The following is a 70,745-nucleotide window of genomic DNA, read 5'->3' as shown; positions in this document are numbered from 1 at the left end:
GAACATTTCAACGGATTTAAACATAGGAATGAAAAAATGGATCACAAAAAGTTAGGAGGAATCACAAAAAGACTTGGTTAAAATGAGACAACTCAAATGTCAAGGTGTTAAAGTGACAATTTCAAGAGTAGAAAACGACTTTCATATTGAACTTGAGGGGCGTATATGTAATTAGATACAACTGTGAGACCGAGTTGTGACTTGGGAAGACCCTAAGACCCTAAAACCCTGAAACCCTACACTTGACAGGCTGATTCTAGACTCTTCCTCGCCCAAGTGATAAAAGTACATACACTACACTACCCTCACAATCTCTTTCTGACAATCTCTCTAACTCTGCCACCTCGGACTTCTCAGTATGTACCGCTTTGCTTCAAGCCTGGCTTCCAAAGCTCGGTACTTTCCACCGTTTTCTGCAATCTCTGCCCTTTCTTTCTTCTGGGTTCTCTTCGTTTTCTCAATTGACTCGTTCGGTTCCACATAAATATTAAAAGATATTTCACTCTCATTTTTTTAATGAAAAATTGCCCAAAATTCAAGTTTACCATGCAATTTTTCTCTGTAAGAGTCATATTTTGTGCCCTTTTAATGCTAATGTAGATCTATTCTTTTTGTGTTTGCAGGGTTGCCAGGAACTGTACCAAGCAGGTGCGTTTTGGTTGCTTGCTTAAAAGGGTCTATCGGTTAAAGAAATGCGAAGCTTTCTCCCTCACAAAGAACTCTGTTTGATGTGTTTTTGTGTGTTTGGTTTGTGTTTCAGATTGGTGGTAGGCTGAGTTGGAGCAGAAACTATGCAGCCAAAGACATTAAATTCGGGGTGGAGGCCCGAGCCCTCATGCTCAGTGGTGTCGAAGAGCTTGCGGATGCTGTCAAAGTCACCATGGGACCTAAGGTTATCTACCTGATTCCACTACGACTCATTCTAGTCGGCCATTTACCTTTCACCTTATACAAAACTTTCACATTGACTTTGTATAAGTGTGCTCTATGTGCATTAGGTGTAATCCGATAATTTTATACATTTGCGTTATATTTGAATCAAAAGATTTATTTATTTATTTGTAGTTTCCTTCAACTTGACCATACAATTATATCTACTGGTGTGCTTTACTCAAATTTTGTTAAACTGAAACTGTAACTCCTTAGTATAATAAATATGGTTATGAAAGTAGGGGAATTTTCATTATGTTCTGGTCTTTGTAAATGTGTGTGTCAATGTTAAGACTGCGATTGGAGGCTTTGACATTTTTATTGCTGTTATTAAGGAAGCTATTTCACAGGACTCATTGAAAGAACTGTAATAGCCAGATGTTTGGATTAAATCTTGTTGGTAAACTACAATCAAATAAATGGAAATCGCACATTGAGAATCTAAGTGCTAAAAGGCTTTTCGATAGTTGCTTGTCTTTGTTTTCGTAGTTAGTAAGATATAGATTATACATTTGCTTCGTTTAATTGTCTTGCTATTATTTATAGTGAAAATGAACTTGTATGTTGAGTTCTTGTATTTTCTCTTTTTTTTTTGAAAAAAACTGACATGGTTGCTATTTGCTGCTAAAGGGGCGTAATGTGGTTATTGAACAAAGCTTTGGGGCACCCAAAGTGACAAAAGATGGTGTAACAGTTGCAAAAAGTATAGAGTTCAAGGATAAAGTCAAGAATGTTGGTGCTAGCCTAGTGAAACAGGTTGCTAATGCTACCAATGATGTAGCGGGTGATGGTAAGTCCTATGCTTGAATATATCATTCAATCATCATCGTCTATCGATGTTTTTCTTTTGCATTTGGACTAGTTTCCATAACTGAAACTCAGGGTGGACGGTTCATTTTTTTTTTCTCTTTCTTTTGGTTGAATTAAATATTACTTAATGGATTGATATTGCTTAAATTTCTGTCTGGCTTGGTAATTACAATTTTTAATTATTCTTGCAGGTACAACACTTGCTACAATCTTGACCAAGGCTATTTATACTGAAGGATGCAAGTCAGTTGCTGCTGGGATGAACGCAATGGACCTGCGACGTGGTATTACTTCGGCAGTTGATTCTGTGGTAACAAACTTGAAGAGCAGAGCACGAATGATCAGCACTTCTGAAGAGATAGCACAGGTATTTTGGACTTTCTTATACAGCCTTGTTTTCTCTTCAGTTTAAGTTCCTTTGGTTTTCGAGGATTTGAAGGTTATGTATTGTAACTTTGATAGGTTGGAACAATATCAGCGAATGGAGAGAGAGAAATTGGTGAGTTGATTGCAAAGGCCATGGAGAAGGTTGGAAAAGAGGGAGTAATCACAATCTCTGTAAGTTAACTTTAACTCTCGTGGTTATTCTCTGGCTGGTTTGTTGTCCCAGTTATATAGTCTAAGTCATGCTTAGATTGAGTCATAAGTAAAAGCCGATGATGCTTATATCTTATATTTTAGTCCCTAATGATACCCAAGACATGTAAGCGTTAGGTTGTGTTAATGTTTGCAGGATGGGAAAACATTGTACAATGAGTTGGAAGTTGTCGAGGGGATGAAGCTGGACAGAGGCTACATATCCCCTTATTTCATCACCAACCAGAAAAATCAGAAATGTGTAAGTTTATGTTTGACTCAGCAATCACCGTGTCTTGAAATTGTCGGAGGCTGCTTGTTCAAGTTAGTCCACACCTCAAATCTCTTTTTTCTTGATGCTTATTAGCATCTAACTTATCATATCATGTGTGTGTGCTTGCAGGAATTGGAAGATCCTCTAATTCTAATCCATGAGAAGAAAATCTCAAATATTAATGCCGTGGTCAAAGTATTGGAGTTGGCTGTGAAGGTGAGCATTTCTCTGGTTTAGCTCATCAGTTTTCATTCATTTTTATTTGTTTTTTTTAATATGAATGGGTTGAATAAATTTTGATGCTCTGTTCAGAAGCAAAGGCCTTTGCTGATTGTCGCAGAAGATGTAGAGAGCGATGCGCTGGCAACTCTTATTCTAAATAAGCTTCGTGCTGGTATCAAGGTTTGCTTTTAGTCCTTTTTCTCTCCTGTTTGTGCTTCTTTTTCCTTTCCTAGTTTGATTCTTCATGTAGGGATGGCAGCATTTGTTAATCTAATGTAATTTGCTACAGGTCTGTGCAATCAAAGCCCCTGGTTTTGGTGAAAATAGGAAAGCCGGTCTCCAGGATCTTGCCGTTCTTACTGGGGGTTCTGTAAGTTTTCTTTTAATTGTTAGTTTTGTATCATTATGGTGTGACCCTATCAATTTCATCTCTTTTGTATTTTTATTGTGACCAGTTAATGAAAATCGCTTTTGTATTTTAGGTTATTACTGAAGAGCTTGGTCTGAATCTTGACAAAGTGGAATTGGATATGCTCGGAAGTTGCAAAAAGGTCAACTTTGGTACACTTGTGCTTTATCTGCTTTGGCAGCCTAACCATGGCGTGTACTTCATTGAGAAGATGTTCTACATTTGGTTTATATCTATTTGAATTTGGATTAATGGAATTTCCTGATCAATTTTAAACTACTTTTCATTGTGTCCAATTTTTCCTTCACTGTCCTAATATCTGGTAATATGTGGGCTAATGCTTCAGGTCACAGTTTCAAAAGATGACACTGTAATTCTTGATGGTGCTGGTGACAAGAAGGCCATTGACGAAAGATCTGAACAGGTTTGTGTTACTTCCTTGGGATTAGTTTTAGTCCAATTTTGGAACTGTTGACATAAATGGTTTGCATTTTAGTTATGTAACAAAAGATGTAGATAATCCTTTTCGTCTTTTTAAATAGAGTCATCTACAACTATGCTTTCAGATATGTACTTAACCTTCATTCCCTTCTATTTCGGTGACAGATTAGGTCGGCAATTGAATTAAGCACTTCCGACTATGACAAGGAAAAGTTACAGGAGAGACTCGCAAAGCTTTCTGGTGGTGTTGCCGTTTTGAAGGTATGTGTTTAGTAAGCTTTGTAAACTCGTCTGTATTTCTTCATCCCTCTAGGGTTGTAGCCATCAATTTTTCGGTGTTCTTATAATTTCTTCCTCATTTTACCCCATTGTAAATTAATTATAGTTGTTGTTAACAATCATAATAACGATAAAAGTGAATCGACAAACGTCTATGGCCGAGTTTCCTTGTATTAGTTGTATGTGTTAGTAAATGATACTGTAGATAAAATCGGTGGTAAACAGTAGTGAGATTTGCTTATATTGCAGATTGGAGGAGCTAGTGAAGCGGAAGTTAGTGAGAAGAAGGATAGGGTTACCGATGCCTTAAATGCCACTAAGGCTGCCGTTGAAGAGGGTATAGTACCAGGTAATTTATTTTGTCATTTTGGCTGCTTTTGTTTGATGTTGCCTATTTGTGTCGACAATCTTATAACTATCTTCCTTTTATAGGTGGTGGTGTTGCTCTTCTTTATGCATCTAAAGAGTTGGAAAAGCTCCGAACTGTTAATTTTGATCAGAAGGTTGGAGTTCAGATTATTCAGAATGCTCTAAAGGTTTGTATATTCTGCTAGTTTTTAAAGTTTGGCCTTGATGATCGCCATCTTATCAAGTAATGGAATTTAGTTTTTGAGTTCTACTTAAAACCCATTGCTGCATTTTGTTTGTTGTTCTAAGTCATGTTGGTTGTGTAGGCACCTGTTCATACAATTGCTTCTAACGCGGGAGTTGAGGGAGCTGTTGTTGTTGGTAAGCTATTGGAGCAAGATAACGCTGATCTTGGCTATGATGCAGCCAAAGGTAAGAAATCCTTCGAGAATACTTTTCCGCCAATCCATTGCAGAAACTATTTTATCTTCACTGTTACTCATTTTGGTTGGTTTTTCTTTTTCCATTGCTTAACCAGGTGAATATGTTGATATGATTAAAGCTGGAATAATTGATCCATTGAAAGTAATTAGAACTGCTTTAGTGGATGCTGCAAGGTCAAGCCCTAGTAGACCTGTGTTTTAATCTTATTAGCTTAGCTACGATTCCTCATCCATTGATTTTTGTTGCCTTTTGTGCGCAGTGTGTCATCTTTGCTCACGACTACTGAAGCTGTTGTAGTTGAGCTTCCCAGTGAAAAGGAGACCCCGGCTATGGGTGGCGGTATGGGTGGTGGCATGGGTGGAATGGATTACTGAGGGCCTCCCTTTCCCACTCATTTCACAACCCACCCTTTGACTTCACAAAATCCACTTGCAAGATGAGCAGCAGGGTGTTATAGCCATTTTAGATTTCATTAGGTTTGGTCATGAGGCATTGCTTAGTTACTGAGAGATCAACAAGTTGAGGATACAGAGTTGGCGTTGGAACAAGAATCCCATTGTATCCAGCCATGTTTTCAAATAAAACTGTATTACTTTCCTATGCAATTTAGTATATTTTTTTCTTAGGATTAGGTTAGGTCAAGGGTTTGATTTCCTTCCCTCGGAACCAAAAAGAATGCTTCAGTCTGTCACAAGCCGGAATGGCGTTGGCAAACAGGAGGATCTTGCGCGTCAATACAATAGTGACCACTGCAGTGGCTTCTCTTCATGGGAGCAAAGTTAGACTTCTGTCGTCAGCTGGCTCAGCTAAGAGGAAGGTAGAAGCATGAAATCATAAACAAGATTGTTCATTTTGTCCTGGATATCTGTTCGTATAGATAAGAAACAACATTTTACTTGGCAAACCCCACAAAGCAGATGGGAGCCTAATTGAGTTTCTGCATGCATAACTTTTACAGGTTTTATGTTCTATGTTAATGCAAAGAGAGCTGATCTTGTAAACTTCGATCTAGAGTGCGCGTCACCGAATAATTCTTAGCCAAAATATTAGGCAGAGATTCCAAATCTGTGAAAAGTTTCTCTCCTATCCGTACGGATGATTTGCACTCGCTCGTATTTTCAGCATAGATTTCGGAAGGTTTGGAAAACAACGAATGTGACATTTTACAAACATGTACAGTGAAACTGTGAAAGCATTGCTTTGAATTGTAAAAGAGAATCAGAGATTTGAAGTTCCCTGGATAACAGTCGTGTTATTCGATTCATTACTGCCTCCGGATTCCAAGTCTTTCGGAAGAAATTTCATGATGTGTGGTTTAAGACTGTTATTCACGTTAATTTGTTGTGTTGGTTTGTTTTCGTCAATTTGGGTTTCTGAACATTTTCTTCAACCTTCAAACCGAGTTTTTGTTTCCCACAAAAGATTAAAACTAATTAAACAAAAATTGAACCCCAAATCACTTAATTGATACAGAAAATAATTATCTGACCAAGGAATATAATTGATTGGTTCTCAATTGCATATAATCAAATTGAAGCTGAAATTCAAGAGAGTTATGTAAAATTAGAGAGAGAAAGACAGAAGTTTAAGTTCTTCAAGGAAAGACATTGTGATGAAACTGAGACAAATGGGTACGAAAGGACTGGTTAATGCTCCAAAACCCTAACCCTAATAGACTGATTGCAGTCGTTCTCCCCCCTCTCTGTGAACCCTAATATTACGGAAGCAGATAGCGGCGGCGCGTGCCGAGAGCAAGTTTGCAAAGTTTCCAATACTATCCGACACGATGATAATTTGACCAAAAAATAAATAAATAATACAACTAAAGGTGATGGACCCACCATAATAATAGTAATAACAATAGAAAAGTGTTGCTACTTAGTACTAACTTCTAGTGGTATTCATTTTCACTTGTAAGTGAAAGGTTTTAAGTTCAATTCTAGCCAAAGGTGAATATGAACCATATTATTGTTAGTCTATTATAAGGCTTAGCCCACCCCCCTCCCCCTTAAGAGCAGTTCCACCGTGGGCAATAGCCCGATGGACTGGCTCTCAAACAGGGCCAGATAGCCCGAGGAAGGTGGTCCAGCATGTGCTGGCGAGGGAGCTCGAGCAGGCCCGAGGGAGAGGTCCGACAGGAATCGCTCGCCCGAGAGCCTGAGGGCTGTGTGACGTATGGCTGATGTGCGGCATCGGTGCATGCGCTGAGCTTGACATCTCCCCATCCGAAACCCTCAATTCAAACGAAAAACATCAACTATGCATAATCAATTTCAGAAAATTAAATTAAACAAGAAATCAAACAAGAAAAAAAAAAAAAAAAAAAAAAAACCAAAGAATAACTCAAGCAATTGAAGTAGGGCAATAACCTCATCTGGGTTTGAGCAATGGAAGCTTGAAGCTCTCGGCTTCAATGGTGGATCACCCAAATGGTGCTCTGATGATGCATGCAAGGATATATTTGAGTTCCTCTCATGTAAGAGATTGAGATTTCAGAGTTTATTAGTTTGATTTGCTTCGGTTTCGAAGAAGAGGGAGGAGAGAGCTCTCGAAGCTGTAGAGAGAGAGAGGTTTCAGAAATGAGAGAGAAAGGTTGCGTCGGTAGAGAGGAAGAGAGAGAGAGAGAGAAAAAAAAAGTGAGGATCAATGACATACCAGTTGATATCGTATCTTGACAGCCATCAACTATGGCTTGCTTCTTGCTAGAGAAAGAGAGAAGAGCTTCTGGGTTCTTTTCTCTCGTTTTCTGGCTCTGAGCTTCTAGGTTCTTCTAGGTTGAGGGGCAGATGAGAGATCAAATTTTTTTTTTTTTTTTTTTTTTAATTTTGCCACCTGTTGGCTTTTTGTGATGTTATTTGTTATGATTTCATGACAACCATTAGATAGGGCATCAACAGGTGAGATTGGAAATGAGAGATAGGGTAGGTGAGGAACCGGTCAAATGAAAGGGTTAAGGAATAGGAAAAAAAATTAAAATGAAAAGGATTAGGAATAGGAAAAAAAAAGGAAAAAAAATTAAAAATTATTTTGTATTATTTTATACATAAAAAAAATACTAATATTTTATTGCCTATTGTCAGGGCTATTGAAGTGTAACGGTGGAGATGCAAAAGGCAATTACTGTTCATTAAGGGCAGTTACTGTTCATCAGGTGGATTGAATAGTGAATAGTCTGGGGGAGAGCTCCAACGCTGGAGTTGCTCTAATGCAAATAACAACTTTCTAATAATAATAATATTTTGTGAGACTAAATTCATCTCTCTCTTGTTAATGTAAATAATATTGTTTGTTAAAAAATAAAAATAAAAAACTAAAGGCTTTTTTTTTTATTAAATACTTTTTATAGGAGCCCTAGAAAAAATGTAACCAATAAAGATGCAAGCACAAGTGCTTTTCAGACCTACGCTGGTAAGAGGATTTTAGTTTTAAACACGAGTTATGTTATTTAGACGCAAAAACAGACACTTCTTGAATTTATATATGGGTCATGTTTAGTTTTAATTACCTACAAACTCGAATCGGTTTTCTTTTTCATTTTTTTCTTTTTACTAACGACTGGCATGCATTTGCTTAGAATTTAAATTTTACATTCTGAATTTTCGAGGGTTAAATCTTAGAAGCTAATGTAAATCAAATGGTAAACTACTTTTGCCCTAGAAGTCTCATGTCAGATTCACCCCTCCCATTATCGCTTGTATAAGAAAAAACAAAATCCTCAAAACTTGTTGTGGTATTCCACGATGGAAAGTGATCAACTATGTTATAAATGGAAAGTAACTAGCTTTTGGACGACTTATAACAAAAAAGATAACCAGTTCAACAACAAAAGTAGAATCTTTGTTCAAAAAAAAAAAAAAAAAAACAAAAACAAAACAATAAAAAGTAGTTCAAACATTTGGTTGGAGAATAGAATTCCACATCAAGCATATGACAAAAAAAAAAAAAAAAAAATTACAATTACTATATGGGAGGTTTTACACCTAATAACGCTGAAGCATTTTGTAACAAAACACAATACATAGAAATAGGTGGTTAAATTGAAATAATATCAGTGATATTGTGGTAGATTATGATGGACCGTCCCATAGTCCTATAATGTTGCATATAAGTTGTGAATCTAAATGCTAATTTACTTTCTAAAGTTAACCATATGAACTATTTTTTTATTTTTTATTTTTAAATTAAGCTCGTAAACTCATTAAAAAACTGTCAATCTTTTGTTGCCTTTATTAAGTTATTATTTATAATCATTATGTTGACTATCAGATAGTAATGGTATTATGACACGTTATTGAAGTCCTGTAACACAAAGATCACTTCAAGACTTCCAAGTAGTAAAATAGAAAGAAATAAACAACAAAGCTCATAATTTACTATTTATTTATTTTACAAATGAAAAACTGAAAAATGAAAAATGAAAAAAAGACATAATGTTTGCTCCGCTTCAGACAACGGTCACTAAAGGAGCATATTGGGTTTGGGTCCACACCCTCTAGAACCCAGGACTAATATAAGAGTAGAAAGTTGGGCAATCACAGCACCCAAGTTCCCAACCCACCTTGTGTCCTGACATCCTTTGTCTTTTCTAAACACCTTCAATCTTTTTTTTATTCCATCTAAATCCAAAGGCCACCCATCTTGCTCTTCAATCTTTCTTCCATTTTTCATGATACTTTTATCTCCATACTCAACCCACCGCATTCACACACACACACAATAAACATTTCTTAATTACCTATTTTGCATAGCAAGTTTTGCACATATATAGTATAGAGGAAGATTCGAATGTGGATGCAGAAAGAGGAGTGCGTTACTCTAGCTAACTTGATTAAGCTTAAATCTGTCATAGTTAAGACACTTAAAAGCACCCTTTTAAAAAATAAATATGTTCTTGAACTGAAGTGTTATTACACCAATTTAATTTATTAAGCGTCTCTCACTATTTTTATTAGTTTTTCGAGGATCTAAACTAATTAAGTATTATAGTTTGTGATAACCTTGTCGTTGTAACTCATCGACAAGAGGCTCTCTCATGTCACCAATTCATCATGTGACATTCGTTTATTGTATGGGTGTTGGGTCCAAACAACGGGTAATGCACTTTTTAAACATGTAGTAAGCAGTTCTTGAACATTAACGCTACTAAAATTAAATCTTAGCTGCATGAGAGATTAGAGAATCTCTCGTCATTGACACGTTTTTAAGGGTTGGGAGGATTGCCTATCAATATTTCAATTTCAGGTGTTTTTGCCTAGTTAAATATTGGGGTAAATTACATAAAACTACCTCAACTATTAGGTCAGTCACAGTTTCATACCGCGTCTTTAAAAAGTTTCAATGTCATACCTCATCTTACGATTTGTTACAATTTCGTACCTTCCGTCAATTTGTTTGTCAATTCTTCCGTTAAATAGTGATGTGGCTTAAAAAAATTAATAAAAAATTAAAAAATTAATTAAATATTAAAAATTAAAAAAATAAAATCATTTAATATTTTTTCTTTTTCCATGGGGGACCCACCCCCTAAACCACCCATATCTCCTTCCTCCCCTACTTATCTTTCTCGGCGTGCCTAGAACCCCCCTAACCCACCTGGGTTTTTTCATCCGCCATCCCTTTTCCTCTCATATTCTCTCTCCCTTTCTCCCTTTCACACTACAACAGCAGCCTCGTAGGCCCCGAATCTAGATCCCACCCACTCCCTTCTTCCCCTAACCCACCCCCCAAACTAATCAAATCAAATCAAATCAAATCCCAAATTTTCTCGGAAAATCCTTCATTGCAAACCCAAGAACCCATCAAAACATTTATTTTCCCGGGAACCAAACAGCCCCCAGAGAAATTTTTTGATTCAGATTAAGGGTTGCTTTCCTCAAATTTTCTTTTCTGGCTTTGGTAGGTCGATGGGTAGGGACTGATTCAAAAGAATGGTGGTGAAGATGATGAGGTGGTGACCATGGCCGCCTCTGACGACAAAGAAGTACGAGGTGAGGCTGGTGGTGCGGAGGCTGGAAGGCTGGGATCTGGTGAGGGAGGGTGCAGACGGGGCTGGTCCACAAGACAAAGAAAAAAAGGACAAGTGGACGGCGAAGATTATGTGGAAGGGATCCAAGGTTAAGGTCGGGGTCGAAGATTAGGTGGAAGGGATCCAAGGGGATGGTAGATGAAAAAACCAAAGTGGGTTAGGGGGTTCTGCGCACGGTGAGAGAGAAAAATGGGGTAGGAAGGAGATACGGGTGGTTTAGGGGGGTGGGTTAGGGGGTAGGTCCCCCATGGAAAAAGAAAAAATATTAAATGATTTTATTTTTTTTATTTTTAATATTTAATTAATTTTTTTAATTTTTTTTTTAATGTTTTTAAGCCACGTCATTATTTAACGGAAGAATTGACAGACAAACAAACGGAAGATATGAAATTGTAACAAATCGTAAGATGAGGTATGACATTGAAACATTTTAAAGACGGGGTATGAAACTGTGACTGACTCAATAGTTGAGGTAGTTTTATGTAATTTACCCTAAAAATATTGTTACTTGAAAGGTGTGGAGATGAGGTTGCAAATGATATATGTCACATCCCGGCCCGAGCGCCCACCACATCCCGGGCTCGACTCTACCGTAGCACGATATTGTCCGTTTTGGATCCCAACCACGTCTTCACGGTTTTGTTTCTAGGAACTCATACGAGAACTTCTCAGTGGGTCACCCATCATAGGATTGCTCTCCCGTGCTACTCGCTTAACTTTGGAGTTCTTATAGAACCTGAAGCCGGTGAACTCCCAAAAGGCCTCATGCTAAGTAGAGATGGGAATATACATATAAGACTTAGAAGATCCACTTCCCTGGGCGATGTGGGATGTTACAATCCACCCCTCTTAGGGGCCTGACGTCCTCGTCGGCACATATCCGGCCAAGGATTGGCTTTGATCCTCTAAGCCTTGTATGTATATTTTCATCTCTACCTAGCACAAAGCCTTTTGGGAGCTCACTGGCTTCGGGTTCCGTAGGAACTCCGACGTTAAGCGAGTAGTGAGCGCAATCCCATGATGGGTGACCCACTATGAAGTTCTAGTGTGAGTTCCCAGAAACAAAACCGTGAGGGCATGGTCGGGGCCCAAAGCGAACAATATTATGCTACGGTGGAGTCGAGCCTAGAATGTGGTGGGGCCCGGATAGGGATGTGACAATATAGATGTATAGACTTCATGCCTACTGTGAACTAATTTTGAATGCATGCTTTATATCAATTGTCAAAAAGCGAGTAGACAAAAAGGCACAACAAAATTAAAAAAACTGAACCAAACTATCCTGTGAAATGCCAAAATTATATTATATGTTGAATTCTTTGCAGATTTATTCATTTAAGTAGGCCTGGCAAATGGGTCATGTCTGTCGTGTTCGTGTCGTTTTCGTGTAACACTTTTTATCTTAACGGGTCGTGTCGTGTCACACCCGTTATGAAAAATATATATTTTTTTTCTTAAATTTGCACATACCACACATTGCCACATAAATATTACTTCAAAACATTAAAACACATTTGTCATTTAAGTATTACATCTACACTCGAAAATAAGAATCTAATAAACAAACATCCATACACTACTAGTCTATTAAAAAACTATTAAATGTGCAAGGATATGCAAAATGAAAGAGTTTTTGTTTTCAAGGTTGTGAAGCTTTTCTCAAAAGTTTAAACCTTGCCAATGGAACTCAAAGCTTGCATGGTACTCCTTTCACAAAATCCTCAATTTTCATTGATCATCATGACATAAGATTTTGTGGTATCCACTAGTGTAAATATTTTAAATTGAAGATTGAATTCATTCATTGTATTCATATAGGATCAAGGAGTGTGGCTGTAAAAAATCATCAAAATCAGAGTTAAAATTCATTAAGTATAGCATAAGATTTTGTGGTATTCACTAGTGTAAATATTTTAAATTGAAGATCGAATTCATACATTGTATTCATATAGGGTCAAGGAGTGTAACTGTAAAAAATCATCAAAATCGGAGTTAAAATAACCGTTAAATCGTGATTTTTCTTTGATAGCCGTCGAAAAGTTTTGTCTTGTTACTTGATCTCTGAATGTTTTTTTTTTTTTTTGCGATTTTTTGCTAATGCGATCTTGAAGCATATATAAACAAGTTTGACGGTTGATTGTTGAAATTAGTTTCGTAGAATGCGTATTCCATCAAAATGATAGATTCACTAAAATTTAGAGTTTATTTTTACTTTCATTAAGTATAACATAAGTCCATTAGTGTAAATATTTTAAATTGAAGATCGAATTCATACATTGTATTCATATAGGGTCAAGGAGTGTAACTGTAAAAAATATCAAAAATCGAAGTTAAAATAACCGTTAAATCGTGATTTTTCGTTGATAACCGTCGAAAAGTTTTGTCCCATTACTTGATCTCTGAATGTTTGTTTTTTGCGATTTTTTGCTTATACGATCTCGAAGCATATACAAACAAGTTTAATGGTTGGATCGTTGAAATTAGTTTCGTAGACTTTGTATCCCATCAAGTTCAATGATATATATATATATAAAGTAGATTTAAATTTATTTATTTTGTACGTATAACACTTAAGAAATTGAATGGTATGTATATTTAAGCCAATCCAATGATCACCAATTTTTAATATTTAATTTAATATATATATATATATATAATTATTATAGTTTTACTTTTTAGGGGTATAAAATTGTTAAATTAATATATATAATTATTATAGTATTTTTTTAGGGTTATAAAATTATAAAATTAATATTTTGTTTATCGTTGTATCGTGTTACTTACGTGTATACCCGAACCAATCCGTTATCTTAATAGGTGCTTGTCAGGTTACCCAATTCGATATTGTCTCAACTCAAACATCTGTTAATTTCATATCGTGTCATGTCGAGTTATCGAATCGTGTCAGAAATTGTCAGGCCTACGTTTAAGGGTTCTATAATGTTTGGAGAAAGCGTCTTGACATCACATAAAAGGACATTAACAAGGGGGTTTACGGGATCAGCGGCTATGTGACTATGTCCTATCTAGCAAATTAATATGACAGAGCTTTCTGCTTCTAGTGACCCCTTTTGAATTTCGATAAACCATAATCCAAAAAAATCTTGGGTCTAACTGTTTGTACATCTTATGACTATTTATCCCGTCATATGACATATCAGATGATAAAGACCATTTACACGATAGAATCTCACTATCTGCAAACTTAGACAATCACATATCTGATATGACTAGAGCAATATACTCGTTTTTAGGTAAAGCAGTGTGTTACCCTCCTACCCGTATTTAGGTCGAATATCGCTCGAATAAAAAGAGAAAAATATTCATCTCTACTAATTAATAGGGGCTTTTGGATCTAGGTCCAAAAACATAGGTAATTTTTGGGACTGAGTCCAGTTATCCAATTACATATTTTGATATCAATTTTGCCCTTTCAGATAAAAATATTTAAATTCTTTAATTTTTTTTTATCATTTATTCAGTTTTTAAATTTTGAATATTTAAATACCCAACTAAAATATTATCTAGTAACTGACTATTGTTTATGAAGAAAACAAAACCGATATAATCTAGTAACTACCTACCTATTGTATAGGAAGAAAAATGTTTTATACCTACAAAGCAAATATAATCTACCTGCAAAACAAAAATAAACTACCTATTGTATAGGAAGAAAAATGTTAGGAACCTACATGGCGGAACATAGAAATATAAATATGATATAATATACCTCCATTAAAGGAACGAATTTGGAGGGAAGAACACAAAAATATCACCCATGAAAAGAAGAGACAAAAAAGAGGAGGATTGATAGAGGGAATTGTTTGGAAGAAGGAAAAAAGGTGGGATGAAACGAACTAGGGTTGAGGTGATTATATGGCTATAACTAATCCTACAATTAAGGGATTAGTTAAACGACAAATAATCCCATAATTAAGAAATTTTGTGTATTTATAACAATTCGTAAGTATAAGGGGTAAATATGGTACAAACCACAAATAAGCATATGTGGAATCTTAATTATTGGACCTATTTCAATGAAGTGGACTAATTCTACTAATGGCTCACAAAATTGGATCTATATCAAGTTATCCCTTAATAAAACACTCATTGTCAACCAAAATCCTATGAAATTACGAGTTTAACCTTCTAATTAAAACAGGATATGAATAAGAAATATGGGGCAGAAATGTAATGTCACACAATCAATTTTTGTTGTTTCTTTTTCAAAGCCTCACCTATATGTAATCCTAACATATCTCTAATTATAAAAATAAATAAATCAACTTCCCACTCCAACATTCTCTATCACTCTCTTCCTATTTCAAAAACAAAATTAAAAAAAATTCTCACACTTTGTGTGTGCCCATATACTAGTATTATTTATGTGAATAGTACTTATTAGTCTTCTTTCCCTGTATAGGAGGGATACGTGGCATGGCACACCATTCTTGTTGAGCTGTCAACATTCAAAACCTCACAATGTCACACCAAATATATGGTAAAAGGTAGTTTTCTGCTCTCTACAAGTTAACTGTTGACGTTTTCACATTATCATTAGCTAATCGAATCCCGTTGTCTACCATGAAGGAGTTGCTTCTTTTTATTGCTTGGCTTTCTTCCCATTGACACTTTTCAGTCAATTCTTGGGTACATAATTTCATTTCCTTTCAAAACACCAAGATTTTCTTTCAGAAATTGAAATACCACATTCCCCAACCAACTTTCAAGGTTATTTTTAAGGCAAGCGATCCCAGGCAAACATTCATGAACATTACAAACGGAATATAAGCGTGCATTGGTAAATTTCCGTACTGGGACATCCAGAATGGTACCTTTTCTATAATAAGGGCCAGCCACAAGAGGATAGGATACTGTTTATCTACAACCCAATTCATCAAAACATAGAACGTAGATTCCATTCCAATGGAAATCAAAATTCCGTAACACAACTCCGTCCACCACTACCATTTGAGCACTGCCTTGGTTTGGTGCCCGACATGAATCGCTTTCAGCCAACTCCATTCCATTTCCCGGCACCAGTCGTCCCTGCTCAGGTAATTTAATTCACTAATTCTTTCTTTCGTTTTTTTATTGCTAATAAAATTGGGGTTGTATTGATGGTTAATCCTAGTTTTAATCTTCAAAAGTTTTAATCTTTTGTTTCTTTAAATTGATTATTGCATATGAGTGCCAGAGTCACTGTAGATCCCACCTTTCTCCCATCTCTTATAGCTCTGTATTTGGCCGTAAGCATTGATCCCACCATTTTCACAATGGTCCTTGGATCAATGCTTACGGCCAAATACAAGGCCATGAGAGATAGGAGAAAGGTGGGATCTGCAATTACTTTGGCACTCATCTGCAATAATCAATTTTGTTTCCAATTTAAGAAACAAAAGATTAAAACTTTTGAAGATTAAAACTAGGATTAACCATCAATACAACCCCAAATTTATCAACAATAAAAAACGAAAGAAAGAATTAGTGAATTAAATTACCAGAACAGGGACGACGGGTGCCGGCAAATGGAATGGGGTTGGCTGAAAGCAATTCATGTTAGGCACCAAACCAAGGCAGTGCTCAAATGGTTGGTTGTCAGTAGTGGCGGGCGGAGGTGTGTTCTGGTATTATGATTTCCATTGGAATGGAATCAACCTTCTATGTTTTGATGAATTGGGTTTCAGATAAACAATATCCTATCCTCTTGTGGCTGGCCCTTATTGTAGGAAAGGTGCTATTCTGGATGTTCCAGTATGTAAATTTACCATTGCAAGCTTATATTCCATCTAGTCATGAATGTTTGGCGGTTGGGATCGCTCGCCTTAAAAATAACCTTGAAAGTTGGCTGGGGCATGTCATTTCAATTTCTGAAAGAAAATCTTGGGTGTTCTGGAAAATCCATGGACGATCCTCGGTAAGGAAAGAAAGAAAATGAGGAAGCAATCTTTTATGCCTCTTTCATACGATTTCTAATATCGCACAACGCACGGACAAAATTTTTTAGTACGTCTTAAGATAGGGATTCTTCTATGTACTCCTAAAACCATGGAGTCAGAAAGAAGTTCCTAACATTAATTATCAATACTGTAAATAAAAACTCTATTCTTATTGGTCCATAATTACTATGACTTCCTATACTAGAGAGTGATTAGAAATGGTTTCCAAGACCAGTAATTTCAAATCAAAACAATTAGTACCACTGGGGCGATAGACTTGAGATCACTGACTACAACAAGGTTCCTGTAACAAGTACTCGGCATCATCATTTGCCTTTCCGGCGAGGTTTCAATGCAGCACAATCTGTACAATACCACTTTCCTCTTGGTTTGTCCTTCAGACCAACACACCCAAAATGGAACCACTCTATCTTGCACTGTTGTTGGAAAAAACTAAAATTAGGTAATAAAGTTGAAAAAGACTTTTAAACAAGAGAAAATATAGAAATGGGGAAAATTGCATACATTGGGGTTCTCGCATGCAACCATCTCCCCGTAGCTAACTTGGTTGCATAAACAGTACGTGGGTTCATTTGGATCCACTGGTATATCTAAATCCATAGCAGTAGGATTGACAGATGCAGTTGCTGCTGCTGCCGCGGCTGTTGCTAGTCTTGTTCTGGAATAAAAAATAAAAAAAAGCATCACTAGGTTCCAGAGAGAACAAAATGAGAACATATATACTTCACATTTCATGCCAACGAAACATTCCCAAAACATGAAGGCAGGAAAGTAGTTTCAAAACCCCGCAGTTAACAGTAAAAAGAGCTCTAGTGTCGAGCATCTATAACTCAAACATGGATGCTTTCTAGAAGTGCTTAATTTTAGCTAAGAGGAAGGTGGAAGCATGAAATCAGAAAATCAACTCAAAAGAATATAATAAATAAATGAAACATTAAGAATAGGTAGATACTTCTTACGCCCTCCTCTACCACCTTCACTACTCTTTCCAGATTTTGCACCACTATCGGGATTTGGAGCAGGCAAGGCGCTCGCGGCAGCACTATCTCTTTCTGCCATAAACCAATTCACCAAACAAAATTAGGGAAAATACATACCTAAGGAAGAAATAATGATGTCCTCATATGGCAATCTTAACTGTAAAATAAAAGACAAACCGTATAGTATAAACTGCAAAATTCAAAGACTTGACAAGATGGAAAAATAATAACAGTAAAGTACCACGCAGCTCTTCCTCAAAAGTTTTCAAGTACTGATCAAGTTGTTGTATGTGTGTATCCACCTGAACATTATTAATTTTAAATAAACATTCAGCGAAATATAAAAAATAAAAAAAATAAAAAAAAACTCCAAAACCTGGAAAAACAACCAAGTGCAGTATGTTTAGTGCAAGATGCAGCTCCATGTACCAGATCATATGCCCGTACAGCCAAAAGAACCTTTTCGTCTGCAATCCCAACGCTGTGCTTCTGCTCATCAAGAGCCTCATCTGAGAATCTAATAAGGGAAGTATCAGGTGTAATATTCCCAGACTTAATTTCACGCTTTATGTCCTCAATTTCTTGTTCGCAGCGTTGTTCATTTTGTCTCTGGTTATCTGTTCATATACATAAGAAACAGCATTTACTTGACAACCCCCACAAAGCAGATGAGAGCCGAATTGAGTGCACCAATAAAAGAAACAGCATTTTACTTGACAACCCCCACAAAGCATTTTACTTTGACAGGCTTCCATATTCTATATTAATGAAAAGAATACACCAATAAAAGTAAAATATGAAAAATTCGGGAGACAATTCTATTAGAAGTTATCGTCAACCAGAAAGTACGCCAGACCATACCTTGTAAACTTCGATCTAGAGTGCGCATCACCGAATAATTCTTAGCCAAAATATTAGGCAGAGATTCCAAATCTGTGAAAGTGAAAACAGAAAATGAGGGAGAGATATCTATGAAAAGTTTCTCTCCTATCTGTACGGATAATTTGCACTCACTCATATTTTCAGCATAGATTTCAGAGGGTTTGGAAAACAACGAATGAGACATTTTATGAAGATGTGCAGTGAAAGCATTACTTTGAATTGTATAAGAGAACCAGAGATTTGAAGTTCCTTGGATAACAGTCGTGTTATTCAATTCATTACTGCCTCCGGATTCCAAGTCTTTCGGAAGAAATTTCATGATGCTGTATGTTTAGATAGAGGAAGAGTGCGGTTTAAGACTGTTATTCACGTTAATTTGATGTGTTGGTTTGTTTTCGTTAATTTTGAACATTTTCTTCAACCTCCAAACCAAGTTTTTGTTTCCCACAAAAGATTAAAACCTTGAAATTAAACAAAAATAAACCATTTTATCTCACACAAAAATGGAAGCCCAATTCACTTAATTGATACAGAAAATCATTATCTGACAAAGTAATATAATTGATTGGTTCTCAATTGCATAAAATCAAATTGAAGCTGAAATTCAAAGAGAGTTATGTTGAGACAGTAAAATGAGAGAGAGAAAGAGAGAGAGAGAGAGAGATTACTGGCGTTGAATTCTTCAAGGAAAGACATGGTGATGAAATTGAGGCAAATGGGTACGAAAGTTCTGGTTATAGCTCCAAAACCCGAACCCTAATAGACTGATTGCAGTTGTTTTCCCCCTCTCTGTGAACCCTAATATTACGGAAGAAGATGGCGATGGCGCGTACCGAGAGCAAGTTTGCAAAGTTTCTAATACTATGATTTGACGAAAAAATAAATAAATAATACAACTAATGATAATTGACCCACCAAAATAATAATAATAATAATAAGGAGAAGTAGAAGAAGAAGAAGAAGAAGAAGAAGAAAGTGTTACTAGAACTTTAAAATTTTAATTTTGTACCTTGTTTTTTTTTTTTTAAATATAAAAAATTTAAAGTGTAAAATGAAGATTTTAGAGTGTTAATAAAAAATTTCTAATAATAATAATGTTTTGTTAGGCTAAATTCACATTCCTAGCTAAAAAAGATGAAGAAGGATTTTGAGCTAAAAAATAAGGATTGAGTTTGGTGTATAAATGAGGATAGATGTAGGGTTTATATGTACAAAAAAAAAAGAAAGGATGAGGTTATGTACAATGTCACGTGCTACTACGCGATTGGTTGAAAATCTTGGCTAAATTATTGTAAACAAATAGTGACACATAGCGTGTTGGGATTGGTTGAAAATCTGATCGAAATCTTGGCTAAATTATTGTAAACAGATAGTGACACGTGGTCTGTCGGGATTGATTGAAAATCTTATTCGAAATTTATCCACAAAATAGTACTTTCAGATAATAACACTTAGCGTGACAAAATTGGTTAAAAATCATATCTGAAATTAAAACTAATTTTTTTATTATTTTATTAAAAAAAATAATAATATTTTAAATGGGTTGGGTGCCAGTGCATTTTGTAAGGGTGGAGATGCATTTGTGTCAGCTCATTTTTTAGACTTTGTGCCAGCGCATTTTTTAGAGGTGGAGATGTATTTGGTCAATTACTATTCATTGAGGTCAATCACTGTTCATTGAGTAGATTAAATGGGCTGGATGCCAGTGCATTTTTTAGAGGTGGAGTTGCTCTTAGTGTAAATAATATCGTTTTTTTTTTTTTGAAAAAAATACTTATCAAATACTTTTTACAGGAGCCCTAGAAAAAAAATGTTACCAATAAAGATGCAAGCACAAGTGCTTTCCAGACCAATGCTAGTAAGAGGATTTGAGTTTTAAACACGAGTTATGTTATTTAGACGGAAAGACAGACACTCTTTGAATTTATATATGGATCTTGTTTAGTTTTAATTACCTATAGACTCGAATTGGTTTTTCTTTTTACTAACGACTGGCATACATTTGCTTAGAATTTACAAAATCCTCAAAACTCTAGTGTTATTCCACAATGGAAAGTGATCAACCATGTTACAAATGGAAAGTAACTAGCTTTTGGACGACTTATAACAAAAAAGGTAACCAGCTCGACTACAAAAGTAGAATCTTTGTTCCAAAAAATAAAATATAAAAACAATAAAAAGTAGTTCAAACATTCTGTAGAACAACCATCCTGTTTATACATTTTTCTTTCTCCCACCATTAACCTTATAAGGATTATTTTCACACTACATAAATAAATGGAAAAGGGAGATGTCGAGAAAAGAATTCGAGTCGGGGGCAACTTAAATACAGAAATACGCTTTGTATTTATTAACAGTAGTGTCTTCCTACGGACCTATCATAGCAAAACTCAGCTCTGCTTGCTCTTCACGTATACATACTTTGCGGGATGATCCCCGAGTATGTGTGTATAGCAAGCGTCTAATTTTTCTTCTATCCGTTGAATCCATGTGTACTCTATCAAGAAGCTGGCTCAAAACTCGTAATTCAAACCAAAGAAGCGTAAGCAGTTATGACGCCATTTTTATCTGTATTTGCCGATGGACGTGTACCAGAAACTCAACATAGGAGGGGCCATTCGGACTCTGGTCTTCGACCATATATGAGAAAAACAATGTTCCTGCGGGGAAAGATAATTCAATACCTAATGAAAAACTATAAATAATATATAAACCATCTACTTTGTAAGAGACAAGTTGTAGGGATAGTAGTTGTCTCGTTCATTACCTGATGGATCTCCTTTCTTGCATAATTTTAAGCTGCACAAAAATAAGACAAATTAGAAATCATTAGTATTTTAGATGAAAACATCAAAACTTGAATTCAAACGCTGCAACTTATTTATTCATCGCAAACAAGGAATCACTAATGAAAAATAATCAGTCGTACCGAAGGTAGGAACATCTCTGGCGCCGTATTTCATTTACCACATCATTCAGCTTCTTCGATAATGGATTATCATACCGCTGTAGCACAAACTGCGCAAAAGAGTCCAAGAGAATGAAGTCAACTCATGCACCCTCATTTATCAAAATCTCAAAGATCATATACCATTTACATTTTAAATATGAAGACAATAAATAGTGATGAATAATGAATTAAGCCTCGTTAAAAAAAGGTGAAATAAGCATCCAGCCCTCTCATTCTAGTGAACCAAAACAGGTCCCAAGAGAAAAAGTTGGCAATTGTAATTTACAATTATGTCGGGCAGAAGATAAGAAACCAAAAAGATAAATGATAAGGCTACCTGAGTAGGAAGTTCATCAGCAGAGGCGATTCCAGACAGTTGTTGCAAAATTCTAGAATCTACCAAGTTCCCAATATATATTAAACAGTCCTCGCCATTCTCGAGAAGATAAATTCCCTCGTCACTCACATGTTCGCTAGAAAGCGGAATCACCGGAGGAATTAGAGACTCATCACCCTCCTGTTCATTGATGGAAGCTACCAGTGATTATGAAATGCATACCTCAAAGAGTTGAACAAGAAGCTAAATGACGCACCTTTTTTGATTCTAAGTCATGAATAGCCACCATTCTGGGGTACACCAATGGAACTGCCAAAGGAACAGAAAGGGACGAAACATGATTGATCCAGAAGGACCGCTCATCTATTTTTCCATCAGTTCGTAGCCCCGTACTTTTGATTAATGCTGAAAAACAAACACGAGCATCAAATGTATCAATATATGTACAAAATCTCTAAGAACCTAAGTGATGATTCTGTGCAATATATTTCCACAATGGAAGAGGCATGCCTTTCCCTTGGGATTTTATCAATCAGAACAGAGCCTTTATCATATCTATTATTAAATAAGCAGAAATAATATACCAAGGGTGTATAGAGGCAGGAGCTTGAGTGCCTCCGGAAGAATAAGCTGTCCAGAAGATGATACAGTAGCACAAAATTTACGATATGAAAGCAGACTACTGATGCACAGATTTGTCACTTGTTCCCGTACACGCAAGAGGGGACTTGAAGGGATTTCGTTTGCCGCTATACACAATATTTAAACAGGACTTATTGTCAGAATTCATCCAAATTCAATTAGACAGAATGTACTAACAAACTGCAATCGTAATAAATAATATGTTGGCAGGATGCAGAAAGTGAAAAGGAACGCAAAGAAAGAGAATTATACATCTGCATTTCAAACTACCAGATGTGAATAATTAAAGAGAAGTTACAGACAATGTTTTCATAATAAAATTCACAAATTTAAGTGCCTGGGCTTAATTGAGAAAACAATAATTACAACAGGGAAAATGAACATAAAGAAAGAAAGCAACAAAGAAGAACAGCATATAATTTAATACCTTGCTTCATGAAACATGTAAACTGAGCGTCCAAATCAGCAGCACGGAACAGATTACTTAGCATACTTGTGCATGGCAGAGATAAAGTCGCAACTCGAATTCTCCGTTGGCCATACACAGTTGTGTATAAAACGGCACACTGGATAACAAAAATACTATAATTAATTTATAATGAAGCATATAAAAAATAAAAATAAAAATAAAATAAATATATATATATGACTAAACAATGAAACATGCAGCTGCAGAGATAGGTGTTGTCATCAGATTAGTAGTAAAGATTCAAGAAAAAGATCAAAAGATATATTCACAGCTACTGCATTTGGTAGGGGAAAGCAGAAAAATTAAAATTTACCTGGAAACCACATTCTGAGCCATCCTGTAATTTATCATCATGTTTTAAGGTCACCATAATAGTTTTGTCACAGTCAATCTGCATGACAGAAGGGATTGGTCATGATTTATATAAGAGCCATTGTCACTCTTTTCAAGGCATAATGAAAAAGGAAAAGAAAGGAGATATGTAGAGAGAGGCTGAGGAAAATGAAAACCAGAAAACTGAAAACTAGACAAAGGAGCTATGATTGAGCATCAAGACTAATTTTCTTTCAGATTGAAAAAATCTTGATTTTACTACCATTGTCGGTCAACACAACCAGGGGTTGGGGGATTTTAACTTCCATGGAAAATATATGATAAGTAAGAAAAAAACAGTCTGACGTGTTGGTAGTAAGGGATATTGTAGAATATGTACAAACCCCAGGTAGGTCAACATCCGTAGGAATACGTTTGCAAAAGCTTCCATGGTACTCTTGAACTTGGATACCCTGAAAATGATGAAAACAAACTTATCCTGCTAGAATAATCTATTGAGAGAACGATAACCAGTCATCAGCTAAAACAGGAGAATGAGGCTGTTCAATGAAACTTACCTGGCTGCATCTTACACGCATCACCGCCTCAAAACCTTGAGGCCTTGTGACATTCCATCTAAGATCGTTGTAGAGCTTTGCAGGATCAGAGACAGCTGAGAAGGGATAATAATAGTAAACCTGAAATGATAACCCAAATAGTTAGACTACCATGTGTAAATGATCTATAGTTACAAGTGGCAGATGCTTCTCAAATCTGACAACACAGATTTATTTTAGATGGTGGATATGTAGATTAGAAATAAGAAAAAATGACAAAATTTCATAAGAGAAAACCCTCAACCAAAATGACAAGAAGTCGAAATTTCATGCCATATGTATGGGAAGTGATAGAGGCAAATTCATTAGTACCTGCCCTCCAGTTGTTCTTGGGATGACAGAGATGGAAGCAATGTCTATGTATGACTGGGTAGTGATAAATAAGTCGACACAAACCTGGAACAGTTTTTGCAAAAATAAAAATAAAAAAATAATCACCCAAATAAATTATGCTTAACAACTTGTTAATTACCACTAATAATCTCAAGTCAGTATAGAAGTGTCATCAATATGTTAACTGACCATTAAGGGGAAATAATTAGTAAAAGACTTACCTGATATTCAGCAAATTCAACTGCCATTGTCTTTAAAGTTTTGTCAGCTGGTTGGAGTAATTTATGGGGCTCCTGAAATGCAGTTAAAGTTTAAACAAACAAAACATAATACCAAGACTACCAAGACAATTATAAGAATCGACTGCTCAACAGAGAGTATAATTCAATGGATGATAGTTATGGCCACATAGCATTGTGCAAATCATCTTTAACAAAGTATACAAAGACCTGATATGTCAATTTCATTTGTAATAATTATCCAAGTGCATCTGCATGTCCACCTAATTTTCCAAATCTTGGGGTTCAAAAATTCAAGAAAAGCTGTATTTCATATTCATTGAATATCTGTACTCGAAAAGCAAGATCTTATAGGCAGGAACAAAATCCAATGAAAGTAAGACCTAGACATGAGGGCTTCCTGATTTAATATGTCAACATGAATTACAAAAATAATTTTTGTAAATAATCATTTAGTATTTTCTCATCTTTTGAGATACGTAACTATGAATTATCTTTTCCTATTCAGATTAATGTAACATATATTTCGAATGAGAGATAATGGAGCAAGAATTGTGGTTTTCTTTGTCCTTTCTGTAGAGTGGGCTTTGCCTTATAGCTGTAAATGAGCATTTCAGATTTCACTAAAGAAATAACTGTGTCCTAAAAGAAAATACCAGCACGGACATTCATAAGGAAATAGGCATTTGGTTATTGGGCTTTTCATAACCATGAGTTCAATTCCTTAATAATTTCATTTTGTGACCTCAAGGATGTAATGAGCTTTTTTCTTAATAGTAACTGGGTCACAGGACCACTGATCTAAACCACCCAAATGGCGTACAATAACAAATCTAGAGGGTATTCGTACCTTATCAGCTGAAGATATATTAGCTCTTCCTTCAGCTTCTCTAGCAGAGAGCGCTCCAATTCCAGTTGATGCCAACACTGCAGACAACATAAACATTACTGCACTCAGATGCCAATAAATCAGGTATATCCTGTAAAAGAAAAAGAAGATGCAAATGCGAAAATGGACATGCATACAAATTCTGTAGTAGATTTCACACACACAAAAAAGGTCTATAAAAGATATACAGGATGCCAACCAAAAAAAGGTATACAGGATAAATAATGATACTAGTAAATATCTTTGTCATTTAGCTGGAATTCAAGTTGACTGATAGCATGAAATGAACAAGTTATGCCAAAGAAAAAGCTTACATGATCACTAGGAACATCAACAACTTTGAAATATATGTTCTAGGTTAATTTTCTGATTCCTGACTAGATATGTTGTTTATCTTTACAAAATAAGAACAAAGTAATAATAGTGACTGAAACTACACGAAACAAAAATGCATTTTCCAAAATTTCTCTTGCGAAACTACTAATGTTTATGCGATTCTCCACTGTCTCTTAAGATCCTTTAACAGATCTCAGTCCTTTGTTTTGTCTATGATATGAAGCAACTGCAGCCTCAAGCATGTTGTTTTTCATTCTTTGCTTGCAATAATATATGAACGTGTTTATAAAGGAAAAGGAAACCACAAAGGATGCACCATAAGTAGATATATGGATATGAGCTTGCCTGACTGAAACACCAAAAGTTTCCCTCCAGTACTCTTAATTGCCAAGAAAGCAGCCTAGGCAAGGAAGAAAACAAAAATGAACAATGAAGCAATGAATTTAAACATCAATACGTATATAAAAAAAATACGTGCAAATCATAGAGTATTAATTATTCTGTTGCTAGACTAGACCATCAAGATGAATGCAGCACGGCAGATTAATGTCTTAGGTCTAGTGTTCAACGACCAGCAGAAAAGAGAATTGTCTTTTTTAACACTAATGGCAGGTTTAACAGCTCAAATAATGGGTTCACTGTGCGCGTTGGTCTGACAACTATTGAAATCCAAAGACTCCAATCTAAGTTTTGACTGATATCTATCTAAGGGTGTTTAGACAGGAAGTAAAGCAATTGATAGCCAAACCAGTCAGGATAACACATATGACACCAGCTCCATTAATCTCTCCTCAAAGCTCGTCATGTATTATCACTTATAAATTGGCATGTTCACCACAAAATGAGGAACAATAAGAAAGTTGATCAGTATTTGGCAAGAACAAAACTTTGATACAGTCAGCTAGGTCATGGAAGCATCTACACCAAAAGTTTATTTGATTACTTGTATTTAATAAATATTATTCCAAAAATCTCTTAGACTTTGCATGCAAAAGAATGAGTATAGATTAATTATCTGGAATTTTTTAGCCCATCATATTAATTCTTACAAGTATATTCTTTGCCTTGGGTTATTCAACTATTAAAGGATCAAATATCTTCTTGCCTTTCTCATTGTACTCAGCTTCAGACAAGGAAACCTACAAAGAACTAGATGAACAAAAATGACATGTACAATCCACTCATAGTAGTTGGTATAGAGCTTCATAGTATCAACGTCAAGCATATTATGCATAGCACATCTATTCATCGCATGTTTCATGAATTCATATCCATTTGCACCTGAAGTTCTGTATTTAAAAATGAAATAGCAAACCGCAACCACCATAAAAGTTCAGTACACACAACAGTGTCACACGATACGACATACCTTGATTGCTGCACCAAAGGCTGATTCAGCAATTTTACTGTTTTGAAACATGGTTGGAATACTTTCCAACAATTGCTCCAAATGTTGGTGGCACTAAGAATCCACAACAAAAGAAAATCTAAATTTAATAAGGGGCATGTAGAAATTTAATAATTAAGATGCCAGACTGACATATGGCTGATTGTTGTTAAATCAGCAGTTCAAAGACTGCACAACTACTCAATACATTTCACAAAAGGGAAAAAATAACAGCTGCTGACCTCAGAAAGTTGGACAACTACATCAGTCTCCAGAGGAGTGTAAACATCTTGCACATCAGGAACAATAAGCATCAAAGGCTGCAAACATATATTGGACCACAGTGTGAGACCTTTTAAAAATAATTGTTTGGGAAAAAATAGAAGCCAGGGCCATAAAAATTAATGGTTATTTAGCCAAATCTTGTAAAACAAAAGGAAAATAATTCATACAATTAAACTCAGATGGTTAGAAAAATAAAAATAAAAAAGGAAAGGAAAACAATTTGGCTACAAATCATAAATGGAAAAATTAGAGTGACGATTGAAACTGCTACTAGTAGCAAAAATTATCCCACCGTTTCATCTACTCACTGGAATTTTAAAAGGCACGTTCCCAGATCTGTATACCTAGAACTTGTCATCAACTTTCTCTAGGTATAAGAAAAATTGATTCTAATAGAAAGAATTCTAACTCTGCAGAATATGAAAGGTGTAAAGCAACACATCATTTATTGTAAAGAAAGGCAAATCTATAGTTTTCTCATCACTCTTCTTCCACTCTGATTTCACTACCTATAATTTCACCACGTTTCAATTTGCTCCTTGAGCACCTTTCATCCTACCAAATCTTTGGTTTTATAGTATGTGCTTCTGTTGATGCATGGTTCACTTTGATTAAAAATCTATTAGTTCGTAACTTTGTACACATCCTGGTTCTTTCACTATTATCACCTATAAATATCGGCACTCTGAGATGACACTGGCATTAAGCATAATATTCACTCAACAAAGAAGGAATACACACACACACACACACACATATATCCCCAAAATAATCAAATTCATTCATTGAAAAAAAAAACACCGTTTGGATCATTTCCTATAGTCTACTCATGAATGCAACAATCTCTTTTCACCCAACCTGTCTAAAAGAATAAAACCAACATCAAGGTCCTCCACCTCTTTGGTATAAATTTCTATTTCCAAGTATCACCTATAGTACATAGCATATGTGGACATTCCAAGTTACAAAATCATTTACTCATCACAAAGGCAACATGTTGAAAACAAAGGCATCAAAAGTCACATTTAATTTTATACACAGAGAAGTAAGAAGCATGCAGATTTTTATGCAAATAATTTGTAGATTTCACAGTAGACTGCATATGTATCAGAGTTCATTCTATGCTCTTCAACTTTAATAACTGATTTTATATATAAAATAAATAAATGCATTACCAAAACAAAAAGAGAAATAAAAATTATATTGACCTGCTGCAATGCACGTTTCAAATTGTAAAAATGGATCGTTGAGTCAAATGTTGCAATTCCCACCATTGTCCGAGGACCTTCCTGCAATAATAAATACATCAACGCCCGACTCATCCAAATTCTGGCTAAAATTGTTTCATTGAAAGTATAACCAATTACTGCAGGCCTTGGGAAAATGAATTGAGCAACTAGCATGCATTCACAATTTCACTTGCACACAAACATTCTCATAAAAATATAAAAACATGCATGCATGCACACAGATACATACATCTTGTCAAAACAGGGCTGAGGTCATAAAGAATGAAAATGTGCAAGTAAATGAGGACGCAAATGAACTCTAGCTAATATTTAATCATCACCATTATATCCTTTGTCTTTTCCATAATCCAATGAGATTGGTTGGTCACATGAATTCTCGTCAATATTAGGAACATATTAGTAAATAGCTATTGAGGTAAACTCATATTTTTGCTTATTAGTGCAACAGCCTGTCAATCAAAATGCTATTTAAGTAAACAAAGAAACAATATGATTCCAAACTCAAGGCCAACAAAAGCTACCAGGAAGGATATCTCTTTGGAGCTTCTAACAAAAACAGACATGAGATACTTAAATGCAGTGCTCACAGTGAACACTTGTATGACTTTACCACACAGGTTTAGTCTTATCCTTTCAGAATTTCCAAAGAGATTAGGAGAAAACAAGAACCAGTTATTAGATTTAATCATGAAAGTTCAACAACAGCAAATCCTGCAAACCTTTTCACAAGTTACAAGCACTATGTGATTGCAGCTGGTGAACAATGAGAGCAGAGCAAATAGGCAGGAAAAGTTTAAGTTTTCCCATTCTAAAGTTAGAAATGATTCATGTTTTCCACCAGACTCATCAATGCATTTGCTCAATTCAGCCTTAATCCTAGATGTCGGGTTTGGCATCATGGATCATATCTAAAACATCATCTGTGTATGACACACAAAATCAGGAAAACTTTATATCATCCTAATGCATCTCTTTCTTCGCATTTGTTATTCATAATGCTTAGACATAAATACAATGAACTTCACTGCATGTGTCCCTTCTTTCAAAAAGAAAAAAAATCATTTAAATAACACAGCACAATCACATGCTGTAAGGAAAGTAAAACAGGAACATTATGAATATAGACAAAATAACTCACCGGAAGATCAGCAATAACTTGACTGATTGCACTGCAAGCTGCAGCAGTTGCACCAGTTTGAATGGCATTCATGGATACATCAATGAGGAAGAAGTACACAGCTGGCATGGGATCACGGACCTGTGTTACAAAGCCAAATAATTAAAGTACTGCAACTCTAGTCAGGAACTCTAGTCAATAATGCAAAATTAGTTCAGTCGTTTAAAATCCATTACCAAAATAAAAATGGGAACAAGCTCTTCTATTGGGGTTAAAAAGACATTTTAAACAGCTGATACTGTCAACGAGGAGTCAATAGAGAAAAACTTCTGTTATGAACAAAACCCTGTATAAATGATGAAAAACAGTGTGTGCGCGTGTGAGAGAGAGAGGGTGAAAGAGTGGAATTTTTTTGGACTTCAAAAAGTTCATGAATGTGTTGGAAATATAACACAACCATTATTAGCAAGTGCCAACCATGCCAGGAAGGTCTTGCATGCTTTTGTTAAAATAGAAAATAAAGGAGGTATTTCCAAATGTAGTGATCTTACTGAAGTCATAATTGCAGATCTCATAATCAACTAACCATGTATTCTTTTGAAGCAACAAATTCAACTGTTCCTCTACATAGCTCAGGCCTCTCATCAGCATCTCTACGTCTACCATCTGGACCAAGATTGCAGTGGTAGTCACGGGGAGTCTCATCGGTAAATCCTGCAGAAGAAATAGCATACATTGTAGGATCACTGCTTTTGCATAAATAGACACTGTGCAGATAGATTACACCTTAATCCACAGACCACAGTAGAGACCTTCAAGAGAGGAATGGTATATTACATACTCTCAGCCCTACTAAAATATTCAGAAACTTGAAAAGATGAAATAGAAAAACAAAACATGAAAAATAACAGGACCACTTTGAAGAAGAAAAACAAACAAAAGCATTGCTTTGAAAAAGTTTTGAGATCCCAAATGAACTGAAAGAAAAGATCACACACAACACCAAACAGAGAGAAATCTTCCTCACCACAAAGATTACAGATGAATTTCCTGCCCTGGTCAATGAACTTCATAAAAGGATTTATGTAGCCTTTGCAACGAGAGCATCGAACGGGACCACTTTCACCAAAATCCACAACCTAAAACAAAAAAATTCATTACTAAAATTATAGCTCGATGAAAATTCTGATTGTTTAATTGATCAAAGTTTTGGTCATTTATAATTATAGAGAACATTGTGCTTTTAGTGGAGGAAAAAGAATTGTGGAAGGTTTGTGCATTAGCTTATCCTCTTTTTCAGGTAGAAAGAAATACTAGAATTTACAAAAGTAAATTGGGAGACGAGACAGATTTATTGTGAGAAGAGTGTTTTGGGCATCTTTGTGGGTTACGAACAATAATATTCTCCCTTTTTTTTCAGGTAGAAAGAAATACTAGAATTTACAAAAGTAAATTGGGGAACGAGGCAGATTTATTGTGAGAAGAGTATTTTGGGTTTCTTCGTGGGTCTCAATTTGTACGGAATAGTGGGTCTCAATATGTACGGAAATTCCATTTCACTCTCCATTGTAGACAAGGGAGCTGCATTTCTGTGTAATTGACAGTGATTAGAAGGATACGACAGCTTTTTTTCTTTTTTTTGTTTTGTTGATGGACTAATTGTTCATTTCCATAGAATGATATTGAATCTTACTAATTCTATTCTCATAATCTGTTTCTTATTAGAACAGAAATGAATTCGTGATTCACAAAGTGATTGATAAATTATCATATCGTTAGAATAAACAACTAAGTTGTCTATTGTCTGATTTGGAAATCCAGAGCTTCCTCTGAGGTGAAGTTGCTGTCCTGGGTGGTAGCTCAGGTGAAGATGAATGCTAATGATATGGTTCAAAGGAGATCAATCATCTATTTATCCCCTCGTTGGTGCATTTTGTGCAAGGAAAATTATGAGCTGGTGGATCACACCTTCCTCAACTGCCCTGTGATGATGGGTCTTTGGTTCAAGCTGTATAAGAAGGCTGATCTAATCTGGGTTATTCCAAGGCCAGCTTCTCTTTCCATGCGAGAGCTATATGATTTTTTTTCAAGGGCAAAAAGGCTAGATTGTGTGGGGCTGCATCGTTCTTACTGTGCTCGGGGTGGTCTGATGTAAAGAAAATAGGGTATTTGAAGATTTGTTGGAGTGGGATTGAGTTGTTAAGGAATTTGACGATTATATAGGCTAGAGTTGACCAGAGTTTACACATACTTCTTTTTACTAATATTGGGCTAGACCGGCAGGTGCAGTGCTACTTCTGCTTGGGAGTGACAATTTTTTTTAAGCTTTTATGGTTTCATTTTCTTCTCTATTCCCAGTGGTTCTTTTGACTACTTCTGTTGCTCTATGTTGCTTTATTTCCTAGTTTGCATCCAAATAATCTCTTTCTCAAAAAAAAAAAAAAAAAATATATATATATATATATATGGAAAAGAGAAATCATTAAGTACTTGGATTGGTTCCTCATTTGGATGAGGAAGGGCAAAAGGTTCAACCAACAAAGCTAACAGCATCCCTGATGTTGTTAAAAGATCACCAGTGCATGGTATCTGGTAAATTGACAAAAATATAGTAACATTACTAAACTTTTATTAAAGTAGAAACAAACACAATAAGAAATAGCCAATTCATGAAAGTTAAACCCAAACCTGATTGATGGTGCACCTCATGTATCGTGGACTGCAATTCCCAGTGTCTCTGACAATATAATCAGTTGTAGCAGGCTTCAAAATAATAAAGAAATCAGAAGAACGCAAGGGATAAACAATATCCAGTTTTTTCACCATGCTTAAACATACTTTGCAGCATAAATATGTGCAACGAAAATAAAGTGAAATTACATACCCAGAAAGAGAAGAGAGTACAAAAGTAAAAACGTATTAAGGATACACAGCTAAAGCAAATATTGTAATCAAAATCTTTTAAGTTTATGGATATATAAATACCGGAGGTGGATTTGCCTGATTGCCCTGACGAGTTTCATGAATGAGCACCGACGAACTTGGTATAGGCCGAGGAATTTGAGTGGGATCAATCTTGGATGACGCAGCCAAAGGAGTACCAGTTTGACCAGCAGGTGAGATAGTAGTCATGGACTGATTTGGTAACGGTGGGGGTGGCATTCCAAACATTCTAGGTGGTTGAGCAGAACCCGGAAAATGTGAAGGTGGAGGCACCTACCGACATTCAGAAAATTTCAGAAATCAAATCAAAGTAAGAAGAAACGAATTCATGCATTCATCCTTTTTTCCTCCATCAAAACGCTAAGTTCCACCATATTTGCATAAGCATTGGTGGAAAGAAAAGAAATTGATAATTGCATTTTCCTAATAAATTAAATGAAAAACAAAAGAGAAGAAAACAATAGTACACAAGGTTATACATTACAACACAATGCTTGAACATACTAAATCATAATGTTTTAGAAATAACAATACAGGAAAATAACTAATCATTTTAAAAGGATTGTGATTGTACTTTTGTTATATACAAGCTGTCAACAAAAAACTTGAAAGCATCCACTAGAAAGAGTGCTTTTACTTAAATCGAGGGCCGAGCAGAGGATAATGAAGATAAGCGTCCACAGTGGTTAGTGTGTGTTGATTTGCTCACACTTATCAGCAAGTTCACTTTTTTTCTTTGGTCGGCTACAACGCGATAATATATATCATGTGTACTGAAGAAGGAAAGACATCTATCTAGTTTCAGTTAACTTATATTGGTTTATGTTGTTCTTGCACGGAAACAAGTTTCAACCTTCAATCACTACTCATAAAATAGATAATAATTGCCATTACGCCTTGGCGCTTTTTCGGTATGCAATATACCTTCGCTTTACACAGTAAGTGTCCAATTCTATCAGTAATATAAATCACTCACCTGTCCTTGTTGCACTTGCCACGTCTGTGAGCCATAGGGAGAACCTGGAGGTGGTGGCCGCATTGGTTGAGGTGCTGCTGGAAATGGCGGTGCTGCTGAAAATGGTGGTGGCTGCTGAACAGTAGGACCTGGTGGGCCACTAACTGCTGGACCACCCAGCACAGAGTGCATGGTTGGAGTTCGTGGAGGACCAGTTGGTGGTGCCCGTGCCATTGCTGGTGGATGTCCAACAGGTGGTTGAGGTGCATTTCCACTCGGAGGGAAACGAGGCCCACCCGGCATAGCCCCGGCACCAAACATTGGCGGCCCATTACTCATCATTCTACCTGGTGCAGTCGTAGGCGGCATGCTCTGAGGACCTGGCCGAGGATATGCCAGCGCTGGCGTCGAAACTGGACCAATTGGCGTTGGCGCAGAAGCAGGAGCTACCCCACCCACAGGAGGAGACGACCCAGGAGGCGGTCGAGACGGAAAAGATGAAGGCTGGCCAACGGGCGGCCCGGAGGGTCTTACTGGGGTGGTGGCAGGGGATAATGTTGGTTGCGGGGCCCCCGATCGCGGTGCTGGTGCTGTAGGTCTTGCAAATGCAGCCGGGGGAGGGCCGGGCCGTGAAAAAGGAGGTGGTGCAGCAGCAGGAGGGGCTGATGAAGGAAAAGGCGGCGGTTGGCCGAAAGGGGATGGTCTAGGAGGGGCAGAATTAGGCATGGAAGGCGGCCGATTAAGATTCAAATTCTGCATATTATCGGCTAATGGATCAGGGCGGGGCTGCATTCCGGATCGCACGATCCCAAACGGAGAGGAATCGCGATCTGGATCGTCTGTCTTGGCGACACGACTTCCGTCACCGATTGGACCCAAACGGAGAGATCTCGCGACGGACCTTGAGTTGAGCAGTTCAGCGGCTTCAGTCAGGGAACGTTTTGTTTTCTCTGCGCCTCTACGACGGCTGACGGGAAGGAAGGAAACCGATATCCGTTCGATGAATGTCTCTTTTTCTCATAATAATATTATAATTAGATACTAGAATATTTTATTCTTTTATAATTGTATTATCTACAAAGCAAGAAATCATGTCCAATTTATTATTATAACTAAAGGCGCTAGGCATAAAACGCACAAAATTTCTCTCTTGCCATACTTTCTCTTTTCTTTCACTAAAATAGGTCACAACACGTTATCACCGCGCTTCTAATGCTACGCTAAGAAACTAAAAGATATTTTACTACAAACATGGTCACAAGTTTCATCATCGCTATCCATGTTCTTCTAAAAGAGAGTCTAAAATCATCCATAAATACCTCGCCAAACACAGAAAAATCATTCATAAATACCTTGACAATTCGCTTGACCAAGCCCAAAAATATGTTCATCATGCAGCGTTGGAAAGTTATTAGTGCATTACATAACCCAAATGGCATCCTCTTATATGTAAGCTTACCAAAGGGGCATGTAAGGGTTGTCTTCTCTTAATCCTCAGGTGCAAATGAAATCTGATTATACCCTGAATAACCATATAAGAAAGTAGAAAGCACCACCAGCCAAATCAATGGAAAGTGATCTGCTTTGGTACATGCGTTGGGCTTTCTGTAATCAACTCATATACGCCACCCAATTGCCAAACATGTAGGCACAAGTTCGTTGTTGTCATTTTTCACAATTATATACCAGTACGCCAAGGCACCACTTGAGTATGACTAACCCACTTGCTATTAAATACAGGATAGATAATACCACCATCCAAAAGTTTCATAACTTCATTCCATGCCACCTCTTTCATTATCAGCTTTAATCGATGTTGAGTATCAATAGTGAGATTGACACCCTCCTTCAACAAGATTCGGTGCATGCAAATAGCTGGGCTAATTCCTTTGATGTCGGCAATGGTCCATCTTATTGCATCTTGGTGCTTTCTCAAGATTCGCAACAATTTTGAAGCTATGATTATTGGTAACGTTGTTTTAGCTCCCAAATATGCATATTTCAAGTGCTCAGGTAGTGGCTTCAGCTCCAATTTGCAATGGCTCTTTAGACTCCGCCAAACTCTCATAAATATGTCTCCATATAAACAATTGAATTGGCAAGCTATCCATGGCAGTCACGTACTCCAAGGCTTCTTCATCTTTGGTTTCTTTAGTCTTGAACCCTTGTAACATGTTCAGCAGTGGATCAAGGGAAAAACGAGACACAGCATCAGTATGAATAATCTCATCTAAAACATCAACTCTCATATAGTCTTGTTGATTGACCAGCCTTTTGGTTGCTTCAAATAAACTGAAAACCACAAACTAGTTCTGAACTCTAAAAGTCAAGGTCCCAGCTTCCACATCAATTAAAGAAAGTAATTGCCATGAAAGGTCATCCCAAAATGATAGGAGTCTCCATGTCCTTGTCAATGTCCAACACCATAAAATTCATTGGAAGATAGATATTATCAACTTTGATAATGAGATCTTCAATGATGCATCTAGGATAAATGACAGAATGATCTGCTAATCAAAGAATAATCGATGTAGGTTTGAGCTCTCCTTGTCCTAGCCTTTGAAAAGCAAAATACGGCATAAATTAAAGCTAGCACCTAGATCAATTAAAGCACGTTTAAAATTAGAATTTCCAAAAGTGCAAGAAATAGTAAAACTTCCCATATCCTTTTTCTTTAGTGGCAATTTATACAATAAAATTGCACAGCATTGCTCAGTGAGAACCACTTTCTTAAAATCCACAAGCATTTTCTTGTTAGTGCACATATCCTTTAAAAAATTTGCATAAGATGGCATGTTCTTTTATTACATCGAACAATGGAAGATTCATCTGAACTCTAGCTAATGTCTGCATGAAATCCCTCAATTTCTAATCTTTAGCTTTATGCTTCAAACGCTCAGGATACGACATCAAGGACACGTAAACATGTTCAAGAGCAACAATACGTTTAGCTGGGGTTTGTTTAGCTGTTGCTCTTAAGCTATATGCTGTTTTTTCTTCATTTTTTTTTCCTCTCATCAATACCTTTCTCATCACCTAATGCCTTGACTGCACTACATTTGTCAAACCCTCTAGAATTAAGGATAATTTAACTATGAAATTTTCCTTTTTCCCTCTCAATCATCTAGTTAACCAACTGCCCAACCCATTTCTTTAAATTCTTTATGGACGCGTGTGTATTCTGCATTTCTTATTTATTGTGATCAATTTACCACCTCGTAGATTCAACCAATTTTTTAAGTCCAATCTCCCATGCAGCTTTGGCTAGTGCGGCATGTTATTATACTGGCTGTTAAGGGTATGGCTTTGCCTGCTTATTCCCATCCCACTTGAAATTTGGGCAATTTATCCATCCTTGGTTATAGAAATTTGAGAATGGGTCATTCTGCAGTCGCTGATAATTATTCATTTCCTTCACTAACTCGGATAAACATCCTTATGCATGCAACCCAATAGATCATGTGTAGGCATGCTGCAGATTATACAAGTTATTGTCGCATGTGGTGGCTGTTGTATAAGTGTAGTAATTTGCTGGAAAATCATGTTCAATTTTTTCGTCAAATTTCTTTTCCAATTTCTCCACCTATACAGACACTTTGGAGATCCCATGAACATCTCAAAAATACCCTTTTAGTGTTAATTTAGCTGTCCATTATTGAGATTCAGCTGCCATATTCTCAAATAAGTCAAATTGTTCCCTAGCCTATTTGGATATAAACGCCGCTCCGGATGATGCATTAACATCACTCTTGGTAGTTGAATTCAGTCTATTAAAGAATAGATTCATTCGTATGTCTCCATCAGTGTCGATATGGGGACACTTTGTGAATAACTCCTTGTACCACTCCCATGCCTTATGAAACTCTTCATGTGGTTTTTGAGCAAATGACAAAATTTCTCTCTTCATAGCAAGAGTCTTGGAAGCCGGATAAAGCTTGCCTAAGAATTTTTCATTCAACTGCTCCCAGGAAGTAATGCCGCCAAATGGAAGTGTGAAAAACCATGTCTTCGCCTTTTCCTTTAGAATTTAACGAAAAAGATGATGTTGATTGATTCGGCTGAAAATCCATTTACCAAAATGTTCTTGCATCCCATAAAAAAAATTCAGTGATATGCATGTTAAGATCCTCATGAGATAAGCCTTGAAAAATAGGCAAAATTTCCAACATGTGATGCCTTATCTCAAACGAATTACCTTCCTCATCTTCTGGATAAACAATGCAACTTGGTAGGTCATTAGCATGGGCTGCTAAAGACTCGTTCAATTTTCTCCCTTTGCTCCCAAACTCCCCTATTTTCTTTCTCTGTTTCTCAACTTTCTAGTTCTTTTCTCCTTCCCACCTTTCGAATTGACTGTGTCGACATTATAGCAGCCACCACATGTCATCACTCCTCATCATCTTCTCCTGACTATCAAACGAAGATGCCTTGTTGCTGATTGGAGAAGACGGTGGGCGCAAGGCTCTAGATCGGATAAGACAGTGGGTTCAACGATTTATATGATTGTTTTTCTTTAAAAAAGGTTTTGGGATTTGAAAGCCATTTATATGATTTGGTTAATTTGTATGCATGTCAACCTTTCTTAGGCAAGGAGAAGCTGGAAATCCCAAAACATTTTTCAAAGCAAAACAATCATAATGTTATTGCTTCATGAACCATGTGTCGTTCAAATCTTATTTCGATTTATCCTAATGCTACTGCTTCTGATTTGAGTATCAGGGTTGTCAAAGGAAGAAGATGAACGACGCGTTGACAAAATAAAAATGTAAAATTGGACCCATGGACCCAGCCCGAATCGGCCAATTTCAAAACGGGCCAGTTAAGGTCCGGTTCCAAATTTAGAAATTGCATTGCTCAGCTCAGGCCACCCCATTACATTTTTAAATGGGTCCAGTCTAGTTCTTTCAAATTTAGGCCCAACCCGGCCCGTGCCCACCCCTTTACATATTCATGCTAAAGTTTGTGGCCTCACTGATAGGATTTTTACCACTTGCAAAAGTAGGGATAAAAAAAAACACTTAAAAATACTTGTAAGATAACAAGGTAGTTGAAGTTAAGTTGCCCATGCAAGGTCGTTTCCCCATGGATTAAATGAATAATTTGTATTTAAACTAATTCTTAATTAACTATTTAAAACAAGATTTTAGAAAAAGATTGATTTTATGACCTCAAAAAAAAAACGAATTTAATAAAAACAATTAAATAAATTGGCAAAGTAAAGAAAAAAAAAAACGTTTTAGAAAATCAATTTAAGAACTAAGGTTCCGCCGTCACCTTAACAATCCTATGTAATTTTAACAATTACATATTAAGTACACATGCAACTTTGAATGTTAGGTTTTCCTAATGCATATTCTTGCTGTGATATTCAAGTAAGAACGTATATCTAACATGCAACAAGTCTGTGATATTTAGATCAAATGTAAACATGCAAGACTCATTAAGTTTTGTGAAAACCCAACCATGCAACCCTTAAGAGTGTGATATTCACTTTAGGTGAAATTACAATTATTAACCATAAGAAGCAATACTCAATCCTCCGGTGATATTTCGACCGAATTGCATCCGATTACTTATCTAAACATTCTAATTGTAGCTAAGCATTAAGACATAGAGACAGTTTAAACACGGTGATTAATAATTTAAAGTATGCATACATAATACCATAAGCAATTGCATAAATACTACATATTCATGCTAAGATTCGTGGTCTTGCCTAAAAGAAAATTGGTTACGAATGACCATAAAATAAAAGGAATTTTATTGAAATTAGAAAAAAAAAATAGAAAACACCTTGAAAATAAACTTGAATTGTCAAAAGCTCTCTAAATCGAGTTTCTCCAAAATAGTGCATCAAAACCCTAATAGCTTAGTAGCCTTATTTATACTACTGGAAAATAAAATTCTTCCTAGAAAATGTCTTCTAAAAACTAGGAAATATAATAGAATAAGATAACTAGGAATTACATTCCTATTCTAACTTTGGGAAATTTGCCCAGCCATAAAGAATCCTATGTTTCTGGATATTCAAGGCTCCAAAACAAGCCCAAATGACTTGGATTAAAGATTGAGATGTTTTGAACATAATTGCAGAAGGCTTTGAACCCAAAAGACATCATCTTGGACGCTAAAAGGCCTAAATAAGCCCAAAACGTCACTTTGACAGCATTGCACGTTGCTCCTTTATTTCTTCGCCATAAATTAATTGCTCAGTAGAAAAATCTAATATTTTGATAGGAACAAGTTGCTAGACTTGGGAATTCTACAAGATCCATTCGTTCTTTTTTCTCTGACAGATGGTCAGAACTTCATCTAGGTTCGAATCCTACTGAGAGGCCCACTAGAGAACTTCATCTGGGTTCGAATCCTACTGAGAGGCCCACTAGAGATCAAAAATTGTTGAAGAAAGAATAAGATGTTTCTTTTATCCCTTACAGGCGATTGCGTAAAGCCCGCAGTAGCAACAGAACTAGAGAAAGTATATAGAAAACACAGTTCTTTTTTATTATATTAGCATTTTCATTAGTATTAGTTGGTGATCTCGGCTCAGTGAGTCATAAACCAAAAATAAAAAAGGATAGGTGTAGAGACTCAATGAAAGCTATTCTAACAAATGAAGTTAGCTGCATTGTGTTAATAAAGGAATCCTTCCATCGAAACTTCAGAAATGATGAAGGATATGATGAAGGATAAACCTATATACATACATATAGTATTGAATACTATCTTAAAATGATTAATGACGACCCAAATATGTATTTTTTTATATCACAAATATCCTCCAATTGGAATCACTTCAAAATTAATCCGCTTGGTCATTTTTTGCTCAAAAGGAAGTTGAATGTCCTACATTGAAAATATAATTCAAAGTATCAAAATTCTACTAAAATAACCAATAAATTATAACTAAGAATAGGGTAAAATATGCAGTATAATATCGACTCATCACTCACCATAGCAAAAGAAGGTTATGCATATTCATAATTAAAAACAAAGAAAATGTCATTAAGAAGAAAAAGAAGGACAACACCTCATAACAAAATATCAATCTTTAGAAACCTAGCCGAGTTGTCTCTTCAAAATCTATGGTGCGTAGAGAATCCCTAATGGCTGGCCAAAGCTATTTATATTACCACAAATCCTTCCTAGAAAAGATCTTCTAAAAACTACGAAACAGATTAAATTAAGATAGACTAGGAAACAATCTCCTATACTAATGTGTAGAATCTGCCACGTTCAAACCAACTCCAAAACTAGCTCAAGAGGTCTTGTTTTTAAAACTTAAGTCGTTCTGAACATCTTTGTAGAAAGGCCTATTGTCAAAACATGTCATCTTGGACACCAAATAGTCCAACTAAGTTTGAAACATCACTTTGGCAACTTTGCGCGTTGGTCCTTTATTTATTCACCATAAATCAACGGCCTGTCATTAAAATATGAAACTTTGATATGAAAAAATTGAAAAACTTTCGAACGCTCATCAATTGGAATCACTCCAAAATTAATTTGTTTGATCACTTTTTGCTCAGGAGAAAGTCACATGTACTACATTAGAAATATAAATCATAATATCAAGATCCTACAAAAATAAATACCAAAATATATTAAGAATAGGGTACAATACATAATATAAAATCAACTCATCATTAGCCTTAATTTCTGTTTGAGTATAAATTAAGTTTATTTTTTCGAAAAAAATAAGTCCTTTAATTCATTTACAATTGAAAAATTCATCTTACTATTAGATTCAAAGTTATTTTATCCAACTTTTTGTCAAATTAAGTAAAGTGACTTGCACGTGATACACTCTAGAGGGTGATACCATCCATGTTGGAGAATTGAATCCCACATTAGGCATATGACAAAAAAGATATACAATTAATATATGAGAGATTCCACCCTTCAATTCTTCTAGACCTTTTGTGATAAAAGCACAACACCTATTAATAAGTGGTTAAGTTAGAATGAAACTGATGATGTAGTTTGGACCATGATGGGCATGAAATTTTTTTATGGTATCAGAGCAAGTTATTCTCTTGACATGCCTTGGCCTGAGTCACAAGGCTCAAATCTACTTCCTTAAGTTGGGGTTTCAATAATGTGCACTAGCTCCAACTTAAGATATTGAATGATTGGGCCTTCATAAAGATTTACGTTGGATTCAATGAGTAAATATTGATTGGGCACTCGAAAAGATTGGCTTTGGTTCTAATGATTATATACTAATTGGGCATTCGAAAAGATTGGTGTTGACTCTAATGATTGAATACTGACTCGGTTTTCAAAAAGATTCTTAGCTCTAGTGTATTGACTTGACTTGTTCCCCATGTGAAAAATGGTTTCTTGTGGGACCGCATGTGAGGATGCTTGTTGGTGAATAGAATTCCACATTGAACATATGACAACAAAATATACAATTAATATATGGAAGGTTCTACCCCTAATAATGCTAAAGTTTTTGTGATAAAACACAATACTATTATTAGGGATTAAATTGAAATAATACTAGTGATATTATGATGGATTATGCTAGGCCCTCACATAGTCCTATAATGTTGCATATAAGTTGTGACTCTAAATGGTAATCTACTCTCCAAAAATAACTGCATGCACTATCTTTTCAGAAAAATTAAGCTCTTAAACTCATAAAAAACTGTCCATCGTTTGTCGCTTGTATTAACTTAACTACGTATATTTACTATAACCAGCATCTTGATAGTCAGATGATGATTACATTAAATGTATATATTTATATAAATTTAGTCTAACTATCAAATGATAGTTACATTAAATACATGTAAGTAGTCAATTCGTTGATAATATGTCCCTTAGACACACAAAGATGTATGGTTTAGGACGTGTGGTATTATGGCACATTATTGAAGTCCTGTAACACAAAGATCACTTCAAGACTTCAAGTAGTCAAATAGAATGAAATAAAAAAAACAAAGCTCATAATTTACTTTGTATTTTTACAGATAAAAAAGAGAAAGAAAAAAAAAGAAGAAAAGTTGATGTGCCGCTTCAGACAACGGTCACTAAAGGTGCATAGTGGGTTTGGACCCACACGCTCTAGAAACCAGGACTAACATAAAGAGTAGAAAGTTGGGCAATCAAATGGCCCAACCAACCTTGAGTCCTGACGTCCCTTGTCATTTCCAAACATCTTCAATCTTTTTTTCCATCTAAATTCAAAGGCCACCCATCTCGCTCTTCAATCTGTCTTCCATTTTTCATGACACTTTCATCTCAATACTCAACTCACCACATTCACACACATACAAAACATTTCTTAATTACCTATTTTGCATATATGTACAGAGGAAGATTCGAATTCAGATAAAGAGGAGCACTTGCTTGAACTAACTTGGCTAAGTTTAAATATGCTATAGTTAAAACACTTAAAAGCATTGGTTTAAAGAAAAATGTCCTTCAACTAGAGTGTTATTACACTAATTTAATTTATTAAGTGTCGAACATTATCAATTTTTAGAGGGTCTAAACTAATTAAGTATTATAGGTTACGATAACCTTCTTGTTTTACCTTGTCGACCAAAGATTCTCTCATGTCACGAATTCATTATGTGATATTAATTTATTGTAGTAGTACACTTTTAAATACGTAGCAAGTAGTTAATGAACAATAACACTACTGAAACTAATTCTTGGTTGCATGTAGGCTTGGCAAACGGGTCGTGTCTGTTGTGTTCGTGTCGTTTTTGTATAACACATGTTATCTTAACGGGTCGTGTCGTGTCATACTTGTTATTTGAACGGGTCCTTAACAGGTCGGGTCACTTTACCAAACGGGTAAAGTGACCCGTCCTGTTAAGGACCCGTTAAGAAAAATGTATTTTTTTGCTTAAACTTGCACATACCACACATTGCCACATAAATATTACTTCAAAACATTAAAACACATTTATCGTTTAAGTACTGCATCTACACTTGAAAATAAGAGCCTAATAAACAAACATTCATACAATTACAAAATATTAAATGTGCAAGGATATGCAAAATGAAAGAGTTTTTGTTTTTAAGGTTGTGAAGCTTTTCTCAAAAGTTTAAACCTTGCCAATGAAACTCAAAGGTTGAATGTAATTCCTTTTACAAAATCCTCAATTTTCATCGATCATCATGACATAAGATTTTGTGGTATCCACTTGTGTAAATATTTTAAATTGAAGATTGAATTCATTCATTGTATTCATATGGGGTCAAGGAGTGTATAAAAAATCAACAAAATCAAAGTTAAAATAACCGTTAAATCGTGATTTTTCGTTGATAATCGTTGAAAAGTTTTGTCCCGTTACTTGATATCTGAATGTTTGTTTTTGCGATTTCTGGAGTATGCGATCTTGAAGTATATACAAACAAGTTTGATGGTTGGATCATTGAAATTATTTTTATAGAATGCGTATCCCATCAAAACGATAAATTCACTAACACCTAGAGTTTATTTATACTTTCATCAAGTATAACATAAGATTTTGTGATATCCACTAGGGTAAATATTTTAAATTGAAGATCAAATTCATTCATTGTATTCAAATAAGGTTAAGGAGTGTAGCTTTAAAAAAATCATCCAAATCGGAGTTAAAATAACTGTTAAATCATGATTTTTCGTTGATAACTATCGAAACGTTTTGTCCCATTACTTGATCTCTAAATTGTTGTTTTTTGCAATTTTTGGCGTATGCTATCTCGAAGTATATACAAACATATTTGATGGTTGGATCGTTGAAACTAGTTTTGTAGAATGTGTATTCCATCAAAGCAATAGATTCACTAACACTTAAGAGTTTATTCATACCCACTAGTGTAAATATTTTAAATTGAAGATCGAATTCATTCATTGTATTCAAATAAGGTTAAGGAGTGTAATTGTAAAAAATTATCCAAATCGGAGTTAAAATAACCGTTAAATCGTGATTTTTCGTTGATAACCGTCGAAACGCTTTGTCCTGTTACTTGATATTTGAATGTTTTTTGGCGCATACGATCTTGAAGTATATTCAAACAAGTTTGACGGTTGGATCGTTGAAACTAGTTTTGTAGAATGCGTATCCCATCAAAATAATAGATTCACTAACACTTAAGAGTTTATTCATACTTTCATTAAGTATAACATAAGATTTTGTGGTATCCCCTAGTGTAAATATTTTAAATTGAAGATCGAGTTCATTTATTGTATTCATATAGGGTCAAGGAGTGTAGCTATAAAAAATCATCAAAATCGGAGTTAAAATAACCATTAAATCATGATTTTTCGTTGATAACCGTCGAAAAGTTTTGTCCCGTTACTTGATATCTAAATGTCTATTTTTTTCAATTTTTTGGCATATATGATCTCGAAGTATATTCAAATAAGTTTGACGGTTGGATCGTTGAAACTAATTTCGTAGAATGCGTATCCCATCAAAATAATAGATTCACTAATACTTAAGAGTTTATTCATACTTTCATTAAGGATAACATCATCCACTAGTGTAAATATTTTAAATTGAAGATCGAGTTCATTCATTATATTCATATAGGGTTAAGGAGTGTAGCTGTAAAAAATTATCAAGATCGGAGTTAAAATAACCGTTAAATCGTGATTTTTCGTTGATAGCCGTTGAAATGTTTTGTCCAGTTACTTGATCTCTGAATGTTTGTTTTTTGCGATTTTTTGTTGATGCGATCTCAATGCATATACAAACAAGTTTGACGGTTGAATCGTTCAAATTAGTTTCGTAGAATTTGTATCCCATCAAGTTCAATGGTGTCTATATATATATATTTATTTATTAAGTAGATTTAAATTTATATATTTTGTATGTATAACACTTAAGAAATTGAATGGTATGCATATTTAAGCCGATCCAGTAGTCACCAATTTTTAATATTTAATTTAATATATATATATATATATAGTTATTGTGGTTTTTAGGGGTATAAAATTGTTAAATTAATATATATATAATTATTATAATATTTTTTTAGGGTTATAAAATTATAAAAGTAATATTTTGCTTATCGTGTATCGTGTTACCCACGTGTATATCCGAACCAACCCGTTATCTTAACAGGTGCTTATCAGGTTACCCGATAATGACCCGATTCGTTATCGTGTCAATCCGAACACCTGTTAATTTCGTGTCGTATTGTGTCGAGTTATAGAGATGTGTCAAGAATTGCCAGGTCTAGTTGCATGAGATTAGAGAATCTCTCATCATTGACACGTTTTTGAGGGTTGGGAGGATTGTTTATCAATATTTCGAATTGGGTTTTCATTTTCCTAGTTAAATATTGTTGCTTGAAAGGTGTAGGAGATGAGGTTGCAAATGATGTAGCTGTATAGGGTTCATCCCTGCTGTTAACTAATTTTGAATGTATGCTTCGTATCAATTGTCAAAAAGTGAGCGGACAAAAAGGCACAACAAAATTAAAAAATATATATATACCAAATGTGTCCTGAAATGCCAAAATTATATTATATGTTGAATTCTTTGCCGATTCATTCGTTCAAGGGTGTTTTTCTATAATGTTTGGAGAAGGCATCTTGACATCACATAAAAGGACATTGACAAAGGGTTTACGGCATTAGCAAATTAATATGATACAGCTGTCTGCTTCTAGTGACCCATTTTGAATTTCGATAAACCCTACTTTGGAAAAATCTTGGGTCTAATTGGTTGTACATTTTTTGTCTACTTTTCTCAACATATGATATATCAGATGACGAAGATAGAAAGCGCTTATACAACCATTTACATGATAGAATCTCTTTATATGCAAACTTAGACAGTCGCATATCTAAATTGACTAAAACAATATACTTCCTTTCCCCGTAATCTAGGTTACAAAGTTGCAGTGTGCATAGTTGGCAACCTACTTAATTCGTAGTCTTCTTTCCTGGAAGTGATAAGTGAGCTTGACACTTCATTTGCATAATACTTATTAATCTTCATTCTCGTTCAAACTATATAAGTGAGCTCGAATAAAAAATAGTCAATTTGCTAAAGCAGTGTGTTACCCCTCCTACTCCTAGTTTAGATTTAACTTTAGAATATCGCTCGAATAAAAATAGAAAAATATTCAAATTACTTATGTGAATAGTACTTATTAGTCCTTATTTTTACCTTCTCTATATAGGAGTTGTAAGTCAGCTTGACACTCCATTCTTGATGTGTTAACACTCAAAACCTCCCACTGCACTCCAAATATATGGTAAAGTTCGGTTTCGTGCTCTCTACAAGTTAACTGCTTATGTTTTCACAGTTTTGTGCTCTCTACAAGTTAGCTGTTTATGTTTTCACAGTTTTGTGCTCTCCACAAGTTAACTGTTTATGTTTTCACATTATCCTTTGCTATCCGTTGTTTACCATGAAGGAATTGCTCCTATTTATTGCTTGGTTTTCTTCTCATTTCCACTTTTCAGTCCATTCTTGGGTACATAATTTGATTTCCTGATAAGGATATCACCTGAAAAGGTATCACATTATTTGATTTCAGTTCAATGTTTCAGTCATTGTTTGCGGATATTATTATCAATATGGGAGTTCTGTTTTCAGTTTGCTGGATATTTTGAATTATTTTGCGCTCATCTGTTATAAATGTTTAATTGGGAGTGGTTTGAGTTTTTCGGCTTCAGTTTCATCTGATTGTCGTGTGCATGAAACGGACTAAATTAGACGTGATACAATGTATATCCGATGATTTTAGTTTGATCTGTTGATCTTTGATTTACTGCAAATACAATTTGATGGATGAACTTTTCCCAAACCAAAACCAGTCTGCATTTATCTAAAACCTGCATTTTCGTTCTATTGTTGCACATTGATCGGTTTCTTATCGTTTTATTTTCAGCTACATTACCCTCTGTAAGCTGCATCTCTAGTCCAAGAACAATGTGAAAGGCAATTGAATATGAAGTGATATTTTTGTGCCCTTAACTGCAGAATGAATGTATCTGCTGAAGGAGTTGAAGCTGTGGCAGAGGTTGTTCCTTGGGAAGAAGTATCTGAGTCATTGGAGCAAAAGAGGATTGATTATTTAGCAGCAAAGAAAAAATCACTGCGAGCCCGTTATATATATGGCGTAATCTTCTTATTTACAAATCTTTGTGCTTGGTTTATTCGTGACTATGGGCAAAGGGTTCTGCCTCAGCTCCATTGTATGTAACAGTTCTCCCTTCTCACAATATTTGGTTTTACTTCTAACTTAATTTTGGTCCCCACCATTATAAAACGTTATGCAGATCAAAAGCTCATAGTCCTATGTTAATTTCGATTACTCGCCTTATGAATTCTGAGCTATATTCATTGCGATCTTTATCTGATACAATATCCCAAAAACATGTTCTTTCTCACATAACCAACATTTAAAAACTGAAATTTCTAATCCTGCCATACATTAATGGAGGTGGTTTACACATAATTGGGAATAGAAAAGGTATATGTGGTGATGTTTTCTGTGTGTTTGCTTCTTAAATTTCTATTGCAGATTTTAAATCTTGTGGAATTCGCGGAAGTGATTGTTTCCGTACGCTGGGAGTTCTTCGCGTGAGTTTAGGAAGCTGTGTATCTTTCTTCTAGGCCTATGAGTGCTTTTCTGTTACAGAAGAACCTTATTACATATGTTGATTGTTGAGTCATGAGATTCTGATGGCAGGATTGATATCTGTTATCATATAATGGATAATGAAATAGCTTATACCAATAAATTGTTACTGTATATTTCATCTTTGTTTTCGGCTACGAATTTTCCTATCTATAATTCTCTGCCCTTAAAGATCAAGCATCCTTAACATCGAATTCAGATATTTTTCTTTCTAATGTTCCTCACTGCATCTAAAACAAGAAAACTAAGTGAAGCTCACAATGTATGGCATTCTGGATGGTGGGGATTCAAGTTTTGCATATTGTTTGTGTCAATGGTGGTTCCACTCTTCATCCCTCCACACTTCATTCAATTATACGGTACATTTATTTGAGGCTCAATCAGAAACACTTCATGGCATATATATTTTTTCGCCTTTCTTGATCTTCGGTATTTTATGCAACAGCTGAGAAACAACATGACTTACTTGACCCATCTGGTTTTAGAATATAGGAGAAGAATCTGTTTCAATGGTTATTTTTTGCAATCACGCCAGATTTATGCAAGTAGATACTATGCTTAAGAAAGAAAATAACATAATCTGTGCCGAATAACAGAATATACTTTATATGGGTTCTGTCACCAACAAATACTAATACTTTCCTTCAAATGAAACACCTATGACCTATCTCATCCTCCATTCTTGATGCATCTTAAAAAATAATTTCTAAAAATTAACAAACTTTTCCTATTTTCTTACAGGTGAATTTGCTCGTGTCGGTGCAGGGTAACATTTCTGATTTTGATTCTACACATGCTTGAACTGCTTGCTGTTAAGCCATATTTAAAACTTTTCAATTCTATATTGGAGACGGAGAGTGGTTTTAGAAATCTGTGGTGCCGTTTAACTAAATGTGTAGAAAACCAAAATCTAAAACTAATGAACAAATCTTATGCAGTGTTAGAATAGAAATAGTTCCTGTTAGATCTTAGAAAGACATTGTTTCAACCCCTTGTTAAGATGAAGGTGCAGCATGGATTGCAGAAAATTTTATGGCTAACATATGGTTTGTATTCTTCATGACAGGATATTTCTCGTTCTTCAACTTATAAGTGTGATCCAGTTTATTACATGGTGGAATAAGTACTGGATGCCTGATGAGCAAAAGAAGCACAGGTATGGCTTCTTATTAACAAGGACTCGATGATGCTTCCATTCCGTGTGATATACAAATTCATTGTTGGTACTGTACTTCTCAGATGAACTTCGTCACAGTGTATTTCTAGCTCCTTTAGTCCAAGCTCACGTCCCTGCACAATTTTCTGTTACATACCCTTCAATATCCATGACATCTTTTACTGCAGCACAAAGTATCCACATATTGATGTATGTTAGTTAAATTGCCAATATTCTGGTTTATCGAGGGAAGGAAAGGATAGTTATATTCGGAATCACACAGTATTCTATTATCTAAGCATAACTTAAGGAATTATGACTATTACTTTATCTTTTTATTTCTTCTGTTGGTCATAAGTTCACTTGATAGATCTTCTCTTATACTCTACAGCTGCTCCCTTGGGTTATTCATGTCTACACTGTTTTACATTGCTTCTATGGGTGGGATCGCATTCATGTACTCATCATACGGGATGAAATTATCGTGTGCTCTCAACATCTTTTTCATCACATGGACTGTGATTCTACTTGTCGTGATGATGGTGATATCACTACATTCGAAGGTATACATTTCTCTTCGCAGCACTTTTATCTGATGTATATCTTCATTTTAGTATTTTTCTTTTGTTCAAAGATCGCATCCTTACTCGAGTTAAGAAGAGATTCTCTGTGTTTGCTTAAAAACAGGTTAACAGAGGTCTTTTATCTTCCGGAATTATGGCTTCATATCTTGTTTTCCTATGTTGGTCTGCCATCAGAAGGTTAGGACTTCAATCCGTGTTTCAAGTGTTCAGATTCAGCTAAACTTTCTATGAGATGTTTTCTCACCGTTCTTAACTCCTCGTGCTTATTGTGTATCGGTTATATTCTCCGGTAGTAAATTTATGCCATGAATTATTTAACTTTCGTCTAAATCAGGATATTTCATGTTTCATTCAACTTAAAAAATTAGTTATTGTGCTGATCTTAATACATGGATTTTCAGTGAACCTGCAAATGAGGAATGCAACAATCGAAAACAAGGGAATGAAGGTCACGATTGGACTACTGTACTAGTAAGAGTTGATTAGTTCTTTTTTTTTTCTTTTTGTTTTTTGGTTGCCTCCTTCAACTGGTTCCGAGTTCTCACTTTGTAGATCATTAAATCGGGCTTGGATATTCTAGTATTCCACCGATGAGTTTAACAATACACACACCAAATTTACTCAGTATCAATCTCAACAGCAGTAATATGGTTGTGTTACGCTGTCCCTCGAGCAGGGCTTCCTGATCGCGATATGTTCTATTGTCATGGCGACTTTTTCAACTGGCATAGATTCACAGTCATTTCAGGTGAATACTTTCTCTTTGTGTGTTGCAAGCATAAATTATACTAACCTTATTGGTTGCTCAGACAATGGCAGAGAAAGTATTAAAGAGAGCAAAGTTTGAAATTTTCAACATTGTTTCTTACTGCTAAAACTTAAAAGTTACCAAGATGTTCAATCCTGTTATTTAGCAGAAAACTAAAACCTACTTCTCGTGCTATCCAGTTTTACAAAGATCAAGTTCGAGAGGACGACGACATCCCTTACAAGTACGGATTTTTCCACCTAACATTTTCCTTGGGGTGCATGTATTTTGCGATGTTGTTCATCAGTTGGAACCTCAGTAACTCTGCTAAGAAGTAAGGAATCATCTATCATTCACAGATGACTTTATTTGGGAGATCTCCATTTCGTATGATATCGATATGTTTAACTAACACTCTGGAAAAAACATTCAGGTGGAGCATCGATGTCGGATGGACTAGTACATGGGTAAAAATCCTCAACGAATGGTTTGCAGCTTCAGTATTCTGTAAGTAACTCCGTATGTATGATTTCTTAGTTGGATTGCTTCTGTACACGTAAATCGGTTTATTTTTGTGCATACCATCATCTTTCTGGGTTTTTAAATTAAATTTTAATGCAGTATGGACGTTGATTTCGCCGGCGGTGAGGCAGTCGAAAGTGATGGATCGTGAAGAGGCTGTGCAGGAGATTGATAACTCAGACGTGCCATGATTGATTGATTATGTAATCTTCATTTGTTACATGGCCATTATTCTTTCTGCATCTGTTATACTTCAAACAAGTCACCAAAGACACAGGGACGAATAAGCCATTAATATTCCTTTTTTTTTTCTTTTTTGGAGAAAATTTCGAAGTCAATCCCACTTCAATATTGCTATAACGGCAGTCAATTCCAATAAAAAGAGAATAGTATTTCTTGAAACTACTGTTGTATAACCCAAGTCCTTAGTATTTGAGTTGATTTTCACACCCTTTTTAACTTAGGACACCCCGTTATTTATCTATAACCATTTGATTGAATAAACTAAGGAAGGCCTGAGGCTGAGCCTAAAAAACGTCAAACAACTAAAAGATAGTAGCCCTATCAAGAGCCCGACCTTGATGTCATCCTCGATAATTTTTTTATCACATTAGTAGCTAACATTTCAATCACGGAGTGTTTCGTCGTGTTACTCATATTATAACTACAATCAATATAAACATCATCAATAATATTGTTACAAAAATCGATCCTTTGGTGCCTTAAAAGGATAAGTTTTTTTTTTTGTACGAACAACATGCACAAAGAAATTTATGTTGCCTTAAAAGAGTATTGTCAAATGCCTATAAAATTAAAACAACATAACCAAGTCATTTATTTTATTTTATATAAAAGTCAAATTTTGTTTCATTATTCTATGATAATTTGTTTGGTTGTACCCAATGCTCTGTGGACACATCGCCCACTGCTATTCTATCAACCACTAATTGCATAATTTGCATATGATTTTTAGCTTAGAGCAACTCCAGCGTTGTAAAAGCCCCTTAGGGCAAGTCACTATTGAATAGCCTTCAATGAATAGTAACTGCTTTTAATGAACTGTAACTGTCTTTTGCATCTCCACTCCTACACTAAATAGCCGTGACAATATGCAATAAAATATTAGTATATTTTATTTTATAAAATATTACAAAATAATTTTATTTGTAATTTCGGATAAGATTTGTAATCGTTCTCGTTGCGCCACGTGTCATTATCCGAGAAGATAATTTTTTATGATAGATTTCAATAAGATATTTATCCAATGCCGTCGTGCCACGTGTCGTTATCTTTTCAGAATTATTGAGGATAGATTTCCGATAAGATTTTTAACCAATCACGTCGCGTCACATGTCACAATTTGTTTACAATCTTTGATGATAGATTTCAATCAGATTTTTAACGAATGACGGCATACCACGTGACATTATATGCAATCTAATCCTTTCTTTTTCCTCCATATAACCCACCATCCATCCTAAGAAATCACACACCAAAATCAAAATCTCTATCATTATTCATCATTTTTCCAATGTCTTTCTCAAGGATGTTGTGGGAAATCAATGAGCAAGAGAAATAATTGTTTAAGCAAGGGGAAGAAATGTTCAATCTCCAGGTGCATGAAAATGTGATGGAAAAAGAAGAGGATGAGAAGCGTAGAAGGAAAGATGACGAAGTAAGAAGCCAAAGAGCCTTACAATCCCGTCGAGTCATCCAAGCTGTGGCTCAGATCTCCAGGACCAACTGTTCCGCAAACCTTGATAAAAGCAGGCAACGACGAGGTATAAATCTCTTGGACGATTATTTTTTCCGTAACAGTGCATTCCCTGATACGTACTTTATACGTCATTTTAGAATGGAACGACGTTTGTTTAACAAAATCATGATTGCTGTTTGCAACCATGATTCTTACTTTGTGCAAAAGAAGGATGCTTTTGGTGTTAGGGGTCTCATTCCTGAGCAAAAAATTACTGCTGCCTTGCGGATGCTTGCATATGGAGCACTTGTAGACCAAGTGGATGAGATAGCGAGGATAGGGAAAGCAACCATTCTTGAGTCCCTGATGAGGTTTTGCTCCGTAGTCGAATCTATCTACATCGCAAAGTACCTCTGGCGACCTACTGAGATGGACTTGCAAAGGCTTCTGAATAAGGCCAAGATGCGAGGTTTTCTTGGGATGATTGGAAGCATCGACTGCATTGCACTGGACCTGGAAAAACTATCCAAGTGCATGGCAATGAGCTTATTGGGACAGAAAAGGAGCAAAGAGTATCATTTTGGAGGCGGTGGCATCATTTGATACATGGATTTGGCAAGCTTTTTTTGGTGTTCCAGGGGCTCAATATAACCTCAATGTCCTTACCCAATACCTAGTGTTCAACGATGTTCTGCAAGGAAAAACACCAAGAGTCACGTACTGGGTTATCGGACGTAAGTACCACGGGCCATACTACCTAGCAAACGACATTTACCCAAGATGGTCATCGTTTGTCAAAACAGTGCCACGTCTGGGAAGTGCAAAGGAAAAACACTTTGCAAGCTATCAAGAAGGGTGTAGGAAGGATGTGAAGCGTTATTTTGGTATCCTCCAAGCTCGTTAGGCGATTGTCAAGGGTGCTACCAGAATGTTTGATTTAGAGTCGCTTTGATCCATCATGATAACGTGCATCATTCTTCACAACATGATTGTGGAAGATGAGTACGATTATGATGCTGGTGATGAATATGAGCCAGACACGATGAACAATTCCAGAACATAAATATATTATGCTCATGATGCCACTGAAAAACCCGTGCAACACGAGCCATTACAAATGGATGGACGTTACAATGAAAGGCTCATTCAATGATATACTGCACTTTAAGACCCATATATGCACAATGCCTGACAAATTGACTTGATAGAGCACCAATGGAAATTAAAACAAGCTGAAGAAACTTAAGTTCATTTAGTGTGTTTGTTTTTATTTGGTGTGTTTATTTAATTTTATTTGGTGTGTTTTTTAAGTTCATTTAGTGAGTTTTTTTTTTAAATTTTTATTTGGTGAGTTTGTAATTTTATTTGGTATGTTTATGTAATTTTATTTGGTGTGTTTATGTCCTTTGAATAAAGATTCTCTTAGTTTAAATAAATTACCAAATTAAATAAATATACTTTTAGTTTAAATAAATTACCAAATTAAATAAATGTACTCTTAGTTTAAATAAAGTACAAAATTCAATAAATTGGAACCAGCATAAAGTAATCTATTCAATAAATAAGAAATTACAACCCAAAGTGATTGGAAAATTATGGGCTCCGATTAAAAACAAATTCCCTAGTCTTTCTTGAATGGAAAATCATCACCTAACCAATTTGTGGGGCTAGTATCATCTCCTCTTGTGATGCTAGGACCATCTCCTCTTGCTCTCGCTTCCCTTGCACGCCTCATTCGCACCACGTCTGCTTTCTCCAAATTCCAAAAATATTTAGAATTCGGTGACTTCCCCTCTACGGGCTCCTTCATAATGTCACGATCTTGTTGAGCCATTCTTTCTTCTTTAAGCTCTTCCCTTTCTTGCCTAAGTAGCTCTCTTTCTCTCTCATTAGCTTAAAATAATCTCTTAGCAACTGTAGCTTTTGCCTCCTCTCTAGCCTTGTCAACCTCAAATTTAACCATTTCCCGTGCCAAAGTCAATTCACCTTGGCGAGCAAGTTCTTCCATATATTTTCCATAATCATTCTTGGAAGTACTCCCTTTTCTCTTTGAAGCCTTCTTACCTAGAGGCCTAATTGGATATTGGGTCGACCTCGACGCTTGTTCAAGGGGCGTTTTTGGCATTTCTTCTGTTTCGGTTTCATGAACATACGAATCATGAACGGGCGTAGAGTGTAGAGGGGTGTTGCTCATGACAACTTCTAGACCAACAAGCACAACTCTGAATTAAGCACAATCTTTGACAATATTCTAACATTCCCACTGGGTGAATGATTTGTTTTTTTCTTTTTTTTTTTGGTTTTGGCATTATACCAAGCTTGTACTTGAAGTGTCTACACAAAGGGAGAAGAAATAATTATAATCAAAGTAGCTAATCTAAATTTTGGTATAGTATAAACAAATAAATAATATATTGTTACCTGATCCACTAAATTTTCCTCATTTCGAAGATTAGAACTAGTTTGTGCCAAGGCGTCTCTCCAAAGACTAAACGATTGGCTGAGTATTCTCTAACGACTGGACATCGATTCTTTGGTTCTTTTCCCACCAATTTTCTCAAGATAATTGGTATTAATAGGACACCACATCTCTCGCAACTACATCTCATTACCCGTAATCGGATCATGAGTAATTTCAACCCAGTTAGAACACAATATATCATCTTCAATAAGCGTCTTCGTACCTGCATCATTAGTCATTTTGTTGGAAGCCAAATGGATTGAAACTTTGAGAGAAAGATTGGAATATGGTTGAAAGTGTTTGAGAAAATATGAAATTGTGGTTGAAACTTTGAGAAAATATGAAATTTGGATTGAAACTTTGAGAGAAAGATTGGGAAGTGGTTTAAAATATTTGAGAAAATATGAAATTGTGATGTAAGGTAGAAGATAATGAGAAGGTATTTATAGAAAAGTAAAATCATTTTTTTTTTTAATTTTTAATGTTTTTTTCGGATTTTTTAATTAATTTTAACATTTTTTTATTACCTTAATTAATTTTTGCCGTTGGATTAAAAAAAAATCAAAATCCAACCCTCCAGAATGTGCCACATAGCATAACGGTACCTTTTCAGATTTTTTTAATGTTAATTCTTTTTTTTTTTTTTAAATTTATAAAGGTGAATAACGTAGACCATTGATTTCAAATCCAATGGCTAATATTTAGGAAGGTTTTAAAAAAAAAATTACTGTTGGAAATCCAACGATCTAGAACAAGTAACCGTTGAAATCCACCGGACGAGAAAAAGCCATATGGCCACCAATGGTAACATTCTACCATTTGCACCGCGGGCCCCAGGCTTCTGGAATGTTGTCAGGGTGCGCCCCTACGTGCGTGTGTTGTGCATGCGCCTGACGCAAAAATAATAAAACAGTGGCTGACGCCACCCTGACGTCAGCATTGCATCACTTGGCCCTCGGGCTCTCAGGCCACCAATTAGAGTTGGCCCTCTCACTCAGCCCCTCCCCCCCCCGGCGTGCCCAATCGCCCTCTGGGCTGGAGTTTGCAGCTCTGATTATTGGGTTGGTGAAGTCGTCGGTCCATCAAGCTAAGTGTCCTGGTGGAGTTACTCTTAAATAATTGCTGTCAAGAAGTCCTAAAACAAAATGATGCACGTTTAAACTAGGGGTGGGCAAATGGGCCTAGGGCCTGCGGGTAGAGGCGGGTAATAGTGGTTTGAAGCAAGTACGGGGCGGGTCTATATTGTTTTATATACAAAATGGGGCGGGTCGAGTCCAAGTAAACAATGGGTCGGGGTGAACCCAATATTTTGAAAACACGGGCCGCCAGCCCGAACTGTATCCAATAAATAGGAGTAACCCAGTGTCGTGCCACTCTAATCTCACACACATTCTCAAATCTCACACTTAAATCTGACCCTGTCACTTTCTCGAAGACTCTGCCAGACTCTCCTCAGTCATCCCTCTCGATCTCTCTCCCCTATAGTCCTCCCTCTCGATCTTTCTCTCCGTTCTCAGTCTCTCTCTCTCTCTCTCTCTCTATCGAACCCTTATCCCTCTCGATTCTCAGTCTCTCAGTCTTTCTCTCTGTCGAACTTGAGGGGACGAACAACGAAGTCAAACAACTTGAAACGATGAATCAGTCATCTCCTCTGTCTGACTTAGATTTGCATGGAAGTTGAGCTTTGCTGACGGTCGCACAACAAAGATGATCAAGAAGGATGAGGACAAGACCGCCTCCCTTGACAGCATCACGAAGAAGGAGATTGGCGTCTTTCATTGGTGCTATCTCTCTGGTTTGTTTCTTGATTTCAAGCTGTTTGTGGGGGATTCTAAGTAATTAAAAAAAGGGATCTAGAGAAGGAATTTGTTATTTTTTTTTCCTGATGCATGCAATCATTGCTTGGAGCTAAAGCTGTGGTAAATTGTTAAATTTTGGATTTTGATCAATTGGGTTATATTGTAATGCAATCTTTGGAAATTAGTCATCTGGGATTCTGGATTGTCTAAAATTCATTTTTTTTTTTTAAATTAAAGTTTGTTGCTTTGAAGGTTTTTCCTGAGGAGATCAGCTGGGTGTGTAAACTACGATTGAATTTTGAGATTTTTGGTGAATGGTTATACTGGGAAATTTGATAGGGAAGGAATTGGAAATGTACCCGTGAGGATCCACCCCGCCCCACCCCGTTGTATTTTCAAGCAGGTCCGGTCTGGTCTCTCCAATTTTGGGCCCTGCCTGGTCTGTGCCCACCCCTAGTTTAAACAACTCCATCTCACAAATCCTGTTTCTTCATTCTATATAAAAGCAGAAGCCATTTCCCAAACTAAACAATCACAAAAGCACTTTCCCTTCTCCTTCAAAATCCTCAAAACCCCATCAAACTGCAAGAAAAAAACACGTCAACTCTTCAACATGTTTAACCAGTCTCTTTTTTACATTTTGGTCACATTGCTAATTGCCTCAGTGGTCAAGGCAGCGGTTGACCCAGTCCAAGTCAGTGGCCATGAGCCAATCCTTGGGATGTACATGCATGACATCTTGGGAGGCATCAACCCCACAGCTAGGCCCATCACTGGTCTACTTGGCAACATTTACGGCGGCTAAGTGCCCTTTGCCAGGCCCATAGGCTTCCTGCCGCCACAAGGCGGGGTAGCCATTCCCAATGCTAATGGAGCCAGTCCAACCGTCAACGGCGTTAATGGGATTCCACTTGGCACCTGCTTAGCTGGTACAACATTCTCTGGAAAACAAAGTGATCTGGTTCCTCATACTCCATTAAGTCCAGACGGTTTGAGCCTGGGATTTGGAACCATCACTGTCATCGATGATATTCTGACGACATCACCTGAGCTGGGCTCGCAAACGATCGGAAAGGCCCAGGGCGTCTACGTGGCCAGCTCGGCTGATGGGTCGACGTAGATGATGGCGTTCACAGCCATGATTGAAGGAGGTGAGTATGGGGACACCTTGAACTTCTATGGGATATTCAAAATTGGGAGCCCCATGTCACATTTGTTTGTGACTAGAGGGACTGGGAAGTTCAAGAGTGCAAGTGGGTTTGCTGAAGTCAGGTTCCTCATACCTCGTGGCCAACATGTCACTGATGTGGCTAAGACTTTGCTCAGGATCATCGTTCATCTGAGTTACTGAGAATTTGATGGTGTGGAGATTTTAACTACAAAGTTTGATTTTATTTTATTTGATTTTACTGTTGGTTAATGCTCAAGTTTTTCAAAATTGAATTTGTATTTCAATTTTAGTTTTGTTATTCATATATACAAGTACAAAATTCCTGTCTTTCATTTGGTCAGTTTCTTCTAATTATCGAAAACTATTGCAGCTGTGTTTCTGTGTTTTGGATCTTTAAGTCCAAGCTCATCTGTGGAAAAAGAACTATGACAAAGGCCGTGTTATATAAGTGTATACAGAAATGAACAAACTAAAAATTATTGGAAAGTCGAGGTTTTCTTGATATTGGATTTACATCAAACTGTGCCTTCTTACAAATCGAGCTTGAACGAATTGCTCCATTTTCTTGCAATCCAAGAAACTCCTATAAAGAAAATAGAAAGACAATTGAAACGAATCCAAGTGCACGAACCAAACGGGACAATTGAGAAAATGAAGAGAACCCTGATAGGATCGATGGGAAGAGAGCCTTGGAAGCAAAAGCAGGCACTGAGATTTCAAAGAGAAGAGAGGTTGTTGAACTTAGGTAGGGGCCAAATGTACGAGGAGCAAGATTTAAGGAGCCCCCAATAGCCAGAGGTATTAAGAAACATATAGCACTTGAAAGTTTTTGCCTGAGAATGACAAACAACTTTCATCGCTTTTAACTCACGGAAAGGCGAAATCTGACTTAACACGTTGGCTGACAATCCAATCCAAAGTGAGTAAAACCCATATATCTAGCAAAATTCGAAGCAAGCAGTGCTATTCCTAGTGTTGTGTTCTGTACAAGGATAAGAATATATGTGCCTTGGTGGAGAGTGAATGCTTTTTACTGAGCATATATGAGACTTGTTTCGTACCTATAACGTCAAGTTCATTTTACAAACCTATTTGAAAGATGACCATGGAAAATAAAATTAGGCTTGGACCTTGGACTTTGTTCGGGTGTGATAAGATGGGCCTCAGACTTTAATTAAATATTAAATTCAATAATTAATTTATTAAACTAATTTTGGATTTAGTCTAACCTTTTTTATTTTCAACATACTCATCCTTTTGGATGAAGTCTGATAGTGTCTAAAAAGGTATGAGGACGAAGCCATGCACTCCTTTTATTGAACAGTCGCCTCCCAAATTCATACATGTTGCAAACAGGTATATTTTTACTATATATACATACATTTGCATATCAATCAAACACACATAAATCATTCTTCCTACGAATTATACCAAATTCTATCTGTCTGAGAGAACCAGAATGACATTTGCCAGAAGTCAAGTTTTTTGGTGCTGGGATCTTGACTTAGATCGTTGAATCCTGGTGAAACTTATGTCAATCAAACTACAAGCACAAAGTAGGGACAAAATTTTGTTTCAAAGATATTACGTACACAAGCCTCGATCATTACTATATCTATTTAATATTAGTTCATTTATTTATACTTTGTCAATATACTTAGTTGCCATTTATTTGTTTATAAGCATATTCAATTTTATTTCTACATACTTATACATATATTTGTCATTAATTGTTGATATTGTCCAACACTACATTGGCTTAGTCTTAGCATTGGAATTAACTGGCGCTGGACGTAGTTCTCCAACTTGATTGTGTTTTGTTTGGAAAGCATGATTAATGCACGTGCTTATAAAGAACTGGACTATTCCTCATATTCTTAATGGTTTTACGGTTCAAACTACACTTCCTGTCATTCCGTGTGTGCTTAGAATATTACATTGTTGTGTTGGGGTTTAGGCCAAGTGGCGAAGGACGGTGGGTACTAGGTTAGGAATAGGATAGGTCAATTGCTTGCTTACTCTAATGTAACCGGAAAAAAAAAAATCACTGAATAATTTTATTTGTTTTCAAGATACATCTATGACGTCATATTCATTCGATATCTAAGTCATTGGGTTAGCCCAAATAGCGAAAGATGGTGAGTAAAAAAACCCCAAAATTTCAGCACACAAGTTTTGCCAAATATAGCCAAAAAGGTTGTTGTGAGCCAGAGTTCGAAACAATAGATTTTCTTTGAAACCAAAACGAGAAAAATATCCATTGTTACAGCTTACAAGTCTAAAAAGCAGTTCTAACGGACGAGAAAATTCATGGCACAAAAGATTGGAGATTACTGTCATCTGCAATGATGATCAGTTCATTTGAGTACAGATAAATGTTATGAGGAACCAATGATACAACAAACCCACTTCTCTTTGTGGTCGGTGACCACAACTAATTCACCTTTAAGAAAAATTCAAATTATTCGTACAAATAAAATAATCCAACAGCTTCACCTCCCGAGTTTGGAGCAGTCTTAACCACTTCATGGTGACATCCTCCTCTGTATCAAGACCAACACTTGCTGCCAACCATCGTACTCCTGCACGAAAACTTCAGCATTCGATTCTAAATACAGCAGACACCAAAGTTTCAGAATGTTCAAGCAGACATTTTCGTCTATTTTCACTGTACTGCTGATTGCAAATATGCAGATAGCAATACTAGTTGTGGCTGCAGTTGAACCTGCAGCTGTGGGCAGCGAACCAGTTCTGGAAATATACATGCATGACATCCTTGGAGGGAGTAGCCCTACGGCTAGGCCAATCACTGGCTTGCTAGGCAATATATACAGCAGTGAAGTGCCCTTTGCAAAGCCGATAGGGTTCCTTCCTCCAGATGGTGCTGTGGCTATTCCTAATGCCAACGGTGCCATTCCAACTGTGAATGGAGGCAATGGTCTCCCACTAGGAACCGGCTTATCTGGTACATCCTTCGCTGGAAATCCTAATGGTGAAAAGAATGGCAATACAGCTACCCAACTGGCACCAGACGGGTTGGGACTAGGCTTTGGGACAGTCACCGTTATTGATGACATACTGACCTCTAGTCCCGAATTGGGTTCACAGACAATTGGGAAAGCTCAAGGAGTCTATGTGGCAAGCTCTGCGGATGGATCAAGTCAGCTGATGGCATTTACGGCTATGATGGAAGGAGGGGAGTACAATGATAACCTCAACTTCTTCGGAGTGTACAAGATTGGGAGTAGCAAGTCACAACTGTCAGTGACTGGCGGAACGGGCAAGTTCAAGAATGCCAATGGAATTGCAGAGTTGAAACCACTGATTCCTCCAGGTCAACGAGCAACAGATGGTGCAGAAACATTGCTAAGGATTACCGTTCACTTGAAGTACTGAGGATGTCTGGTCCGTTGTGCGGATTTGAATGTGATATATAGTGTCTGTGATTGTATTAGCTACAGTTGTATGTGGAGTATCTCTAAATTGTAATCTTCTCTTTAACTGTTGTTCTCAAGTATGGCAATGCAGCAATGCCTAATGAAAGGAATCTATTTCAAGTGATCCGCTGAAGGCAAGGAACAAACTCAAACAGAGAAGGTCGTCAACACTTTGTAGATCATTAAGTCGGGCTTGGATATTCTAGTATTCTACCGATGAGTTTAACAATGTCAGGAACCAAATTTACTCAGTATCAATCTCAACAGCAGTAATATGTTGTGTTACGCTGTCCTTCGTGCAGGGCTTCCTGATTGTGATATGTTCTGTTGTCATGGTGACTTTTTCAACTGGAATAGATTCAGAATCATGTCGGGTTAATACTTTCTCTCCGTGTGTTGCAAGCATAAAGTATACTAACCTTGTGTGGTTGCGAAGAAAATGGCAGAGAAAGTATTAAAGAGAGCAAAATTTAAAATATTCAACATTGTTTCTTACTGGCTGCTAAAACTTAAAAGTGACCAAGATTTTCAATCCTGTTATTTAGCAGAAAACTAAACCGACTTCTCATGCTATCTAGTTTTGCAAAGATCAAGTTTGAGGGGATGACGACATCCCTTACAAGTATGGCTTTTTCCACCTAACATTTTCCTTGGGGTGCATGTATTTTGCAATGTTGTTCAGCAGATGGAACCTCAATTACTCAGCTAAGAAGTAAGGAATCATCTATCATTCACAGATGATTTTATTTGGGAAATCTCCGTTTTGTATGATTTCGATATATTTAATTAACACTCTGGAAAAACATTCAGGTGGAGCATTGATGTCGGATGGACTAGTACATGAGTAAAAATCATCAAAGAATGCAGCTTCAGTATTCTGTAAGTAACTCCGCATGTATGATTTCTTAGTTAGATTGCTTCTGTACACGTAAATCGGTTTATTTTTGTGCATGCCATTATCTTTCTTGGTTTTTCTTTTAAATTTTATGCAGTATGGACGTTGATTTCGCCGGCGGTGAGGCAGTCGTAAGTGATGGATCGTGAAGAGGCTGTGCAGGAGATTGATAACTCAGATGTGCCATGATTGATTGATTATGTAATCTCCATTTGTTACATGGCCATTGTTTTTTCTGTATCAATTATTCTTCAAACAAGTCACCGAATATACAGAGACGAATAAGCCATTAGTTTCCTTTATTTTTCGGGAAAACCCGAGAGCCAATAACACTCCAGCAATGCTATAACGGCTGTCAATTCCGATAGAAAAAAATTGTACTCCTTGAAACTGCTGTTGTATAACGGAAGTCCTTTATGAATTAGTATTTATTTGCATCAATAGCCATTATAAATAGATTCAACCAAAAAATAGGCTCAGGTACGTGATACTATCATTACCGCCTGAGCAATTAGACATCTAATCTGTAATCGCAACAACCCAACTGAGCTCTTTATAAATAGAGAAGTGATAGGTTGGAGACGGTTGTCCTGAATGCGGATGGCACCCGGTATGAGTATATGGAGCTGGGGAAGGATTAATGTCTGCCGAGAAGAAAGTGGAAATTCATTATTCATCTTTGTTGTATAATGTGTTTGGCATATTGTGAAAAGCAAGTTACAAAATTATACATTTCTTATAAGATTATACAATTAATCAGTTATGCCAAATTTGTACTAACATGAAAACAATTGCATATCACGTATTTGCAATTTTTCTATGGGCATGCCATCCATTTATTCAAGGATATACTGTTCATATGGTGTCGATAAATATTTTTGTTATTTACTGGTACAAAGGACGGTCGAGTCTAAAAGAACAACAAACAAATAAAAGATAATAGCCCTATCAAGAGCCCGACTCTTCATGTCATCCTCGATAAGTTTTTTATGACATTAGCATAGCTAACATTTCATTATCAAAATGTTTCATCATGTTACCCAATATTATCAACACAATATAACCATTAATATTATTGTTCCAAAATCCATCCTTTGGTGCCTTAAAAGGAGAAGTTTTTTTTTTGTACGAGCAACATGCACATAGATTTTTTATGGTGCCTTAAAAGGGTACGTCAAATGGCCATAAAATTAATATAACATATCCAAGTCAAAAGAAATTTGTTATAAGAAGTCAAATTTTATTTCAATAGTCTATGACAGTTGGTTTGGTTGTACCCAATGCACAGTGGACACATCTCCCACTGCTATCCTATCAACCACTAATTGCATAATTTGCGTATACTTTTTAGCTTAAATTAAAGACCTAATTTCTGTCTAAAAGTCCTACAACAAGATGCACATTTAAACGACTCCATCTCACTAATCCCATTTCTCCATTCTATATAAAAGCAGAAGCCATTTCCCAGACTCTTAACACTCACAAAAGCGCTTTCCCTTCTCCTTCAAAATCCTCCAAACCCCATCAAAATACAAGAAAAAATCACTTCCAACTCTTCAACATGTTCAACCAGTCACTTCTTTCGATTTTGGTCACATTGCTAATTGCCTCAGTGGTTAAGGCAGCGGTTGACCCAGTCCAAGCCAGTGGCCATGAGCCAATCCTTGAGATGTACATGCATGACATCTTGGGAGGCAGCAGCCCCACAGCTAGGCCCATCACCGGTCTACTTGGCAACATCTACGGTGGCCAAGTGCCTTTTGCCAAGCCCATAGGCTTCCTGCCGCCACAAGGCGGGGTAGCCATTCCCAATGCTAATGGAGCCATTCCAACCGTCAACGACGTTAATGGGATTCCACTTGACACCGGTTTAGCTGGTACAACATTCTCTGGAAAACAAAGTGGTCAGGTTCCTCAGACTCCATTGAGTGCAGATGGTTTGAGCCTGGGATTTGGAACCATCACTGTCATCGATGATATTTTGACGACATCACCTGAGCTGGGCTCGCAGACAATTGGAAAGGCCCAGGGCGTCTACGTGGCCAGCTCAGCTGACGGGTCGACGCAGATGATGGCGTTCACAGCCATGATTGAAGGAGGTGAGTATGGGGACACCTTGAACTTTTATGGGATATTCAAAATTGGGATGTCCATGTCACACTTGTCTGTGACTGGAGGGACTGGCAAGTTCAGGAGTGCAAGTGGGTTTGCTGAGGTCAGGTCCCTCATACCTCCTGGCCAACACGTCATTGATGGGGCTGAGACTTTGCTCAGGATCATCGTCCATCTAAGTTATTGAGAATTCTATGTTGTGGAGATTTACTTCAAAGTTTGATTTGATTTGATTTTACCGCAGGTTAATGCTGAAGTTTTTCAAATTTGAATTTGAATTTGTATTTCAATTCTAGTTTTCTTATTCATATATACAAGCACAAATTAGTTAGTTTCTTCGAATTATCGAAAACTATTGCAGTTGTGTTTTGGATCTTTAAGTCCAAGCTCATCAGTGGAACAAGAACAATGACAAAGGCCGTGTAAGTATCAATGTATTAAAAGCGTCAGGTGTGGACTAGGCGTACGAGGGATAGCCCAGCCTAAGCGTGAAGCGAAGCCTCACGGGACCTAAATTTTTTAATATATACACTGAGCGTACACATATATTATATTAAAAAAGAAGAAGATTATTAATCAATAATCACTCTGAGCAAGAGGTATAAGGTAGTTAAAACCCTACCCAAAATTTGGGTATGGGAGTATATATAAAAAAAAAAAAAAAAACAAAAAAAAAAAATTCCCCTGAGGTGCGCCTAGGCGGCTTCAGCGGCACTTTCCGCCCACTCCCTCAAAACAGAGATGGCAACCTTCACGCCCAGCCTCAGAGGACGCCTAGGCGAGCCTTTTAAAACATTGGTAAGTATACAAAAGTGAACAAACTAAAGATTACCAGAAAGTCGAGGTTTTTTCGATAATTGGATTTACAGTAAACCGTGCCTTCTTACAAATCGAGCTTGAACGAATTGCTCCATTTTCTAGCAATCCAAGAAACTCCTATGAAGGGGAAATATGCAGTGCTATTCCTTTGTTTGAGGAAACAGATGGAATATGGAATATTTTATTTAGAATTGTTCTGCAACAGCACATACTGAAATAGTAGGTTAGAAGCGGCAAGAAAATTATACGCAAAAAAGAGAGAAGAAAGAACAAGGGAAACATGGTTGATTTCAATTTTCTTTCAGGATGTGGTCATCTGTTAGCCATAGGTATTGAATTTTAGGTTGAAAGCCCCCAGTACCTGCCCAAGTCCTATGACAATTGTCGGACAATAGCCACCAAGTGACCGAGACCTTAGCGGACATACCATATGTACGTAACACATAATTGCTACCGTGTACAGTTGAAATGCTTCTTCATAGCAGCCTAATGGCTAATGTGGCCTTCATCAAACCATCGTCTTGGACACTCTTTGTTGGTCCAACCATATGCTCTTCGCAGAATGCAAGTTATGCAACTAAACTTGCAGGTATGCAAGACAATGGTTTGATGAATGTGACAAGAATCATTGGTTAACTCAGAGACGTATGTTTCGGATTTCTATTATATAGTGTGGATTTGGAAGACACGTACAACCGTGTTTCAACGAGCCCAGCTGAGGGGACCAGAATACACTCGTAATGACTGATCCTCCATCTTCAATAACCGGAAGGAAGAGATACTAAAACCCCATGGAGACACTCACTCAGAGAGTGCAAACTAACGAGAAATGCTCCAACGAAAACGCCCCTCACCTTAGTTTTCAACTTTCTGTGGCTGCTGAAGTGCTTTCACTTCTATTGTATCTATAGTAGTCTATCAGTTGTACTGGGAATTTGTCAAGGGAACGGGGAGGCTTTTCGAATCAAAGTTCTGTGCCCTTTCAGAAAGAAAAAAAAAACCCGAACCTTCCACCATGCCTTTCAAGGATTAAATGAATGAAAAAATGAATCTAAACAAATAAATGATTAAAATTACAAGACCGCATTGGACATGAACCATCATAAGTACCTACGGAAGAAAATAGAAAGACAAATGAAGCAAATCCAAGGCAACCAAAAGGGACAATTGAGAAAATCAAGAGAACCCTTGATAGAATCAATGGGAAGAGAGCCTTGGAAGCGAAAGCAGGCACTGAGATTTCAAAGAGGAGAGATTGTTGAACTTAGGTGGGAACCAAATGTACGAGGAACCAGATTTAAGGAGTCCCCAACAGCCAGAGGTAGAGGCATTAAGAAACACATAGCACAGGAAAGTTTTTGCCAGAAAATGACAGACAACTTTCATCGCTTTTAACTCGCCGAAAGGCGAAAGCTCACTTAACACGTTGGCTGACATTCCTATCCAAAGTGAGTAAAACCCATATCTAGCAAAATTCGAAACAAGCAGTGCTGTTCCTAGTGTTGTGTTGTGTTGTGTTGTGTGTAAGGATAAGAATATTTGTGCCTTGGTGGAGAGTGATTGCTTTTTATCGAGCATGGATAAAACTTGTTTCCTTCCTTCAGTGGCTTAGGCTTAGCATTGGAATTAGCTGGAGCTCGACGTAGTTGTCCAACTTGATTTGTGTTTTGTTTGGTAAAACGTGATGAACACATGCGCTTATAAAGAATTGGACTACTCGTATTCTTAATGGGTTATATGGTTCACACTACACTCCCTGTCATTCCGTGAGTGCTTAGAATATTACATTGTTGTTTCGGGGTTTAGCCCAAGTGGTGAAGAACGGTGGGTAATAGTTTAGGATTGGGATAGGTCAATTGTTCGTTTACTCTAATGTAACCGAAAAACAGAGGAGTACATTGAATATTTTTATTTGTTTTCAAGATACATCCATAACGTCATATTCGTTCGATATCAAAGTCATTAGCCCAAGTAGTGAAAGATGGTGGGTAATATTTTAGAATTAAAATAGGCCAAATAATTGATTTTCCCGAATGTAACAGAGAAAAAAATAACTCTATATTTATTTTTTTTTTTCAAGCAAAAAAAAATCCAAAATTTCAGCACACAGGTTTTGCCAAATATAGTCAGAAACGTTGTTGTGAGCTAGATTTCGAAACGAGATTTTCTTTGAAACCAAACCGAAAACGAGAGATTATTCATTGTTAGAGCTTACTAGTACAAAAAGCAATTCAAACGAACGAGAAAAATCATGGCACAAAAGATTGGAGATTATGGTCATCGGCAAAGATGATCAATTCATATAATTGGACTACTCCTCGTATTTTTGATAGGTTTTATGGTTCAAATTACACTCCAGGTCATTCCATGAGTGCTTAGAATGTTACATTGTTGTGTTGGGGTTAAGTCGAAGTAGTGAAGGACGGTGGGGAAAAAGGTTAGGATTAGGATAGGTCAATTATTTGGTTTACCTAATATAACCGAAAAACGAAAAATCACTGGATATTTTTATTTGTTTTCAACATACTTCCATGAAGTCATATTCATTCGATATCAAAGTCATTGGATTCACGGCATTAGCCTAAGTAGCGAAAGATGGTGGATAAAATATTAGAATTAAGATAGGTAAAATAATTGATTTCCTCCAATATTTCTTTTACTTTCAAGCCAAAAAACTCAAAATTTCAACACAGGTTTTGCCAAATATAATTAGAAACGTTGTTGTGAGCCAAATTCCAAAACAAGAGATTTTCTTTGAAGCCGAAAATGAGAAAAATATCCACTGTTACAGCTTAAAAGTACAAAAAGCAGTTCATTTAAGATGATCAGTTCATTTAAGTACAGAGAAATGTTATGAGGAACCAATGAAACAACAAACCCACTTCTCTTTGTGATCTGTGACACAACTAATTCACCTGTAACCGAAATTCATATTATTCGTACCAATAAGATAATCCAACAACTTCACCTCCTGAGTTTGGAGCAGACTCAACCACTCCATGTGACAACCTCCTCTATATCAAGACCAACACATGTTGCCAACCATCGTACTTCCGCACGAAAACTTCAGCGTTCGATCCTTAATCCAGCAGATACCAAAGTTTCAGGATGTTCAAGCAGACATTTTCGTCTATTTTCACCGTACTGCTGATTGCAAACATGCAGACAGCAATACCACTTGTGGCTGCAGTTGAACCTGCAGCTGTTGGCAGCGAACCAGTTCTGGAAATATACATGCATGACATTCTTGGAGGGAGCAGCCCTACTGCTAGGCCAATCACTGGCTTGCTAGGCAATATATACAGCAGTGAAGTGCCCTTTGCAAAGCCGATAGGGTTCCTTCCTCCAGATGGTGCTGTGGCTATTCCTAATGCCAACGGTGCCATTCCTACTGTGAATGGCGCCAATGGTCTCCCACTAGGAACCGGCTTATCTGGTACATCCTTTGCCGGAAATCCTAATGGTGAAAAGAATGGCAATACAGCTACCCAACTGGCACCAGACGGGTTGGGACTAGGCTTTGGGACAGTCACCGTTATTGATGACATACTGACCTCTAGTCCCGAATTGGGTTCACAGACAATTGGGAAAGCTCAAGGAGTCTATGTGGCAAGCTCTGCCGATGGATCAAGTCAGCTGATGGCATTTACGGCTATGATGGAAGGAGGGGAGTACAATGATAACCTCAACTTCTTCGGAGTGTACAAGATTGGGAGTAGCAAGTCGCAACTGTCAGTGACTGGAGGGACGGGCAAATTCAAGAATGCCAATGGAATTGCAGAGTTGAAACCACTGATTCCTCCAGGTCAACGAGCAACAGATGGTGCAGAAACATTGCTGAGGATTACCGTTCACTTGAAGTACTGAGGATGTCTGGTCCGTTGTGTGGATTTGAATGTGATATATAGTGTCTGTGATTGTATTAGCTACAGGTGTATGTTGAGTATCTCTAAATTGTAATCTTGTGTTTAACTGTTGTTGTAAAGTATGGCAATGAGGCAATGCCTAATGAAAGGGACCTATTTCCAGTGATCTTCCTACCACTGAAGGCAAGGAACAAAATCAAACAGAGAAGGACCCCAACACTCTAATCTGTGATTCTGAAACATGACACACATCATCATGAAAAAACTGAAGCACCAAAACAAACTGCAGTCTACGGGAAAATATGATGCCACAATAGCTGGCAACTCCAACAGAAAGGAAGAATAAGGGATCCCGCTAAAATCTACAGAAGCAGATGCCCAAAATGCTGACCAGAACATAACTAAATCCCAAAGATCTTCTGCACTAACCCCTTTGTAATCCTCAAAATTCTCTTACTATGCTCCATCCAAATTACCAAAAAGATTGCTCACTCCAGACAACTCTTACTACATTCCCAAAGCCTCGAGCTGAATGCTCAACAACTCAAAACATCCCTTTGGAATGACCCAGCATGCATTGATTTCCTTAAATAGCTCCCAACACTAATGTAAGGATCAAGGAAGGTGGAGATTCACTTGATCCTCAGATTCGTCTTACATATCATGGAAGATGTGTTACCATTGATCATGTTCACTAATAAAATGCATATTAAGTCTAACATATCAATTTAGACCTGTAATTTCTTTCCCTGATCATTAACTTGATTTACTTTTCCTATTCGGGTATTGTTCATGTCTTCACATGCATGAGTTGATTAATTCCTAGGTTAAAGGACAAGCTGCAGTCACAACTTACTCTAAACTAATATTTGGGCATGGAAACATAGTTACTGTCCTCAATGGTGAATCCAGAGAGATGATGACACAAGCATGAAGATACTCTATGATATAAACATCCGAAAAAAGTTACACTCTCCAGTTGATCTTACAAAACAAGAAAACTACTAGCCGGTTCTGTACATCCTACTGGACCGGACTGGACCAGGTTTGCTAGAGTAAACATAAAAAGAATAAATTCTCTGCTCACATATGAGATAGAATACAGAAAAAGTGAAGAAATTTTAGTGCCGATGGTCAGTAACTAACTAGTGAATAAACAAACTATGGCCCTTCAAGAAGGCCTCACTGCCACAAACAGGCTTAGTCGTCTTATCCTCAAAGAGAATATCCCTGT

The 70,745-nt window shown here is 36.5% G+C and overlaps 6 protein-coding genes and 2 pseudogenes across 10 annotated transcripts; 6 read left to right on the top strand and 2 right to left on the bottom strand.

Annotated features, from left to right (window-relative positions):
• Positions 1–249: 249 nt before the first annotated feature.
• Positions 250–5,176, top strand: LOC103952219 (chaperonin CPN60-2, mitochondrial). The gene is made up of 18 exons (XM_009363772.3): positions 250–396; positions 624–648; positions 761–892; positions 1,561–1,720; positions 1,932–2,107; positions 2,203–2,298; positions 2,474–2,578; positions 2,720–2,806; positions 2,903–2,992; positions 3,102–3,182; positions 3,295–3,363; positions 3,568–3,645; positions 3,828–3,923; positions 4,191–4,290; positions 4,374–4,477; positions 4,616–4,721; positions 4,828–4,906; positions 4,993–5,176. Exons 1-18 carry the CDS (start codon positions 359–361, stop codon positions 5,105–5,107), a joined length of 1,737 nt encoding a protein of 578 aa, XP_009362047.2. The 5' UTR covers positions 250–358; the 3' UTR covers positions 5,108–5,176.
• An 11,504-nt stretch (positions 5,177–16,680) lies between these two features.
• Positions 16,681–19,483, bottom strand: LOC103966046 (PHD finger protein ING1). 2 transcript variants are annotated; one of them, XM_009379172.3, is made up of 7 exons: positions 19,249–19,478; positions 18,560–18,631; positions 18,128–18,315; positions 17,940–18,000; positions 17,671–17,770; positions 17,223–17,376; positions 16,681–17,134 (listed from the first exon to the last, which is right to left on the bottom strand). In XM_009379172.3, the coding sequence occupies exons 1-7, from the start codon at positions 19,274–19,276 to the stop codon at positions 17,024–17,026; spliced, it is 714 nt and encodes a 237-aa protein (XP_009377447.2). In that variant the 5' UTR covers positions 19,277–19,478; the 3' UTR covers positions 16,681–17,023. The 2 variants fall into 2 exon arrangements, with proteins under 2 accessions (XP_009377447.2, XP_048423775.1); XM_048567818.1 differs by lacking the exon at positions 18,560–18,631 and having other exon boundaries at positions 19,249–19,483.
• Positions 19,484–20,655: 1,172 nt separating this feature from the next.
• LOC103966045 (protein transport protein Sec24-like At4g32640) lies at positions 20,656–34,612 on the bottom strand. The gene is made up of 24 exons (XM_048567775.1): positions 33,663–34,612; positions 32,729–32,959; positions 32,432–32,506; positions 32,234–32,332; positions 30,771–30,882; positions 30,330–30,457; positions 29,765–29,884; positions 28,585–28,665; positions 27,334–27,411; positions 27,074–27,166; positions 26,050–26,104; positions 25,330–25,406; positions 24,462–24,533; positions 24,220–24,303; positions 23,869–23,988; positions 23,695–23,763; positions 23,292–23,369; positions 22,937–23,075; positions 22,452–22,616; positions 22,124–22,272; positions 21,868–22,047; positions 21,510–21,598; positions 21,348–21,379; positions 20,656–21,240 (listed from the first exon to the last, which is right to left on the bottom strand). The coding sequence occupies exons 1-24, from the start codon at positions 34,431–34,433 to the stop codon at positions 21,131–21,133; spliced, it is 3,207 nt and encodes a 1,068-aa protein (XP_048423732.1). The 5' UTR covers positions 34,434–34,612; the 3' UTR covers positions 20,656–21,130.
• Positions 34,613–46,664: 12,052 nt separating this feature from the next.
• Positions 46,665–51,559, top strand: LOC103952252 (probable serine incorporator). 4 transcript variants are annotated; one of them, XM_048567884.1, is made up of 13 exons: positions 46,670–46,853; positions 47,585–47,799; positions 48,129–48,205; positions 48,445–48,604; positions 48,987–49,011; positions 49,312–49,401; positions 49,793–49,964; positions 50,089–50,162; positions 50,387–50,456; positions 50,662–50,733; positions 50,934–51,067; positions 51,167–51,240; positions 51,355–51,559. In XM_048567884.1, the coding sequence occupies exons 2-13, from the start codon at positions 47,586–47,588 to the stop codon at positions 51,444–51,446; spliced, it is 1,254 nt and encodes a 417-aa protein (XP_048423841.1). In that variant the 5' UTR covers positions 46,670–46,853; position 47,585; the 3' UTR covers positions 51,447–51,559. The 4 variants fall into 4 exon arrangements, with proteins under 4 accessions (XP_048423843.1, XP_048423841.1, XP_048423842.1 ...); XM_048567885.1 differs by lacking the exon at positions 46,670–46,853 and adding an exon at positions 46,982–47,116; XM_018648682.2 differs by lacking the exon at positions 46,670–46,853 and having other exon boundaries at positions 47,410–47,799.
• Positions 51,560–57,824: 6,265 nt separating this feature from the next.
• LOC103952233 lies at positions 57,825–58,626 on the top strand (annotated as a pseudogene).
• A 2,393-nt stretch (positions 58,627–61,019) lies between these two features.
• On the top strand, positions 61,020–61,778 carry LOC103952221 (dirigent protein 16-like). The gene has a single exon (XM_009363775.2). The coding sequence runs from the start codon at positions 61,020–61,022 to the stop codon at positions 61,776–61,778; it is 759 nt and encodes a 252-aa protein (XP_009362050.2).
• A 2,318-nt stretch (positions 61,779–64,096) lies between these two features.
• On the top strand, positions 64,097–65,104 carry LOC108867591 (dirigent protein 18-like). Its single transcript, XM_018648679.2, has one exon. It carries the CDS (start codon positions 64,276–64,278, stop codon positions 65,011–65,013), a length of 738 nt encoding a protein of 245 aa, XP_018504195.2. The 5' UTR covers positions 64,097–64,275; the 3' UTR covers positions 65,014–65,104.
• A 3,341-nt stretch (positions 65,105–68,445) lies between these two features.
• Positions 68,446–70,699, top strand: LOC103966041 (annotated as a pseudogene).
• Positions 70,700–70,745: the final 46 nt, after the last annotated feature.

The sequence above is a fragment of a genome, unplaced genomic scaffold (assembly GCF_019419815.1).
Source record: "Pyrus x bretschneideri cultivar Hongxiangsu unplaced genomic scaffold, Pyrus_bretschneideri_v1 Contig46, whole genome shotgun sequence".
Taxonomy (NCBI): Eukaryota; Viridiplantae; Streptophyta; class Magnoliopsida; order Rosales; family Rosaceae; genus Pyrus; species Pyrus x bretschneideri.
Note: the sequence above shows the minus strand (reverse complement) of the source record. Positions and strands in the feature narration are given on the sequence as shown.

What these genes read in the sequence shown, in the direction of transcription:
- LOC103952219 (XM_009363772.3), top strand. Translation starts at nt 359, where the DNA reads ATGTACCGCTTTGCTTCAAGCCTGGCTTCCAAAGCTCG. An exon ending in GTGGTGTTGCCGTTTTGAAG is followed by an intron (nt 3,924 to 4,190) that starts GTATGTGTTTAG and finishes CTTATATTGCAG; the next exon opens with ATTGGAGGAGCTAGTGAAGC. An exon ending in TGGCTATGATGCAGCCAAAG is followed by an intron (nt 4,722 to 4,827) that starts GTAAGAAATCCT and finishes TTGCTTAACCAG; the next exon opens with GTGAATATGTTGATATGATT.
- LOC103966046 (XM_009379172.3), bottom strand. Translation starts at nt 19,276, where the DNA reads ATGTCTTTCCTTGAAGAATTCAACGCCA. An exon ending in CCTTGAAGAATTCAACGCCA is followed by an intron (nt 18,632 to 19,248) that starts GTAATCTCTCTC and finishes TCACTTTCACAG; the next exon opens with ATTTGGAATCTCTGCCTAAT. An exon ending in GGTAGAGGAGGGCGTAAGAA is followed by an intron (nt 17,377 to 17,670) that starts GTATCTACCTAT and finishes TTTTTATTCCAG; the next exon opens with AACAAGACTAGCAACAGCCG.
- LOC103966045 (XM_048567775.1), bottom strand. Translation starts at nt 34,433, where the DNA reads ATGCAGCCCCGCCCTGATCCATTAGCCGATAATATGCAGAATTTGAAT. An exon ending in CGGATGTTGACCTACCTGGG is followed by an intron (nt 23,370 to 23,694) that starts GTTTGTACATAT and finishes TCTGTCATGCAG; the next exon opens with ATTGACTGTGACAAAACTAT. An exon ending in GCTCAGAATGTGGTTTCCAG is followed by an intron (nt 23,076 to 23,291) that starts GTAAATTTTAAT and finishes TTTGTTATCCAG; the next exon opens with TGTGCCGTTTTATACACAAC.
- LOC103952252 (XM_048567884.1), top strand. Translation starts at nt 47,586, where the DNA reads ATGAATGTATCTGCTGAAGGAGTTGAAGCTGTGGCAGAGGTTGTTCCT. An exon ending in TGATATCACTACATTCGAAG is followed by an intron (nt 49,965 to 50,088) that starts GTATACATTTCT and finishes GCTTAAAAACAG; the next exon opens with GTTAACAGAGGTCTTTTATC. An exon ending in CTCAGTAACTCTGCTAAGAA is followed by an intron (nt 51,068 to 51,166) that starts GTAAGGAATCAT and finishes AAAAACATTCAG; the next exon opens with GTGGAGCATCGATGTCGGAT.
- LOC103952221 (XM_009363775.2), top strand. Translation starts at nt 61,020, where the DNA reads ATGTTCAAGCAGACATTTTCGTCTATTTTCACTGTACTGCTGATTGCA.
- LOC108867591 (XM_018648679.2), top strand. Translation starts at nt 64,276, where the DNA reads ATGTTCAACCAGTCACTTCTTTCGATTTTGGTCACATTGCTAATTGCC.